This window comes from Puma concolor, chromosome E1 (assembly GCF_028749965.1).
Source record: "Puma concolor isolate L17-30 chromosome E1, mPumCon1.1.hap2, whole genome shotgun sequence".
In the NCBI taxonomy this organism is placed as follows: Eukaryota; Metazoa; Chordata; class Mammalia; order Carnivora; family Felidae; genus Puma; species Puma concolor.
Genome location: NC_141680.1, coordinates 32,564,894 through 32,636,982, shown reverse-complemented (window position 1 = coordinate 32,636,982; position 72,089 = coordinate 32,564,894). Strand labels below are relative to the sequence as shown.

The 72,089-nt window shown below is 43.8% G+C and overlaps 1 protein-coding gene across 6 annotated transcripts; it reads right to left on the bottom strand.

The window, feature by feature from the left end:
• Nucleotides 1–38,522: 38,522 nt before the first annotated feature.
• On the bottom strand, nt 38,523–64,869 carry MMD (monocyte to macrophage differentiation associated). 6 transcript variants are annotated; one of them, XM_086686914.1, is made up of 8 exons: nt 64,559–64,858; nt 59,449–59,670; nt 56,843–56,924; nt 53,093–53,253; nt 50,119–50,193; nt 48,263–48,364; nt 46,362–46,431; nt 38,523–40,403 (listed from the first exon to the last, which is right to left on the bottom strand). In XM_086686914.1, the coding sequence occupies exons 2-8, from the start codon at nt 59,601–59,603 to the stop codon at nt 40,203–40,205; spliced, it is 846 nt and encodes a 281-aa protein (XP_086543040.1). In that variant the 5' UTR covers nt 59,604–59,670; nt 64,559–64,858; the 3' UTR covers nt 38,523–40,202. The 6 variants fall into 6 exon arrangements, with proteins under 6 accessions (XP_086543040.1, XP_086543042.1, XP_086543044.1 ...); XM_086686917.1 differs by lacking the exon at nt 38,523–40,403 and adding an exon at nt 47,134–47,234 and having other exon boundaries at nt 64,559–64,869; XM_086686916.1 differs by lacking the exon at nt 50,119–50,193 and having other exon boundaries at nt 64,559–64,863.
• Nucleotides 64,870–72,089: the final 7,220 nt, after the last annotated feature.

Genomic DNA, 72,089 nt, shown 5'->3' with positions numbered 1-72,089 from the left:
AAGCAATCTGCATTTACCAAAGTGTCTTTGTGAACAGGAAGCCCAGTTTCCTCTGGCAGAAATCCATCCCAAGGCACTTTTAGGATCACACAGTAATGTCTGAGTCAGAGCATACCTTTGAGATATTTCGTCTGGTAAATCCTTTTATTTTTCAGACAAGAATATTGTCCAGGGACGGAAAGCTGACTTGCTGAATGTCACACAGCATGAAATACAAGTACAGCGACCCCTCCTTCCCAGACCGCGCTCTGTTCAACAGAGCAAGCGCCCTCTCTTTTGCTGTCTTCCATGTGGACCCAAGGGGCAAAGATGATCTGATCCTTGCTTTGCAGAAGTGGAGGCATGAAGAAGAGCCTGATTCCCTCAGTGCACTGTCTTCGAGGTCCAAGCATGGTCCCTAAGGGTCCAGATGCTTGCTACGCATTCTTCAAGACAACTTGAAACGTCACTGTTCCCATGAAATCTCTAGTCCCTTGATTGGAAGCAGCCACTGCCTGCTGTGAACCTCACCCACTTGCAGCCCAGGCTGTCTATCCACCCCTGTCTTGTGACGGTTAACTCCCTACAGTGATACCTTTGTCCACAACTTAGCCCCTCTACCAAGATGTCAGCATCTTTATTTTTAAAAATTTTTAAATATTTACTTAAGTTTAAGAGAGAGAAAGAGACAGAGCATGAATGAGGGAGGGGCAGAGAGAGAGGGAGACACAGAATCCGAAGCGGGCTCCAGGGTCCCAGCTGTCAGCCCAGAGCCCAATGTGGGGCTCGAACTCACCAACCGTGAGATCGTGAACTGAGCTAAGTCAGACGCTTAACCGACTGAGCCACCCAGGCGCCCCAAGATGTCAGCATCTTTGGGTGCAGAGACTGTAGGTAATGGATTACAGCCAAACCTAATTCTAATGAATGCAATGCACGATCCTTATTCGTTAATGCATTTCTGTATTATTATATTCTTTTTTCAGAGTTAAAAAAAACACAAAGTTTAAAAGAAAAGAAGGATCTGATTTTAGAGCATTCTGATTCCATGAAGCCTGACTTACCACATTGATCCTTTGCGTAAAGATGCATCTGTGGACAGGCGCATACCAAGGGCTGGGCAGATGACTGAGGGCAGGACAGATTAGCCCTGGGTGTAGACAATAAGGGGGTACATTGTCTGAAGTGATTTTATAAATGATAATGTCAATGTTCTCTGTTTTTCAGCCATTTTCTCTGTTTTCATGGTAGAAAACTTCTCAGTTTTTACCAAAAACAATAGGAATTGTGATGGATTTTCCGCTGAAGGTATTTTAGTGGAAATTTTCAACTGTGGAGACTTTGGAACACTGCTAGAACAAGTCCTGAAGGGAAACAAAAACATGGACAGTACTGCAATTTCTGGAATTTATTGAGAAATGAGATAGTTTATGTATCTCTGCCAAACTTGCCCTGATGAAGATAGTAAAAATTCTTATTTGTAAATCTGTTACTTTGTGTGAAAGAAAATTTCAAAATTAAAATTGGTAGGGGCGCCTGGGTGGTTCAGTCAGGTAAGTGTTCGACTTTGGCTCAGGCCATGATCTCACGGTTTGTGAGTTCCAGTCCCACATGGGGATCTGTGCTGACAGCTCAGAGCCTGGAGCCTGTTTCAGATTCTGTGTCTCCCTCTCTCTCTCTGCCCCTCCCCCACTCACGCTCTGTCTCTCTCTGAAAAATAAACATTAAATAAATAAGTTTAATTTAATTTAATTGGTAAAAAGAATTGTTTGATGAACCAGGAATGAAGAAAACAGCCTGACAAATCTGGCTACTGAACGTGAATTTACAAAGACTAATTTTGACAAAATCACTGACGAATATATGGACATTAAGGGGCAAATGCAGAATTTATAATATTATTCCTCATTAATTGCTATAGACCAACCTGCAGGTATACGTTGTCTTCCTTTAAAAGAAAATACACCAATATAATTTTTAAAAGTATTAACCTACTATATGCTTTTCCTTTTTCACTATACACATTTTTGTTACTGACATGATTATGTATATGGTGTTCAATGAGAGGCCATTTTGCAGTCGTCTGCTGTTATTATTTGTTTAAAAAAATTTTTTTTTCAACGTTTATTTATTTTTGGGACAGAGAGAGACAGAGCATGAACGGGGGAGGGGCAGAGAGAGAGGGAGACACAGAATCGGAAACAGGCTCTGAGCCATCAGCCCAGAGCCCGACGCGGGACTCGAACTCACGGATCGCGAGATCGTGACCTGGCTGAAGTCGGACACTTAACCGCCTGCGCCACCCAGGCGCCCCCTATTATTTGTTTTAAAATAATTGTGTTGTGGGGTGCCTGGGTGGGTCAGTCGGTTGAGCCACCGACTTTGGCTCAGGTCATGATCTCCAGGTCTGTGGGTTCAAGCCCCGCGTCCAGCTCTGTGCTGACAGCTCAGAGCCTGGAGTCTGCTTTGGATTCTGTGTCTCCATTTCTCTCTCTGCCCCTCCCCCGCTCATGCTCTGTCTCTCTCTCTCTCTCTCTCTCTCTCTCTCTCTGTCAAAAATAAACATTAAAAAAAAAAAAAAAAAAAAAAAAAACAATGTAAAATAATTGTGTTGTCCAGAGGAAAGAAGGCTAAAAACGATCCATTCTGGGTCCATCCCTGGGTGCTCCCCTCCCCCGCCCCCACCTGCAGCCAAGGTGAACTCCATTTCCTTTTCATCCTCCAACAAGACTTGAGTCCCCATCCCTCAGCGTTTTGGAAAGGAAGCTCTTATGAGGCTGTGTTTCTGGCCAGTTAAGGTTTATTAGTTGTGTCTTCCTTATTAAATTGCAATCGCCTTGGCTCTGGGTCCTTGTCCATCTTTACAATATAAAAGGAGAAATACAATTTCCTCCCTTGGAATCGCCTGCGTTAGAGAGTCTCTCCGCCTCCGCACTACTGACATTTTAGGCCAGGAAATTCTTTGCTGTGAGGTCCGTCCTGTGCATCGTATGAGATGCGTCACAGCATCCCTGGCCTCTCCCCTCCAGATGCCGGTAACACTCCCTCCCCCCAGGCGTGACCACCAAAATGGTCTCCAGAAATGGCCCTGGTTGCAAACCACCATTTAGATTGAGGTTCTGTGGGCTGTAGTTGAAATGGGCGTGGAAAAGGGGCCCTCTTCTCCGTTGTTGAACTTGGACAACCCTCCCAGCATCGCGGAGCCTCTGTTTTCTGCATCTGTAAAGTTGGAAGAAGAACATCTATTTTGTTTTGTTGTGAGGTTCAAAAAAGATAACGTATGTGAAAATGACTTGAATGCTCTAAATCTATTTGTGGTTGTGGAAGGGCATTATTATGGAGAGGTCAAAATTTTTACGCTGCAATTCAGTTGTGGGGGGAAAAATGTTGTAGCTCTTAAAAGGATCTATAATTGATTTCATCTTTATTTGAGTCCCCAGAAAACTTAATTGGCCAATTAAATGTAATTTCTTTTTTTCCCATTTAAAACAGCCTTTTCCATTCAACTTAATTTCTTTGGGTTACGAATTCAATCAATTCAAAATACAAATGGCCAGGGCAGTTTCCCTCAAGATATGTCTCCACCTTCTTTTCTTTCTCCAGATTGTGTTGGGGGAGGGGGGTGTTGGCGGGGTACTTACAAGTCCTACAGTAATGGGGGCTAGTCTCATTTCCACATGCTGGCCACCTGTCGCCGCTGATCTGTTAAGTTCTGGACTGTTCCCGGGTATCTGCCTGGGAAAGGGAGTCCCACCTTATCCTTTGGAGCGTTGTGTTTGGTCCCCACTCCCTGAAGCCATCTTGGAGCGTTGTGTTTGGTACACCACTCCCTGAAGCCACCTTATCTACCACCCAGATCTACTCGGTTCTTTATTTCTTTCAGCCTCTGCATCCCCTGGAGGGACAGGAACTCCCAGGTGTGTTCCCCGCACCAGGCCGGAGTCTGAAAGTCTCTGCAAGTCAGACCTCAAGCCCCTTACCTGGACACCTTCCTCAGCCCCAGTGCCATGCTGGGTGCATTCTGGGCCACCGACCCTGGGCTAAGACATGTACATGTTTCAGGGGCAAGTTATCCTATTTCCCCATCGAAGTGCTTCTAAATTCATACTAAACATCTTTCACCTCTCCTACCTTCAACAACCCAGGGTTTGAACTTGATTTGGGGAGCAGAAACACCCCCATCTCACACCTCTTACCATCTTCTCCCTTCCGCGGCCCCTGCCCAGACCTGTAAATGACTCTCCTCCTTCCCAGTGGTAATATGGCCACAGGGCTGCTAGGAAGGAAACAGGTTTATCAATAAGAGAACATACATTAAGATGTATTTCAAAACCATTAGCAGCTACAGTGAAGGCTCCGGGCCAGGTGATGGGAAAGAAGAATCCTCTGAAAATGGAAAGCATGCCCCAAACTGCCTTCCTACGTCGGCCAACTGTCCTCCCACACGGAGACGGACTCCTGCCCTCGAAAAGCAAAACCTATCCTCAGAGAGAATGTCTCTTAAACCTCCTTGCCCTTCTAAGTTTCCCTGCTTTCTCTTCTTTTCCTCCTTGTTTTTCCATTGTCATCTCCTTTCTCTCTGGATTTGGTTTCCGGTGTGCTTTGCTCTTGGGAGTGGTCCCCTGGAAAGAGGCCCTTGGGTTAGCCGAGGGCTCCCTGATCGCTTTCCCATCTTTTCTGGGGAAGCCGGGCTGACACAGCTGCTCTGGCAACCGGTGTTTCCAAGGAGAGCCGCCAAGCATGTGGAGCCTCCGCGGGGAGAGCTGGGACAGCATCTCCTCATGGAAAAGCCATTCCAGTGTGTTTCTTCAGAACCACCGACAAGGGCCAAGACAGACTCCAGGCTTATTCACCAGCTGAAGAGAGCCTTGGGAGCAATTCCCAATGGCTCCATCAACAGCTTCCTCTGGAAATTTGTATCCTACATTTCAGGGCCAACTGTGCATTCTTGGTAGCACCCAAACGTATGCTGCATGTACACACACAAGGACACATCTCCCCTTGGACTCTGTTTAGAAGCCTGGGTTAATAGAATGGAACTTCCTCCGCCACATGGACTAAAATAACTCTGGCATCCCCTTCTGGATGGAGTCTAATTAGGAGAGACACAGCATTTAAACTATGCTTATTACTTTCAGTTGCTTGTACAGGCTGCGGATTTAGGAAAAAGAAATGGAAGTCATGTGCGCTGGGGTTTTTGAATGGGATGACACTCTGGAAGGGGAAAACTGCCAAGGGAATATTTAATATCTTTCTCTCCTTCTAGGCAGCCTGGCTGAGAAAGGAGATCCAGGTTCTAATATCAACATCGTCGTCATCATCACTAGCATTCCTTGAGTGCCCACTCTATACCAGAACTCCGGTTTTATTAGCATTATACTATTTAGTCAAAAGAATTACAATTTAGCCAACAAGTCCTATTGGGGACCATCTATTTCTTGGGGGAGATCAGGGATGTACACTTAGCATGAATCAGGGGTTCCTCCCTAGAGCGACCATATACCTATGCAGGGCTGGCTCTTAATGTGCATGTGAGATGAATCAATGTAGAAATGACCTAATGTAGTAGATGTGCTCAGAATGAATAAGATACAGAAGAATTATCTGTCTGTCAGATAGGGTCTGTCACCCCACTGGGTTATCTTGGCCACAGACCTTGCTTTTGGGTGGACCAAACATATTTATTGTTCCACTCTACAATGGATGGATAACTTTTTGGTAGAACTTAAAATTTGGAAGAATAGGGAGAATTTTTCTCCCCCAAATTTTTACTGGCATCCCAAAGGGGATATACTTTTAGGACACAACTGTGATTTTAGGCATGAAGAGAGTAAAAGAGAGCAGAATAAAAAGGCTGTGCTGGGGGCAGAGTGGGGAAACTCTAGAGGAGGTCCTCAGGGAAGACCTCTCACAAAAAGTGCCTCTTCAGCTGAGGATCATAAGGGGGAAAAAAAGCCATGCCTAGACTTTTCCTGGGGGAAGAGAAGTTCAGTTAACAAAAATGGCAAATGCAAAGGTACTGAGGCAGAACTGACTGTGGTGTGGACACAGACAGATCAGTGAGCTTAGTGAGTGAGGAGGAAAGTGGTCCAGGACAGGGATAGAGAGGTAGGCAGGTGTTAGATCATGGAAGGACCTGGTGAGGGGTTTGGGTTTTATTCCAAGTGCTATGAAAATATTTGGAAAGGGGGCGCCTGGGTGGCTCAGTCGGTTGAGCGTCCGACTTCGGCCCAGGTCACGATCTCGCGGTTCGGGAGTTCGAGCCCCGCATCGGGCTCTGTGCTGATGGCTCAGAGCCTGGAGCCCGCTTCGGATTCTGTGTCTCCCTCTCTCTCTGCCCCTCCCCTGTTCATGCTCTGTCCCTCTCTGTCTCAAGATAAATAAAAACATTAAGAAAAAAAATTTAAAAAAAAAAAAAAAAATATTTGGAAAGTTGTAGCAGGGGAGTGACATGTTCTGATTTACATTTTAAAAAGAACCCTCTGGCTGCCATATGAGGAGGGAATTATGAGACCTATAATGTGAGTTAAGTGGAACAGTCGAGGGCAGAGGTGATGGTAGTCTGGACTAGGGGTAGTGACTCTATGGAAAGGCCTGGATCCAGCTGGTGAGTAAGGGAGCTGGGAGTAGAACCGGGCTTACAGCAGCGTCCATCCCTCTGGCCAACATAAATATTCCTGCTTTTCTCTTTTAAATGGACTTACCGCCTAACAGTGCTTCTTGCAGAGCCGTAAGGTAACCGGGAGTCGCTAAGGCCTACACCAGAACAAGAATAACACGGGGGTGGGACAGCACCCCTGTCAGCATCTCCACAGTTCAGTGTCCTGGACAGAGCACTGGACATGAAAGGGGCCAGGAGAGCCCAGTAGGGGCAGGAAAAGAGGGGCCGGCAAAGTCCTGGGTTCCTGCAGGGAATGGGGCATCTGAGGAATGCACAGTAGGGCTTACACTCAGGAAGGGGGAGGCCAGTTTCTGAAGCTCAGTGATCTTGCAGCACAAGGACAGAGAACTGGTGTGAGGGTTTTCGGGAGGGATAGGGTCAGTGGGAGCCTGAGGCCTTCAGAATTACTGGGTGGGAGCCGGCCCTCCACTTCGGAAACCTGAAGGGAAGCCCTTAGAAGATTTGTCCTCACCCCACCTCCTCATCCGCCCCACCCCCTTCACCCCTCCTTACTCCCCACCCCCCTACCTCCCTACCCCACCACCCCCTCCTTACCCCCACCCCCCTCCACCTCTCCTCACACCCCCTCCTCCTTGCCCCCCCACCCCCACTCCCCTCTTCACCCCCCCATTCCCCTCTGCCCCTCCCCCTTCTACCCCTCCTCACCCCCCATCCTCCTCCATCCCTCCTTACCCCTCACCCCTCTCTCCTCCCCACCCCCTCCACCCTCCTGGCCTCCCACCCCACTGCTCCCCTCCTCCATCTCCTCACCCCCTTCACCCATTTACCCACCCACCACTCTCCACCCCTTCTCACTCCCCACTCCCCTCTACCCCTCCTCACCTCCCTCACCCCCCTCTTCTCCCCACCCCCAGGAGGAAAAGGTGCTGTCACTTCCAGACGCTCTGTGTTCCTCAAGTGCCTGTGTGTATCTCCATCATTATCTTTTAGACATCTTATCATAATTCTTTGTTTGCAGGTCGGTCTCCCCACGGGACAGTAGTCTCCTTGGAAGCTGTCTTGCTTACTTCTTCATCCTCACACCATGTCAAAGGAGCTGGCATGCAGTAGGCCATCAGCAAAAACTTGCTGAACTGTGCAATGCATGACATTCCTAGAAGCACGGAACCGAAGAATTGCTCTAAGGTGGATTCTAAGAATTTGTAAATCAACAAGCCCGGGGATTCCTAACCTTTGTTAGTCACAGACCCTTTTGAGAAAATAATGGCAGCCATGGACCCTTACTCCAGAAAAATCCATACATAAAATAAAAATTTTAAGGACTTTTTTTTGTTGTTGTTTTTCGTTTGTTTTTTGTTTTTTGGTTTTTTTTTTTACAGATGGGAAAATTGAGGACCACACAACAGAAGTGACTTATCCGAAGCTACCAAACTTGTCTATGACATCATAGCTAGATCCCAGGTGTCTTGACTCCTAGTCTGTGTCCATTCCACCGTGCCTGGGCAGACCTGGCTAACACGGGGACTCTGTCACAATAGTCCCACAGAGGGTGCAAAGATAACAATCAGAACCATACCAAGAACTGGCCCTGGGGAGAATTCTTAGAAAACAGACAATTACAGAGGTGATAAGCTACTACCCTGGACTGCAGTGATCACGCTTTGCCCACCATGGGCAGGCCAGGAAGAGTCTAGGAGGTACTTCAGTCCTGAAAGTTAGTGACTACTCTGTAGTCATCAAGAGAAAGGCAGCAATATCATGTGTGTGTTCAAGGATCCAAACCTACTTATAAGCACTAATTAGTTCATTGTCAACCTCCCTGGTACGAGGTATGAACACCTCGAAGCAGCAAAGCTCTGTCCTTGCATATAGGTTTATTAAGGACAAAGTCCTGAGGGGATGTTCCTCAGGGCCTGCCCCCTCCAGATGGCTAACACAGAAGGAAACACAGATTTCTGTAGGCTTATCTGACCCCCTCCCACTTAGCACAAGAGAGACAGAGACAGGGAGACAGAGAGACAGAAAGACACAGAGACAGAGAGAGAATGTGTTGAAAGACAGGAAGAAGAAAAAAAGGAGCACAGAGTGTGGTGTGAGAAGAGAAGGAATGGGAACACAATTCCCTTACAAGTCGGTGGGTCTCTACAGCCTAGAAACACTTTCTGACTCAGTGACATCCCAGAATCCTCCAGCCCTGCTTGTAATGGCTGAGAGGACCTGGGAAAAAAAAAAAAAAAAAAAAAAGTAACATTCCCTGTGACCATTCTGACTGTTTTCTTCCTTCAAGAACCACAAGGCTGGGTCCACAGGAAAACAGAAGAAAACAAAACACACTCAAAGAAAAAAAAAAAAAAAGAGAGCGAACTCACTTCCTTCTGAGGCCCGTCATTAAACACCAGATGTCCAGCAGGGAGAGATGCTAAACCAAAACAGCTGTGCCTGAGTTCCCCAGCCACCTCTCTCCTTCCAGGCTCCGCAAACCACAAGTCCCTGTGCCTGTCAGTCTGATGGGAGCTTCCTCTCCACCATGTGAGTCCCTGGCTTTCAAGTTGCAGAGCTGTTGATGGGCGGGGGTGATCCTGACAGCGACCTGCTCTCCCCTCACAGACGGACTCCTTCCCTTCTCCAGCCCTCCAGGCACCTGGCATTTGTATTCTGTTCTATTCAGCTCTGACGTTACCCCTTCCATGTTGCTTTTATTCCTAGACTCACTTTTTCCTCTGTGCCTGAAGATGAGCCCAGCTAACATTTATGTATCTATTGTGTATCCGTCATGTGCTACTTACAGCGTCTTCAGTCTCAGAACTAGGAATAGCTGAGACTCTTCTTCAGAACTCCTCTGCATTTATCTTGGCTCTCTGAATCACTTAAGTAACCATATTTCCTTTCTTTACTGCCTTGGATGCTAAGATGCCCGAAGCCAAATTTGTGACCCCATCACTAGCAAAGGACACACGGAGACTCTGAGGATGCGATCTGAGATCCTAACCTATTTCTTGTTTTCCCTCATGTTTCCTATCCTTGCTTTTTCTTCACCCTGATTTTTTTACCTGCTTAAAGAAAAAGTCACTGGGCTACTTTTGTTTTGTGTGGGTAAACTCAATTCCTATCTGAAATGGGTCATGATGCAAATAAAAATAAGAGGTGCTGTATATGTATGTATCTGTGTAATTTTCATAATAATTTTGCAACTTTCTTAAGATTTTTTTTAAGTTTACTTATTTATTTTGAGAGAAACAGCAACTGTCAGCAGGGAAGGGGCAGAAAGAGACGGAGGCAGAGAATCCCAAGCAGGCCCTGGGTGTCAGTGCAGAGCCCGACACAGGGCTGGATCTCACAAACTGTGAGATCATGGGCTGAGCTGAGATCAAGAGTCAGACGCTTAATGGACTGAGCCACTCAGACATCCCTAATCTTGCAACTTTCAAGGCAAGTATCAAGGAGCTCGAGAGTTTGCATAACTTATTCAAGGTCATACGACTTTTAAATATTTTTATTTATTTATTTTGAGAGAAAGAGAGCAAGAGAGAGGAAGGGACAGAGGGAGAGAATCCTAAGCAGGCTCCACACTCAGCGGGGAGCCCAACTCGGGGCTTGACCCCATGACCCTGGGATCATGACCTGAACCAAAATCAAGAGTCAGACGCTCAACCAACTGAGCCATCCAGGCACCTCCTAAGATCACGCAACTTTTAAGTCAAAGAGCTAGGAGTTAAATCTATATTGGTCTGACTTCAAAGCTCATGTTCCTGACAGAGTTGCTTATACTTAGTGAGCACTATGCACCTGGTTTTATGCCATGTCCTATGTGTATTATCTCATTTATGCTAACAACCCTATAAAGCAGCTACTATTGTTACAACTATTTTACAGGTAAAGTGGGGTTCAGAAAGATGAAATCATTTGTCAGAAGTGGTTCAGCATACTGAGATTCAGATCTATGAGGCCTGAACTTTGAATCTCTGCACTCTTTCCAGATTCTCTAACTCATAATAGATATAAGCATGCAAAGAAAAAAAAATCAGATTCTAATTACGTGTTTGATGTCTTTTGAGCATCCCTATTGCCTGGTTATGTCACAAAGGCTTATCAACTGACAAATCCTACTGGAGCAATGGGTGTCTGGGTAGCAGTAGGTATTTCTGAGTTTCACAGTTCTTCATGGACCAGATGGATCAGAAACACAAAGTCTGTGTGCATTACGGGATTTTAAATGCCAGCCTGAGCACTGACAGAGAAGAAGATAACTACCTACCTAGCGCCCAAAGAGCGGAAAGAAAAGCCTTTGGGAAAGGGCGGCGCTGCTCACCAGCGCCACCTGGCAGTAGACGTGTGGAATTGCTCCGAGAAAGAAACATGCCGGCAAAATGAAATTCCCAAGTACAATTTATTGGGGCTCTTGTGTGTTGAGTGCTTAATTGCATAAATGAGAAACTTGAAATTCACAATAATAAGTAATTTTCCGAGTTGCTGGGCCACAGTTTATTTAGCCGATCTCAGCCTTTATTTCCATTGTACCGTGCAAACTCTCAAAAGTAGCATTCCTTGGTAGCTCCTGACTTCTGCAACCCCTCACAGCCAGCTGGCATGGTGAATGCGCCACACTCCGTATTGAGGCATTCAGGGAGTCAGGCAGAAAACATGTCTGCAGTGGGTACTAACAGCGCTGTTGTCCCCTGTGTCCACATAGTATGGCATTTCTGCCCTGGAGACGATGTCTGAGGCTCCAGTCCTGAATTGCAGTCAGCTCAGTGGGCCTTATTACCCTGTATGATTCCCACCAGGTCCCTCTCCTAGGAAGTGGGGAATACTGGATTCTCCTCCCTCTGTCCACTAATTATTGACGAGGTGCTGTCATGTATAACCAAAAAAGCCAGTCCTGAGACAGCACAATCCACTGAGTGCAGCTTGGAACTCTGGTATTGATGGTTTCCACACCACTCCAGGAGTTAGCTATTAGCTATCCAGGCTGCTGGATTAGCAGGAACAGCCCCTGCGCTAAGCTGGTTCCCTCCTTACTCCGCTTGGCCCCTCCGTCACCAGGGACAAGACAGAAAAGTCTGCAGATTAATTCCCACACAATTGCTATTGTCCTCTGAGAAATGTCTGGAAAGATGGAAAGGAGCTAGAAATTTGAGGATAAACCAAATGTTGCTTCGCTTTTCAAAGAGGGGCAATGATGGGTCCTTGGTACTTCAAAAAGTATAACATTCTTTAGAAGCAAATGCTGTGTGAACAGTAAAGAAATAGTGAATAATAGGAGTTGGGAACATTCGCTATGAATAAATCATGTAAAATGAACCAACTTTCCTTTTTAGGAAAAGGTGTCTTACTGGTAGATTTTGGAATGCTAGAAGACACCATTTGGGAATAAAGGGTGCCCAAACTAGTTAATGGAGTAAAGATCCCCCTGGAGGGGGGCCCAAAAGGGGCCCCAAAAGGTGAGTCCCTGCTTTGACGTGGGCCAGTAATGTTGTCTATGACTCAAATGGAACAAACGAAAAAAAACCCCACACTTACCGATGCCAGGATTCAAAATTATCTGACATCTTGGAACGACAACAAAAATTAAGAAAACTAAATTTAATTACTGAAAATAGAAAGTCTTAAACCTACTTGAAAACAATCAAATACAGGAAGGAGTAGCGGGCAGTTCATGACAAAGACTCAGGGGCCTGAGGACTACAAGTCAAGCATGCGTGAGCCCTACAGAGCAGGGGTTTAAGAAGCACTGTTCCTGGGAGCTCTGATGTCCATGACAGCAGGGTAAAGACTTCTGAAAACCTACTCTTCCATAAAAGCAATGAGAACACTGACAAAACTGATCAGAATCAACGTTTTCAGAACTCTGGAAATTAACCAGAGCCTTGCAATAATCCAAGGAGTATTTATTGGGGAGAAATGGCTGCATCTCCTAAGACACAGCATGCTTTGCTGTTGGTGAGAATGCAGACTGGTGCAGCCACTCTGGAAATCAGTCTGGAGGTTCCTCAAAAAGTTAAAAATAGAAGTATCCTATGACTCAGCAATTATACTGCTAGGTATTTATCCAAGGGAGACAAAAATGCTGATTCAAAGGGGAACATGCACCCCAATGTTTACAGCGGCACTATCAACAATAGACAAATTATGGAAAGAGCCAAATGTCCATCAACTGATAAATGGATAAGGAGGATGTAGTGCACACACACAGTGGAATATGACTTGGTGATCAAAAAGAATGAAATCTTACCATTTGCAACAACATGGATAGAGCCAGAGTGTATCATGCTAAGCAAAATAAGTTAGCCAGGGAAAGACAAATATCATATGATTTCACTCATATGTGGAATTTAAGATATAAATCATATGAACATAGGGGAAAGGAAGGAAAAATAAAATAAGATAAAAACAGAGATGGAGGCAAACCATAAGAGACTCTTAAATACAGAGAACAGAGTGAGAGTTGCTGAAGGGGAGGTGGGGGGGATGGGCTAAATAGGTGATGGGCATTAAGGAGGGCACTTGTTGGGTTGAGCACTGGGTGTTATATGTAAGTGGTGAATCACTAAATTCTACTCCTGAAACCAATACTACACAATGCTTTAAGTAACTTGAATTTAAATAAAAAACAAAAACAAAAAAAACCAAAAACAGTGTGCTTTGGGGCATCTAAACTTGTCTATTCCCACCCACTGCCCATATAATGATATAATAAATCTTTTTGATATATAAAGATACAACTATGTATATTATATATAAATACGTATACATTAGTAAGATGTATATCACATGTATATATAACATCTTAGCAATGTGCTTGGTACTTAGATACTACTTCATAAATATTTGCTTATCAATGACCGTTTTTCCTTTTCTTCACTTCCTTTATTATTTCTGCCTCCATATACGATCTGTTGCTAGATCCCGTTCATTCTTCTTTCTCAATTTTCACAGCAGCTAGAAAATCCTGGCAAGAATAGTGGCCTCCTATGTCCATGTCAAGGCTCTGATTTATAAGCCTGGGTCAGGCTGGGTTGTCTCTGGGAAGGGAGAGGCAAATGTGAATTGTAACCAAGGACGAGAACCGAGATTAACGCCAAAAGTCAGGCTCATATCCTGGACATACGCTAGGAGTTGGGAATTCCATTATACGCTATTGTATTATATTGTATTCCATTATACGTTAATGTAAGCCAATGGACAGAATGCAAAGAAAAGCAGGCGAAATGGAACAAGGAGAAAGCAGGTAAAGGACAGAGGATGTAGCTGTGACCGAGTGAAGACGCCTGGGGAAAGCCTGGTGTTGGGTCCGGGGCTATCTTTCTGCCCCACCTCTTTCCTCCATCCTGGACGTCATCGTATCCTGCGCCTTCATCCATCCACTCTAATGTTTGGACAGTTGCAATAGTTCTTGAGGTGTGTTACACAGAGGTACACCCAAGGTTCTTTCAACATTTAACTCAGTTTTGAAAAACTGTATCCAATTCACCATTTGGGGAGCTGTAAGAAGATGAGAAAGAGGTCCAGTCGGTGAAGACTCAAGCTCCAGGCTCCAGTCTCAGCCAGCTTAATTCACTGTCTCATGTTTCAGCTTCATTTTTATTTCCTTAGCTGTTGGGATTTCTCCTACAATTTAGTTTTATTAAGAGCTTTTGCTTTAATCAAGTTTGACTTCACACTGGTCTGCTGCAACCTTGCCAGGGACATCTCTGCCTTTTTCCCCCCACTCTTCTTCCCTGTACTCCACTCTGAATGAATCATGCTAAGTACCTTCTTCATTAAGTTACCTCCTCCTTGCTCCAGAATACCAATTGTCTTTTTATCATCCTCAGAGCAAAGGTCAGATCCTCAGCTGAGCCCCTGGGGCCCTCTTCCATCAGAACAAAGGAATGGGATGACGCCTTATGCTGATAGGATCCTTGATGTGTGGGACACAGTAAGTCAATACCAGCTTCGTGTATACAACTGTTCTTGAAGGGAAGCTCTGCATCCTCCCATCTCCCAGGCCCTACCTTGCACACAGGAATAGCACCTTGTAATTCAGATGAGACTTTCCTCCTGACAGCATACTTCCTGTGCCTATAGAGCTAAGATTCCAGTTGTTTGGGGGGGGGGGGGGGCGGGGGATGACCCAGTGATGTTTAGGAAGGGTCTTGAGTTTCTGTCTTCTGTGGAAAATAGTACAGTGATGTTTAGGAAGTGCCACCACTCCTATCTTCTGTAGTGGGGATCCACTTCTGATTGGCCTAGAAATATAACCATGGGGACGACCTAAGGATTCCTGGCAGGCTTCATTACACCTGGTTCTGGATGCCCCCTTGTGGCAATCTGTCACCATGCAGGGGTTAATAAGATGAACAGGAGAGCGGTCCTTTAGTGGGCGCCTAACTTTGAGCCAACTACCTCCCAGGCTTTAATCCATTTATCCTCACCACAATGCTCTTAGGTAGCTACTAGGACTTTTACAACTTGTTCTAAGTAACATAGCTAACAAGTAGCAGAACGGAGACTTGAATCTGGGCTGGTTAGATAGTTGGTTAGCTGGTAAGCCCCCCAACATTACTTTAGATATTCAGCATATAGGCCATCATGCGATTGAGGTTTCCCACAAAAAGATTGATTATAGCCCATACATTAAATTACCGTATGAGGAACTTGGACTTAACAGCACCAGTATTTTCAACTGGGTTATTTCCAACTGGGTTAGCAAAAGTGAGATTTTTTTTTAATCCGGTAAGTAATTTTTTTTTAAAGGAGGTAATGCTGTTAGCCCTGATGCTAACATGTCCAGAGATACCGTGGTAGGTATACAAAGATGAATTAAGAGGTGGGATTTTCTGGAATCGTGGACTAATAAACTTGGAAGAATTTTTTTTTTAACATTTATTCATTTTTTGAAAGACAGAGAGACAGAGCACTAGTGGGGGAGGGGCAGAGAGAGAGGGAGACACAGAATCCAAAGCAGGCTCCAGGCTCTGAGTTGTCAGCACAGAGCCCAATGCAGGGCTTGAACCCATGAATCGTGAGATCATGACCTGAGCCAAACTCAGAGGCTTAACCGAGTGAGCCACCCAGGTGCTCCAACTTGGAAGAATTTCTACCCAGAAAAATAACAACTTAACTGAGAAAGTTATTTAAAATAGCCATTACTTAAAGTCTCTGGAAAGTGTCCTAATGACATACAGCAAAGGAGAAACATTCTTTCAAGAAAACCTACAAAATCTCAGTTAAGAACAGCATGAGTCTGAGGCTTTGAGCTGTGTTCTGCTCTATTATCCTCCTACTAGCCCCATGTTATGGAAGCTCTACTCGGGGCATGTGCAGCCAGGGTCTCTATCATCCCTTGGACCCTAGTCTCGGGCTATAGTTTGACTTCTGAAGGGGCAGGATGCTGGTGTTTCTCAGCTCCCAGCTCCATTTTGTGGAAGTCCTATTCCAGATAGGCACACCAGGAGGACTGGGTCTCCTTTTCCTTATCTGGCATCCATTGGTACGGTGGAAGTTCTCCAGGCATGGTCAGTCATGGGTACTGGGGCCCTGCTTGCCTACACCCCAGCTCCCTTGCAGAGAAGAAATCCCATGCTGGGAAGGGCAAGTCGAGAAGACCAAGGGTTTCCACATCCCTTTCTCCTAGTACTGAATCACAGAGCAGGATGTCATCCTGAGAAAAGAGGGTCTCTGACCCAGCTCCAGTGCAGTAGTAGATGGGTTGTGCCTAGCAGGAAAAGCAGGTCCTAAGGAGGAAAAGCTCCACAGCTCTGACTTAGGGGACTGACCTTTTTTTTTTTTTTTTTGGAATAAAGAATGGAAAACTCCATGACTACGTGCATCGTTGAAAGTAATGACATCTTTGTGGAAAGCAGAAGGAGGCTGGCATCCATCTACATGATACAAACAAAATGGCAGAATGGCCAGCAGTTTCATAGGGAAACCAAGGAAAGGAGAAGCCAAGAACTCTCCTTGGATCACAGTCAACTCTGGGAGTCGGGAAGGCTGGGCTGCACTGTATCCCTCAGGAGCCATCAGAGCAGGATGAGGATAGAAGTCCCCAGGAACTTTGAGAGGAGCCATTTTGGAGTGGTAAGGGGGAGACACCAGATCAGAATGGGCACAAGAGTGAAGTGCAAACGTGTAGAGCAGTGAAGATAGTTTGTCGAAAGTAAGCGTCATGAGGAATCAAGAGAACAGTGTGGAGCTCCACAGGGATGTGGGATCATCGGAGAAGTTTTGCTAGTTTGTCAAGTTTTTAAGATGAAAATTTTTGCACCATGTTTGTGTGTGGATGGAATGGACCTGATTAACAAGGGGCAGTTACTGGCATGCAGAAGCGGTATTGCCTTGGGAAGAGAGATGACCAGATGCACATGAAGAGACTGGCCTTTCAGAGGACAGGACACTTGCTCCATTGAACTAGGAGTGGAAGAAAAGATTGATGCAGACGTAAGCACGTGGACAGAGTCGGTCAAGGAAAGGCAGCAGCACTACCATATGATGGCTTTTACTTTAACCATGAAGTGAAAGATAAGAATAGGAAATTTGGGAAGAGGATAGGAGATCAAGCTTACCAGAGACACACAGAGAGAGAGAGGGAAGGAATCCAAGGCACCCCAGTGTGCCCACTTGAAGTGAGTTATTCATTTAGAGCAACAACAGTATGCTCCATATTGTGGTTTCCTCTAGCCGTTCCTGGAAGCACTGGTATAGAAACTTTGGCTTGAAAGGTGAGTTTGATGAAAAGAAAAAAGGGTGAAACCAAGAAAGATAGCAGCAGGGGAGTGATAATGCTGATAAATCATGAAATTGAAGTCATAAAGATGTAAGTGATGTCAAGAGAGAGCAAATGAACAAAAGAAAAAAAAAAGTGGTTGGCCTAATAGGCAGGAGGCCTAGAAATTGGATTTGCAAACTCATGATTTTTGGAAGGGGTGCAGATATTTGACAATGTCTGGGGCAGGATCTTGGGCATGTGGGTTGAGGGACAGTTGAGAAGGTCAATGAGTAGATGTGCAAGGTGCTGGGTGAGCAGCCGACCTGCATATACAAGTTTATAAGCTCAATGACATTGACCGCAAGAGACAGTGACTGTGATTTGGGTCCTACAGTCTTCAGTGAAGGAGAGCAAGTGACAACTAAGGAAGAAGGGAGGGAAGTAATGTAGGGTAGCATGAGCTTCAAAGGAGCTACGTTGGTTATGTGATTGTGTCTTTTGGGTTTCGTTTTTTAAAATTTTTTTAATGTTTATTTATTTTTGAGAGAGAGTGTGTGTGTGTGAGGGAGGCGCAATTGACTGAGGCACCCAAGTGTCTCTAGGTTTAGTTTGTTTTTTTTTCATAAGAGGGAAGGAAATAATTGCCTGGATGTAGCTATGGCAAACAAGGAGGACCATCATCCTTCCACTGGATCCTGAGCTTTGAGAGAGTAAGAGGGCACACAGTCACCTTGGGTTTCAACTAAGGCAAGTGGGTGTTGAAAATAGTTGACGTGTTTGAAGATATAGATGAGTTTGCTGATCACTTAGTGGAAGTTCTTGGTGGCGGACTAGCAGAGGTTAGGAGGGAGGGAAGAAATACAGGGTTGGTTAGATGAGGGGATGTTTAGATACATTTTTATTAAAAAAAAAAAAAAAAAACAGGGGGTGCCTGGGTGGCTCACTTGGTTAAGCATCCGACTTCGGCTCAGGCCATGATCTCACAGTCCGTGAGTTCGAGCCCCGCGTCAGGCTCTGTGCCGACAGCTCAGAGCTTGGAGCCTGCTTTGGATTCTGTGTCTCCCTCTCTCTTTCTACACCTCCCCCCTCACACTCTGTCTCTCTCAAAAATAAAATATAATTAAATTAAATTAAATTAAATTAAATTAAATTAAATTAATAAAAAACAGGACTAGCATTGCTGATTGGTAAATAGCTTGCTATAATATAATGACATACATCTATATGTGTATAAAATAATCTTTTCAGTAAAATAACGACAGAGAATCCCACCAGCTTCCAATTTTATTTTGTTTTTCTAGCATTTTAAATGGCTTCCCCTGTCCATTTAGACGTCTTGGGCCCTTGGTGGTTTGTGGCTTTGATTCTGTTCAGCCCCGCTGGAAAACAAAGCATTAGGGAATGCATTTGGACCTCAGTCGGTGCCCAGCAGAAACAAAACAGAATATCTATTTCATTAGCACACCAGGACCTGGGAGAGGTGAGAATTCTCTGGAAAGAAAAGTACAGGAGGGCTCGGAGAGATGTCAGCCAAGCCCCACAAGCTCTATTTTACTTCTTGACAGACCACATCTCCATCAAAGCAGCTGGACTAGACAAGGCTCTCTGGTTAAGATGCTGAAATTGATATTCAGATTAAAGGTAATGTGAGGATCACTCTCTCTCTCTCTCTCTCTCTCTCTCTCAGACCAAGGGTTTTTTGTGAGGGAAAGCAGCAGGCAAATCAAAGGAGGTGCTGCGGCTCCCAAAGAAAATGAGAACAGAAGAGGGTGATGGAGAATATGGTTTAAATGACCGAAAGAAAGGCTGCACTTGTCTATACAGGTCTGGCCTGCCCATCAGACAAGTCAGACTGGGAGTGGCCATCTGCTGCTCTGAATAATGACAATGAGCCACTTGCAGTGACCCAGCTTTTGATTGCCTCAGCAATGTGTTGGTACCACAAGGACCCAGCTCATCTTCCTGGTGCTAAGATACACGTGGAGCCATTCACTGGACGCTTAAAGGTATTACAGTGAGGGCGTCAGGGTGGCTCAGTCAGTTCAGCGTCCAACATTGGCTCAGGTCCTGATCTCACAATTCGTGGGTTCAAGCCCTGCATGGGGCTCCCTGCTGCCAGTGCAGAGCCCATTTTGGATCCGCTGTCCCCGTGTCTCTGCCCTTTCCCCGCTCTCTCTCATTAAAAAAATAAATAAATAATAAAGATAGTACATGATATGTTAAATGGGATAATATATCCAGCCTGCCCAGTGCATACGAAGGCTACTTTCCTTCCACTTCATTGTTTTGTAAAAACACAGTGTAACAATGGACAACACACATTCTCTAAAGAATTGGTTTTCTTTCCCTCTGACCTTTAAAATTGCAATCATTACAATATGAAATTATTATTATTGGTACTGTTGACTCTAAATGACTTTCTTTGCATTAAGTGGGATTCTATGTGAGATGGGTCCTCTGTGGCCCTCTATCCAATAAGGTTTAGTGAAGTTGCCTCACCTGGAAGGTGGTCTCGCAGCGAGGATGATAATCATACTGAGATGCTCCTGAGTGTCAGCCAGGTACTGTGCTTAACACACGTTATCCCCTTCCCCCAGAAACTCTGTGGGAGGGGTATCGGTATCCCAATTTTATAGGTGAAAAACCCTGAAGCTTAAGAAGGTTTTGCTGCTCAGCCAAGCCTATTTTATTAACGATCAAATTCATGAATAAAAGGTTTTCTTTAACTTCTATCATGTTAGCGGTGGAGCATAGCTGACCTTTGATTGGAACCTTAAGGCAGATTTTAAAACCCTATGAATTTGTTACCTAAGCCTAGGTCACTGCGATCAAACACAAGAACATACAGTCAAAAATGACAAGTGTATATTGATGCCTATCTTATTTTTCTTGAACACTGATGACTTTGATCAAAACATAACTTCAACTATGGGAATCTGACCTTGGGTGCGTCCATGTCTCTCTGGGCAATCTCACTCATGCTTACAGCTTTACCTGCCAACTCACTTCTGATGACTTCAAATCTTTAATTACAACTCAATCTCTTTCCTGAGTTCCAGATCTATACATATCCAACTACCCATGAGAGATCTCCTCCTTGCAGTTCCTAAGGGACCACTAACTCAATAGATCCCAAATAAAACCCATCCCATTTTGTCCCAAGTAAGCTTCTCCTCTTCTAGTCCATGCCCACCCAGACAGCCATAACAGGAAACTGCAAGTCTTCACAGACTTTTCTGTCTCCCTCTCTTCACGTATCCTATTGGTGGCCAAGTCCTGTAGAGGAGAGGTTCTCAGGGTAAGATCTCTAGATCACCAGCAACAGTAACAACATCTGGAAACTAGTTAGAAATAAAAATACTTAGACTTCTCCCTAGTTCAGCCTCTTTGTAGGTAGGACCCACTAAGCTGTGTTTTAACATGCCTGCTAAACTGACCTTCCGTGGTATCTCTCTGATTACTCCACTCCTGAAGCTTTTATTGCGATCATTGCCTAACCAGTCTACCTTTCTCCACCCTTAGTTCCCTCCATGTTACCCTCCCCTTTCCTACCAGAATGTTCCCTCTAAATGCAAATCTGATCATGTCTCTACCCTACATAAAATTCTCCAGTGTTCCCCCAATGCTTACGCAGCACTGTCTACTAGAAATATAATATGGGTCACATATGTAATCTTTTTGTGTGGCTACTAGAAAAATTTTAAAGTAAAAAAAAAAAGCAAAATTAAAAATTAATTTGAGCACTGTTACGGAACCCAATATATCAAAAATATTATTGCAACCTGTACCTAATATGAGAGTCATTAATAAGATATTTTATATTCCTTTTGCATGCCAAATCTTTGAAATCTGGTGTATATTTTTATGCTTACGTATCTCAATTCCAGATGTTAAATTTTCAGTGGAGAGACTTGACTTATATTTAGATTTCATGCAATTTACAATGGAGTTGAAAGAGCACATGTGCTTATCCAAGTTGTTCCAAACATACTTAAAAGTTTTCCAGTAACCGAATTGAATCCATTTTTAAATTTAAATAAATTAAAATTAAAGATTAAACTGCTCAGTTACACTAGCCACATTTCAAATGCTCTATAATCCCATGTGGCTAGTAGCTACCGTATTGGTCAGTGGGGTTTAGAGGACAAAATTTGATCTCCTTGGTATGGCTTCCTAGGCTCCCTGTGAACTAACTTCTCTCTGACTTCATCAGTATGTCCTATCTTCGTCCCTTGTTGCACATAATGATTCCGTTACACAGAAGTGCATCTCCTAAGATATTCCATGTCATTTTACACCTTGGGCCTTTTCCCATGACTCCTCCTCTTCCTCAATCACTCTGTCCCCCCATTCATGTGTCAAAACCCACCTATTTTTTAGATCCAGCCCAATACACTGCTCAATTGTTAAGCGTCCCACCTCTGCGTCCCAGGACTGATTAATCCCTCTTTAAATGGAATCAAACTCTCTGTAAATTAAATCTCACATAAGATTGTATTTCACTTACTTGCTCACAGGTCTCTCATTACTAGAGAATAAACTAAAAATAATAAAATAAATAATATAATATAAAAAATAAAATAAAATCTTGTGTTATTCATTTTTTATATCCCTAGCATTTAGAACACCATCCAATGCTAATAGACACTTAAAAATGTATGTTGGGTTAACAAATAGTTAATATCCCAAAATTTGCACTCTTTTCTCTGTGACACACTCCCCTCTGTGGCCCTGCAGGGCAGTGGTTTACTAACACTGAAGAATTGGATGTTTTGTTGTAACTGTCACATCATAACGATTTCCCCAAAGCTCTAGGAGTGAGATGGGCTTTCTGCCTTCCCATTTCTTCCTTCTCCAAACGTGATGATGCACACCTTTACACGCCTCACAAAGGATTTAGAAATAAGACTGTAAGTTCTGGGAACTGCTATCATTCTCTGGTTTGCTCAGGCCGGGTCCCTTAACCTTTCTGAACCTTGGTTTTCTCATCTGTAAAAGGGGGGAGGGGTGACAGTAGACACCCTCTTCACAGGGATGTGCTAACTGAATGCACTAAGTGATGTAACATGCTTGGCAAACTGTGACGACTTAGGCAAACCTAAGGGCTTATTCTCATTTAATCTCAGAAGGTCACCAACACAGACCAAAAGAGGAATCACCTCCTTTAGGCAAGAGTCTACACTGCCTAAAGAGGCATAAGAAGAAGGAAGGAAGTGCATGGATGAGGTGCCTGATGGTGAGGGTAGGCTGCCCCCGTCCTGCTTTCTTCATCACATTACATTCCTAGATGGAGAAGATGCTGTTTTACCCTCTCTGCTGGTTCTGGTGTGTCCCTCAACTACTACATCTGGCTTTTTTCCCCTCCAAGTCTTCTCTTATCCTCTTGTGATCTTTCTTCATACAGGCTGCTAGAGACAAGGTCTCTGGAGTCAGGTGGAACTGAGAAGCAAGAACAACATTGTAAAGCTATTGGGTCTTAAGATTGACATTGCAGTCCAGGTATGAGCTGCAAAGATCTAATGGAGTACTTGCTGAGCCGGGCTCCCCTCTGCCCACATCCATCTCCCAAGAGGAAGGACCTCAGCAGGTTCAAATGAAAGCAGAGGCTGAGTGCACTGGGAAGGGGCCCTCCCCGGAGCCAGCTTCAAAGTGGGTAGGATGACAGTGTTCCCAGGTAAGCGAGAGTATGCAAGAGTAGAGGAACCCTTCCCTGATTCCTGTCTGGGACCGAGGAAGGTGTTTGTCATACCCTTGTGGTCTGAGGGCAGAAGGTAGAGATGATTATGCGAGAGGCTGAGAGCAAAGGGCATCTGAAACAGCCACTGGCAGTTTCCTAGGCTCCAAAGCAGTGTGGGAGAATTCCAGACTTCCCTCTGTCTCCAAGGCAGATGGTGAACAGATAGCCAGCAGGTAGATCCGGACAGCGTCTGCGACATGAGGAAGCTGATGGGCAGGCAGCCACTCCACAGATAACCACAGCTGGGGATCAGGAAGAGGTGGGCTCATGGGTGATAGATGACACCCAGGTATTCAGTGCCACCCCCACCTCTAATGCCCACCCAGCACACGAGACCTTGAATGGAGACACAGCCCTTGGAAGTCCCCGGAAGGAGAAGAAAACATGGAATTGACATCCTGGAATTGGCTTGACTGAGGATTCAGTAAGGAGGGGTCCAGGAGGATGGAGAGATTAAGTCAAGTTACAGAAAATAACAAAATAGGGGTGCATTTTTGATACCCATGAGAGATCTCACATCCTCTGTGAATAGTTGTTTGTATGTCTGGATCCCTGCTAGACTATAAATCCCCTGATGGGATGTTCTGTGTCATGCATCCCTGCTTCTCCGAAGCCAGGGTTTGCACATCATAAGCCCACCTGACAAGTCTGTGAACTTGCTCTGAAATGAGCTGAGTTGGAGATCATATGTTTTCTTGGCAGACCCAGGCTCTGTCCTCTCTTTTCCCTTGTTTATCTGCTGTCACAACTCAGGACGCATGTATGCATTCTTACACTCACGTATCCATCCATGCCTTCACTCAGAGAATATTTATTGAGTTCTTGAACTGTGAAGCTCTACAGATGTGAGTGGGGACGGGAGGCAGAGATTTAAAATGAGGTATTTGCATGTTTTGCTTTGTTTTGTTTTAAATTTTCGAGAGTCCTTTCTTATTACTTTATTCTGGCTTCACAGTCACAGCAGAGGCGAAGGGAAGCAGGTGGTGTTAACTTCACTGTTGAGGCGAAGAAAAAGACAAGTTGAGATTTGACCAAAGTGACACAGAAATTGATGGTAGAGATGAGGGAGGAGGGGGGCGGTAGGGGAGAGGAGGGGAAATTTAGTTCTTCTGATTCTTTGTGCTCTTACGTAAAAAGACACCAGAACATATGTTTGGGTTAAAAGTGCCATCAGCCAATGGAAAGAGCCGCCACCAGCCAGAGCTAGAACATTCTCAGCAACAAAATTAATCAAATAGTATTTAAACCCAAAGTATAAAATAAATATCCATGAGTCTATACCGATATAAATAAATGATTGAATAAATAAATAACCGTGGGAGAACAGCCAGATATCTCTGAAGAAGAACCCAGATCATTTATTTAGATATTCTGCTCTGAAGGAGGTACAGCATAACTCTCCACTCCTTAAGTGTGAGCTGTGCATAGTGACTTCCTTCCTAACAACATAGTATGGAGAGAAAAAAGAGTAACTCTGCGGTGAAGAAACTTGACCTCAGCCAGGTGATCCAGGTCAACATCAACAGTGATAAGTCAGGTTGACAGTATGTACCCTTGGTAGGATGTAATGAGAATGGCACTTGACCTCTGTGACTATTCGTCGCCAAACCTGTAACCTCAGTCTCACTATGAGAAATCATCAGATGAATCCTTGTTGAGGAACGTTAGACATAATACCTGACTAGTACACCTCAAAACTGTCAAGGTTATCAAAAACAAGGAAGTCTGAGAAACTGTCACAGGCAAGAGGAGGCTAAGGAAACAACATGACCTACTGTAGTTTGGATGTGATCCTGGACGAATAAAGGAAATTAGATACAAGCTAAGGAAATCTAAAGTATTGACATTAGTTAATAATAACATCAATTTGGGTTGACTGCGCCTCGTATATCTCCTTAATGTAAGATGTTAATGGAGGAAACTGGATGTGGAGTTATAGGGGAACTCCCTACTGTTGTCACAACTTTTCTGTAAGTTAAATTATTCCAAAGTTAAAAGTTAATTAAAAGTTGGAGAGCCTGGGTGGCTCAGTCGGTTAAGCATCCGACTTCGGCCCAGGTCATGATCCCATGCTTCGTGTTTTCGAGCCCGGTGTCGGGCTGTGTGCTGACAGCTCAGAGCCTGGTGCCTGCTTCAGATTCTGTGTCTCCCTTTCTCTCTCTGCCCCTCCTCCACTCACGCTCTGTCTCTCTCTCTCTCTCTGTCTCTCAAAAAATAAATTAACAGTAAAAAAATTTTTTTAAGCTAATTAGAAGTGAAGTGAATTTCAGGGGTGTCTACATAGCTCAGTCAAGCTTCCAACTCTTGATTTTGGCTCAGGTCATGATCTCACGGTTTGGGAGTTCAAGCCCCACCTGGGGCTCTGCACTGACAACACAGAGCCTGCTTGGGAGTCTCTGTCTCCCTCTCTTTCTGCCCCTACTCCCCACTCTCTCTATTTTAAAATAAATAAATAGACATTTAAAAAGTGGGATAAATTTTTAAAAATAATATTCATTGTACAGTGAAAAAAAGCACAATAAATTTATTGCCAGCATGATAAGGGAAAGGATGGGAGGAAAGAGCTATATGAGATTTTACCCTGCTCTCCCACAAAACTGTAGCGTTTACAGCCAACCTTGGTTGAAGTAACACAGAAAAGGGTCCTCGTATTCCTGTCACAAATATGTGGCTCCTCCAGTGTCTGGCAAGTCTGGACAAACACATTTTCCATGCCAGCATCTCCAGAATCTTTGATTTCCAAGGTCAAGAAGCCCATATATTACTCTTTGGTAATTCTTCTGGTTTACCTGGAACTTGAATGTCTATCATATCATCCAGTTAATTTTCAGAATCCAGGAATCAGTGAGAGAACGGGGGTCAAAATACCTTTGAGTATCACCTAATTGCCATGCCCCTGACTTGATCCTTCTCGGTTTGTATTCCTTCATCCATAAAATGATGATCCCTGGGGTAGTACAAGGTTAAATGATATAAGGTATGCGAAAGCTTTCTGTGACCTAGAAAAGGCTGTGAAGTTTTATTTTGGAATGTCCTTGTCTTTTGGGAGACTAGGACGGCCTGTGTCTTTTCTTCTTTTAAACCGTGCTCTGGCTTAACCACTCACTTCAGTTCAATAGGCATTTTTCAAGTATCAATATGTTAGGCACATTAACACGTGCCTCACCTGGGTAATGGTTTCCCTGGAAATAGAAGACGGAGACACTTCAGTTTTTCAGTCTTCCTGGGAAGAGCTGTATGTGGCTGGATGGATAAGTTGCCTGGGGTGGGGATTATAACCCACAAGAGGCATGCATCAGTTACAACACCTTTGGTTTTTGCGCATTGAAACCCAAATCAAAATGGCCTGAATGAGTTGTTGGCTTACCTAACTGGAAGGTCCAGAGTCAGGTAGACTTTAGGGTTCAAGAGTACAGTGGCTTAACTATAGCATTAAGGATGCAATTTTCTCCTTTTTCTGTTCTGTTATCTACAGTGATGGCTTTATCCTAGAACTGGCTCCCCTCAGGGTATGGGATGACTTCCAGCAGCAGGCGGAGTTCTTATCTTCCTTGTTCACAGTAAGGTGGGGTGGGAGGGCACTTATAAAACTAGAGCCACTACCCATGACCTTGACTACCCTATCTTAATCAGACACTCCTACCTCCACTGCCTTGCCAGTCCCTAACTATGTATGACTTCCTTGTCATCTTGAAATATTATTTATTTTTAATTTTACTTATTTGTATATTTACTCATTTATAGTCAGCTCCCCCACTCCCCCTGGCTCCGTAAGGTCATGGGTTTCATCTTGTTCACCTTTGGTCCCTTCTAAGAGAGCAGGCCCCTCCTCGTTGACCTACAGGAAAGACGCTGGGTCTGCTGCGAGGGGTTTCTTCTCTGTCCTCCTTCCTAAGCCCATGCTGATTCCTGCCTGAGTCCTGATTGCTGGGGTGGGGTGTAGGGGGCGGAGGAGTGCTACCAATCAGGACTTCACTAGAAACAGAGGACCGGGGTGCCTGGGTGGCGCAGTCGGTTAAGCGTCCGACTTCAGCCAGGTCACGATCTCGCGGTCCGGGAGTTCGAGCCCCGCGTCGGGCTCTGGGCTGGTGGCTCGGAGCCTGGAGCCTGTTTCCGATTTCTGTGTCTCCCTCTCTCTCTGCCCCTCCCCCGTTCATGCTCTGTCTCTCTCTGTCCCAAAAATAAATAAACATTGAAAAAAAAAAAAATTTAAAAAAAAAAAAAAAAAAAAAAAAAAGAAACAGAGGACCACAGGTGCCCTGTGGAGTAACACCTTTCTAAACAAAGGCAGCCCAAGTTGATATAGTCCGGGTGGAAAAAATAGGAGGTGAGTCGAACAGCCTGGGAAAAGATGGGAAGATAAGACTGGTGGACACATTGTCCTCAGGGAAAGGAGGGAAATGAATGGTGGCTAGCAAAGTTGGTAATCCAGTGGGTGAAGAGCAAAATGACATAAGATGAAGGTTCAGGACCAAGTGTGAACAGAGGGTGGGTATGGCAGAACTCCTGTCATGCGGGCCTTCTGTCGACATTCCTGAGCGTGCTAACCACGCTGTGCATGGCCGTGCTCCAAGAGCCCTGTGAAATAGTAATAAGAGCTCCTCACATTTTCAGAGCATTTCGTAAATTACAAAACACATTTGCAGACATGATCTCACTTCATTGTCACAGCCATCCTGGGGGGTTAGTGGGATCATTCCTATTTTGCAAGTGAAGACACCAGCCCTCAGCGTGATTTTCCAAAAGCCACACGGTTCCGGAGAGGGAAAGCTGGGTGCAGATACTCTCTTTCGAGTCCTGAGTTCATCCTATTTCAGTGCAGTTGAAGAAGGATGGGTAACAATTTCCTGAGATGGAAATTCATCTTAGGCTTAGGTTTTTCTGCCTTGCATTATGTGTCTTTCTGTGTAGAGTGGAGTTGCTGTCTAATTCAGTTACACAGCTCCTTCTGTGTCAACATGAAATTTCTCATAATAAAAAGTTTAAAAACATTATAAGAATAGAGTCAAGTTGTTTGGTCAGGCCCTGGCAGAGAAAATCAAGGGAAGGTCAGGCCCCAACGAAGTCAGGTGCTCAAGGGTTTGGGCTTCAGTGCTTTAAGATTTGACTGAAAGAAAGAAAGAAAGAAAGAAAGAAGAGAAAAAAAAGAACATTTGGGAATAAGGAATAAGAAAAATCATGTGTGTGCTCAAGCAGCTAAAAAAAAAAAAAAAAAAAAAGGCACAAAGGAATGAGTTGTTCCCTCTGGGTTTTATATTCTCTTGCCAGATCCTTTAATTATGCTTCTATTCTTTTTTCCCAAATTTAATTTCCCCCCAGACTTAAATAAAGAGCAGATGATGTTTCGTAGAAGGCTTAGTTGAGTGGCCGTTCGGAAGTTATTTTTGTCCGGGTGCGTGTCCTGGCTTGATCTACAATTCACTGTGTGGTCTTGGGTTATTTACTACCTAGGAGGTTCACTTTCTCCAACTGTAACAGAGGAATTAGAACATTTGCCACCAAATGGCCTCCCAAAAAAACTGCAAAAGAAGGTGAGGTGATGGCCATGAAGGCACTTAGAACACTTCCAAAGAGGAATGTCTCAAGCTGGAAGATGTTCTGATCACAGCATTTCTCAGAATCACCTGGGTTTGTGGGAGTGGCTATAGTCCAGGGCTGTCTGCTGCCCAGGAATTAAAGCTGGAAGGACGTTAGTAAACCTGGCTGGATCCCGGCTGGCATGGGACTTCGGGTCTTTTGAACCTGTGCTCTTTCTGCTTCTCCAGGATGTCTCCTGGTTGGTCTGGCTGGTTTGACATAGCTTTCATCCCACCGGAAGGTGTTATCAGTTGGCTCTGATTGCTTCAGGGAACAGTATTGTAAGAAAGGGATGGGGTCAGTCCTTGATCATCCATGTTAAGGGGTGAAGCACGATCTCAGAGAGCAGGTGATCTCAAGGAGTGTGGGTCCTTTTAATTCAGCATTGCAATTTAAAAAAAAAAAAGTTTTACTCTCTTAGTTTTGTTTTGCTCAAGCTGAACTTTACAAGATGGAAGAGGGAGGTGGCCCAGACAGACTCTGGGTGGTGGGAGGGAGGTTATCTAGAGTTGAGCCTGGCTTAAGGTTTTCTCTCTGCTGTCACTTGTGAAGACATCAGGACACATCTGACAGCCTGGTCTCCAGTTTCTTGTCTTCTCAGCACTACTGATGTCCTTTTAACAAAAGGATGTCATTGACCATCAAGTCTCTATTTAATCATGCATTCATTCACTTATTCAATAAGCATGTTCTAAGTAGATCCTATGTGTCAAGAACCTCCCAAGGATCAACAGTACAGGGATTAGTAACCTGCCTTTACTTGATGGTTGTTGTACGGATCAGATGAGCACAATGCAGCAGGATTAATAACTATCACAGTGGAATTCCTGAGGAGAATGTGAAGGAGGAGCCCTTTCTAAGCCCAGCAGAGTCAGAAAAGACTTCCAGGAAGAGGTAACACTTGAATTTGGACTTGAGGGATAAACAGGGATGTTCAATGTGGATGGTGGAAGGTGAAGGCAGGGAGGGCATCCAGGAAGAGGGAAGAGCATGTACAGAGGCATGGAGGCATGATGAAGCAGTGGTCTATTTGAGGAATAGCAAGCCTCTTGATTGGCTGGAGGCTACCTGGGAGTGGGGAGAGGTGCGTCCACACAGGTAAGTAGGTACCAGATCCAGCACTAGGCTTATCCTGAAGAAGAGGAATGATATTAGAGAATCAGACCAGATTCTCATTTTAGAAAGAGCCCTCAGGTAGAAATGTAGAGACTAGATGAGAGGTATGTGAGATGGAATGAGCAAGGTGGATGGGATGGGGTGGTTGGGGAGGTGGATGAAGTGGATGGGGTCGGGTGGGTGGGATAGATGGGATAGGATGGGACGGGGTGAGGTGGGTAGGGTACGGCAGGTGGGATGAGGTGGGTGGGGCGGATGGAATGGGATGTGCTGGGGTGGGTGGTGTGGATGACACTGACTTTGAGGTGGGTGTGGGACATCCATGTGAAAATAGCCGGTGGGCAAATGGGTTTAAGAACTTGGGAGACAGGAGAGTGTGAGGCTAAAGATCCTCACTATGCATGTGGGTGAGGCCACTGAGGATTAGAGGGCTGAGGAAAACCCTGGAGGAACCAATATTTAAGGACCGGTAGAGGGGGAGGAGCCGGGGGGGGGGGGGGGAAGACTCAGACCAGAAATTTGGGGAGGTGTGGAGTGGAAACCAAGGCACAGCAATGTTAGGGAGGCCAGGGCTGGGGAGATAGAAGAAGGGAGAACAGACAGTGCTAGCAAGTTCCTCAGAGAGGATAAGAACAAGACAGGCCCCACACGGGGCCAGGGAAGACCTGGTTGGTAGAGCCAGCGCTTGGCAGCAAATGTGCCCGAACAAGAATCCCAGTTGGGAGCAGGGCCGCCATTCATACAGGATGAACCGAGCTGAGGAGGAGAGCAATCCGCCTGCACCCCTTTGTCCTAATTCCTAGCCAAGGGCTCTTGCACAGTCTTCAGAGCACCTCTGATGAAGGATAGTTGGGAACAGAATTCAGCACTGATCGACTGGCAGGTCCTGTGTTAGGTACTTTATGCAAGTAATCTCGTCATAGCCCTTTGAGGCTGAGAGCACAATCCTCCCTTTCAAAATGACGAAATCAAGGCTCAGCACAGCCAAATCACTTGCTCCTCTCTTTCCTCTCCACTGGTTGCCAGGTCACAACCCCCAAAACACATCGGTGAAGAACCATAACTGTGCTTCCCATCTGTGGAGAGCCAGTCTTCATCTCTGACAGGCTCCAGCTCCTAAAGTTGATGAGTGAAGAAGAGAAACTTGGGCCAGATCTAGGAAGAGTCTTACTGAAGGCAAGCCAAGGTTGTAAGATATCAATGTTGGTAAATGAGGGATTTCATTCACTACTGAGAGTAGGGGGATTTTCACGGAGCTGACACAGCAGGATACTTGCTAAACTTGAACTAAATGGGCCAAGGACAGAGCTCAAGGTCAGGGACTGGCCAGAAAGAGGATTCAAGAAGCCTAACTCAAGTTTGGTTGAAGGAGAGAGTCTTTGTTACCCCTGTGTCCTCTTAGCCAAGGCTGTTCTCCGCTCACTCAAAATACTCAAGTCGTGCCTTCTGTGCCAGGCATTTACTGTGGCCTCTGCTGGAATGCCTTTGCCAGCAGGTGTCTCTGTGGCCAAGGTCCTTAGCCACACCTCCTCCTCCTCTGTGCAGCCTTCCCCAAGTGCCCTATTTATGAGCTCACATCCCCACCCCTGCTCAGTATCTCCCTTGCCTTTTTTCTCCATAGCACTTATTAAAACATTACGAGATGTTTTACTTAGACATTTTATTTATAGTCTGTTCCCCCCCCCCACCCCGCCCCCAGCAGCCATGTCAGTCCCACGAGGCAGGGACGTATATCCGTTTTGTTCACTGCTGTATCCCTAACAACTGGACCAGCATCTGGCACGTAGGATGGGCTCATTCTTTGCTGAATGAACTGGATGCCCAGATGAAGGTCTCCACAAATACCCTCAGATCTTGATTACCTACGTCAACAGGAAAGGATAATAATCCCCAATGACGGATGATCTGCCCAACCAATTCATAATGTACTTTACCATATGTTATTTCAATTTTAATACAGGACTGCAGGGATTTGCCTTCCGTAAGAATTCGATGGTGTTACGTGGCTCTGAGGGGTGGAACAAAGGAAACGGAAGCCCAGAAATACTGGGACAAAGAAGCCCATCCGGGATTCAGTTTGCTGCAGAAAAATTCACATGCATACGAGATCATCTTCCATATATATATGCAGACTCCTATATAAGGGACCCTCAGTGGGCACTGAATAGCTATTATCTCCTCTTCCACACATCCTATGCAGCATTTCCCAAGGGCACCTCCTGCTGTTCCTGAACCAGTTCGGCCTCCCCCTGCCGCATGCCCCTGCACATGCTCCTTCCTATGCTTGGAATGTTGTCTTTCCCCTACCCTGTGTCCACCCACTGCCCCCTCACTTCTCCCCTGTCTGTAATTCCTCCCTCACCCTTCAAGTCTCAGCTGAGATACTGCCTAGGAAGGACTCCCCTGGGGAGAGTTAATCACTTCCTCCTCCAATAATAGCATCCAATACAAACAGTGTAATTATGTTGCATTATAATTGCTAATTTGTTCCCAGTCTGTCCTTCTCCCCAGAAGACTGTAGGAGCCTGGAGGGCAGAGACTTACTTTACTCAGTACTGTAGCCCCGGCAGCTAACGTGTGTGACTCACGGCAGGACTGCGGTGAATGACCAAGGGGCTGTAGGCATCCCAGACGCTGTAAACAGGGAAGGAAAACATCTTGCCCGGAACAGCGATTTCTCAGTCATCATTCCCCGCATGGGAGGCCAGGTAAACTCTGCTTCAAAGGAACCTGACATGTTTAACACACATGCTGCTGAACGGAGGGCTGTCATTCAGGCTGGCGGAGTATACATTTGAGGGCAGAGTTTACCACAGGGTTCCTTTAAATAATGAGTTTCTTCAGTGTTCTCCAAGGCAAGAGCTGAATCAGCCAGGGAATCCGAACTCAGCCCCGCAGACTTTCGCACAAGGGCACCCCAGGTGAATGGCTAGCTTGATCATCGTCACTTTCTCCTTGTCTGTACACACTGGCTATGGGCATCTGGATGTGCCCAAAACCAGATCCAGAAAAATCTACAAGGCCTCAAATCCAGATTAAGAGAGGAGGGGCAGAGAATCACAGCAACAGGCAAGGTTTTCGTTTTGTTTCGTTTGTTTGGTTTTGCATTATAGCATCCCCAATGTCTAGACCGGGTCCCTGGCACATACCTGATACTCCCAGAATATCTGTTGAATGAATGTGTGACTAAGGGACTCTAAAATATCACCAAGAATGGAGAAGACGTGATAGCACTGCAGTTAGAAATAACTCTTTAATGAGCTTTGAAGGGTGGGTCTGGTGGGTGAGTCTCCCAAGAGGCATACTCTCAGAAAAGCAGATGGTGACCAAACTGCTGTCCAAAGAGCGTGGGTCCAATGAACTAAACTTTGGTCTGACAGTGGAGTATGCACGTTCCCATCTGGGCACAAAAGAAGAACTGCCCAGCTTCCTCCTTTTCTCTCATTTTCCATGTAGTGCTCAGCCCCTGTCTCAAGAAATAGTATTTGGGGTGCCTGGGTGGCTCAGTCGGTTAAGCATCCGACTTCAGCTCAGGTCACGATCTCGCCGTCTGTGAGTTCGAGCCCCGTGTTGGGCTCTGGGCTGATGGCTCAGAGCCTGGAGCCTGCTTCCGATTCTGTGTCTCCCTCGCTCTTTGCCCCTCCCCCGTTCATGCTCTGTCTCCCTCTGTCTTGAAAATAAATAAACGTTAGGGGCGCCTGGGTGGCTCAGTCGGTTAAGCGTCCGACTTCAGCCAGGTCACGATCTCGCGGTCCGTGAGTTCGAGCCCCGCGTCAGGCTCTGGGCTGATGGCTCGGAGCCTGGAGCCTGTTTCCGATTCTGTGTCTCCCTCTCTCTCTGACCCTCCCCCGTTCATGCTCTGTCTCTCCCTGTCTCAAAAATAAATAAAAACGTTAAAAAAAAAATAATAATTTAAAAAAAAAATAAATAAATAAACGTTAAAAAAAAATTAAAAAAAAAAAAGAAGTCGTGAATATTTGAGGAACGTTTGCTACAAAGGGCATAAAATCATTAGAAAGCTGGGAGTGACCACATGCCTCCTTATAGCCTTGGCTATAGCTTGACCCAGGACCAGTTTTTATTTTTATTTTTATTTTTGAGGGAGAGGGCGCAGGGGACAGAGGATTCAAAGCAGGCTCTGTGCAGAAAGCAGTGAGCCTAATGTGGGGCTCAAACGCACAAACTGTGAGATCATGACCTGAGCTGAAGTCGGATGCTCTACCAACTGAGCCACCCAGGTACCCCGACCCAGGACCACTTTTAAGAGCTAAAAGATCACAAGATTTTTTATTTTATTATTTTTATTGTTTTTTGAGTGCAATGAAACTCTTCCTTCAGGTTGACTTTGCATGAAAAATCTCTGCAGGTGGGCTATAACCATAACGTTTAAAGCTTGGCCATATGGGAAGAAAGCTAGCATTTATCCAGTGCCAATCATACGCCAGAATGCATAAACCAGACACTTCTGGTAGATTATTCAATCCTTATGACTGCACTATGAGGGAAGTGCTATACCCCTTTTGCAGATAGGAACTGAGGCTCGAGGGTAATCTGTAACTTGCCTCAGCTCACCCAATCTGTCACAGGCTGGTTGATGAGTCCACGCCAACTCAGCACACAGCTCACAGATGGGCTTCAGAAAACACTCGTGATTTTAAGAGAACCACATCCTCTTGATGAATACATTTTCTTGACCTTTTCGGCGACGGACACGTTTGATTGGGCATACGGAGACTGGCCTGGTGCAGAATGGCAAGAAGGCCTGTGATCCCTCCAAGCAGATGAGGTAAGTCTCCAAAGCATCTTTCCCCCAGGCCCTCTTAAGCCCAGCCAGTCTGAGCTTAAGCCTTCTGACTGCAGCTCAAGTGTGCGGGATAATGAGCTGCGGAGGAAAATGGGAGGTGAAAGGCTCCCGATGAGAATAGCTTAACTCGCCTTGCAAAGCGGCTCGAGTGCACAGTAGCCCTGTTTCTTGGGAAAATAACATCACGGAGACACTGCAGAGATGTAGGTGGTAATGGCACAGAACGTAAGAACATGTTGGCACTATTTAAAATAGCAAGAGCAGGGGCACCTGGGTGGCGCAGTCGGTTAAGCGTCCGACTTCAGCCAGGTCACGATCTCGCGGTCCGTGAGTTCGAGCCCCGCGTCGGGCTCTGGGCTGATGGCTCGGAGCCTGGAGCCTGTTTCCGATTCTGTGTCTCTCTCTCTCTGCCCCTCCCCCGTTCATGCTCTCTCTCTGTCCCCAAAATAAATAAACGTTGAAAAAAAATTTTTTTTAAATAGCAAGAGCAGCAGAAAGGCATGAATGCAGTAATTCTAACCCCGTTAAACTAAAAACATTCCTTGGGCCCTCTTGGGACACTTTATTTGGCTTCCCAAGGAGGGAGGTGAACCAGCCTCTTTGTGGTCAGTTTCGTTTGGGGATAGTCCTGTTCCACTCTTCACCTAATTGGCATAGGAGAAGAGTAGACATAACCCAGAGACATCCAGTAAAAATGTGGAGGTTTGGAATGAGTTTTATTTGTAAGAGGTCTTCCCTTGGGTAGACCCATTAGGAAACCTTTAACAGGACTTGCGCTCCTGAGAATGAAAACAGACGCCAGGCTTCCTGGGTTCAGTCCACTTCTGCCACTTGCCTTGGACAAGGAAACTCATTCATCTGTGTTTGTTTCCTCATCTGTAAACTGGGGATAATAAAATTATCTACCCATAAGGATTTTTATAAAGGTTAAATGAGATAATCCATGCAAATGAGCACAATCCCCAATATATGGGAAGCCCTCAGTTGTTTATTATTATTACCTTACACACCCAATCACAAAGCTATGCACTGCAGCCACTGCAGTACTGTTTATAATAAAAACCGGGAACAATCTAAAAATCCAAAATTGAGGTGCCTAGGTGGTGACTCAGTCGGTTAAACATCCGACTTCGGCTCAGGTCATGATCTAGTGGTTTGTGGGTTCCAGCCCCGCGTTGGTCTCTGTGCTGACAGCTCAGAGCCTGGAACCTGCTTCGGATTCTGTGTCTCCCTCTCTTTCTGCCCCTCCCCCACTCTCTCTCTCAAAAATGGATAATAAAATGTTTAAAAAATAAATAATAAAGTAAAAAATAAAAATCCAAAATTAAGTCAATGATTAAGCAAAATAGACTGCATATCCAGTCCAGAAAAAAAAAGAGCCTTTGAAAATGCCGGCTATGACAAAGCATAAGAGACTCTTAAAAACTGAGAACAAACTGAGGGTTGATGGGGAGTGGGAGGGAGGGGAGGGTGGGTGATGGGCATTGAAGAGGGCATCTTTTGGGATGAGCACTGGGTGTTGTATGGAAACCAATTCGACAATAAATTTCATATATTAAAAAAAAAATGCCAGCTATGAAAGCTATAGAAGAATATTTTTTAAGTGTTTATGATAAAATAAGTGGAGAAAAGAGCAGCATACAAAATTACATATATGGCATGTTTACAGTCATATAGAACAAAAACCAAGTCCTATAAATTGGGGGAAGGGAGATTTATAGGAAATACATGAAAATGTATTAGGATGAGTGAACTCTGGGCAATTAAAAATTTTTCCGTGCTCTGTTTTCCCAAGTGTTTTATGTATTTTCAGAGTAAAAATATATGAAATAATATTTAAAAGTTATGTAAAGTTGCTGCTTTTTGAGGGCAATTTACACTAAGGCTTAAGGAACTGAGTGCTATTTTTTTTTTTTTTTTATTTTATCAATACTTTCAGAAAAAGAGGACCTAAGGGAAGTAGGTAGTAAAATAATTTTCCAGGCTTATAAATCGGTGATAGTTGGTTCTCTGGAAGCTTCAGTAAATAAGGTTGGAGTTGTTCCCTTACTTCAGACACACTATCTAATATCTTCCATGACGATTTCTCATCAACTTTTCTGCGTTTGCTATGGACATTCTAGCTGACCCTTGGTCAGGGACGCCACTCAGGCCAAGGGACCTAGAAATAGTTATCTCCAGGGAGTCAGTGAGAGCCTGCTACAGTGTTCATGATGGACAAGAGGTACTTGGTCCAAACCAGGTCTGTCCTAAACACACTTCATCGTCGGTCTTTCTCCTCTAACCCGCCCCTCCCTCTCTCCTTTTGCTCACTGCACCCTTCTGGTAAGCCCAGTGCTAGGCCACAAGTGGAGCAGAGGTGTATGAGACTTGGCTCCTGCCTTGAGGGAGCCCAGCCCCAGGACAAGAAGGAGCAAACAAACTCAGCCCCAATGCAACACGACAGAGGCCACCATATTAGTGCTGTGCAGCCATAGAGGAAGGCATCTGATGGCGGCTGGGAATGAGGAAATGTTTGCCAGGGTAGGAGAAAGGCTGGGATAAAGGCATCCTGGGCGGAGGAACAGCAGCTACAAGGGCAGTGCAAAAGCACCAAGAGGGCATGTTGTTGAGGGGGAAGGTGGTGGGGCTGGTGTCTTGTAGGCTTTAGTCGGAGAGAGAGGATCAGGAAGGAGTCAGCATGTGAAGACACCATGCTTAGGGGTGGACCCAAGTCTTACAGGCTAAGGGTCAGTGGAAGTTTTAAAGCAGGAGAGAGCCGTGCTTAGATTCTATTTTGGGAAGATAATGCCACCTGCAGTGTAAGAGGCTGTGCTTGTTCAAGGGATGGAGTCAGTGGCAAGGGTACATGGGTAGTAGTGGTACGTTGAGGTGGTCTCAGCAGTCTGAGGGCAGCTCACTAGGGCTTGGTAGCTCCTTGCAGCAGGAAGGGGTGGGGGGAGTGGTAAGGAAGCAGATCAGGGAGTGGTGACCGAGGCAGAGGTGACAGCTCTGGCTGGCTGGCTGGATCTGAGGGTGACACGAATCAAGGATGGGCGCGTGGCTCTAGCCATGCCATGAACTAAGATAGGGAACGTCAGAGAAATGGGCTTGGCGGTGGGTGGATAAGGAAAGATAACGAACTCAGTTTGGGACAGGCAGAGTGAAACGTGCCGAGGGGCCATCTGGGCAGTTGATGAGAGAGGTCTGGTCTTCAGAAAATAATTTTAGGCTGAGGATACTGATCAGGAAGGTAGAGAGCACAGGAGTAGGTGGATGCTCTAGAAACAGATGAGGTTACCCTGGTGGGACTAGGGGACAGAATTATAGGGAATAATAATGTTTCAAGATACTTGGGTCTTCAAGATTAGGTTTGATGGAGGGTTGCCTGAGGGTCTACTGAGGCTCTAAACTGCATGAATAGTCTTTTCTTTCCCATGGCCATTGCAGATGAATTTTCAGTTCAAGTTTCTTGACTGGTTTGTTTTTGCTGGCTTTGAAAATGCAGTGGTGTATGGTGAGTAGGAGGCTTTGGAACCAGAGGGACCTGTGTGCCTGTCCCAGCTCCCTGACTCTGGAGGAAGGAGTCGAACCTCTCTGACGCTGCACTGTGGAAAAGGGAGTGAGCTCGGACACTCACACACTTGTTTGCGACATGATGTAGGTTTGGTTGCTTATACAAAAGTGTGTGACCTCAGCCTTGCAATGTATTCCATAAGCTAAACCAAAAGACTTCTCTTCGTAAAGATACATCATTTATAAAATTTACAATCTTTAGCATATTTTAAAGTGAAACGTGTGCTGATTTTAATGTTTGAGCTGGCTCTGGCATTTCAATGATTAAAAAGTGGGCTAGAAAGTTCTAGAGGACAGGGCACATTTGTTTCCCTTTTCATCCTGACTTTTCAAAAGAAAAAGAAAAAAGGCGAGTATACAGATTACAACGCTAGATGAGCTCAAGCTCTCAAAAATGCATTATCATCTCCACAGTCATCTAATTCAGAGACAGTGGAACAAATCCAAGTAACAAGTTTATTCTAGTCTACAGCACAATTTTTTACATACATTTTAGTGGTTTTGACAGTGTTACTTTTGAGCAGACTTTAAATTCACAAAAGTTAATATATTAAAAACAGAATACACACAAAACCACAGGCATCAGGATGGTCAGAATCATGCAGGTAGGGGTGGTCTGGTTGGTGTTATCACTGGGCGCCTTGCCTGTTTAAGAATTCACCAGCAAATACCAGTTCTTCCCAAATGAGAGAGTTCTACATATGCACACCCAAAATAAACCCTCTTTTGAAGCCGCATCAGTACAAAACTTCAATGAGTAAGCCTAAATGTTTCATCAAACCAACTATTCCACTGATCAAACCCAGTACTTGCAAACAGTCAATACCAGCACCAATCTAAAGGCAAGGTTATTTCATTTATTAAAACACCAACAGGAGATTAATAAACAAAGCAACTAAGGTTAATCTTAATATAAGACACTGAGGGCAAAACCCAAAAATGATATATTAAATACCACTCCACTGAGCTAGGACATAACCCATGAACTACAGATGCATGGGTTTCTATCTGTCAAACAATGCTTTTAGATATTTTGCTACAGAAAAGAAAAAAGTAAATCAGGAGATGCAGGGGAAAGATAGGAATGTGAATTTGTGCATCTAGTTCCACAATTGAAAATGAGTACCAAACTGATAATAGTAAGCTAAGTGACAGTGACTTAACTGACGGGCACCAAGCAGGCAGTACCACTATTCACTGTAATTCATAACACGCTTCAGGAGTCTCGCGTGGATGGCCCCTCCAATAATACCATCATAACACAGACATGAATGCTCATCCACTGTTGAAAGGGACCCTGAAGAACACATAGCAAAGGCATAGAGAAAAAGTTGAGTCCTTTGAAAAAGTTAATGATATCAAAATACTTTTCTATCACTGGTAAACCAAACGAGGTCAAGTATATGGCCCAAAGCAGCATGGAATTCAGAGTCAGAGGTTGGCAGAAAAGTTTGGAAAACCGCAGTTTTTAAAAATTGGCAATTTCTCTATGCTTAATAAAACTATCAGAAGAGGTATAATGTTTGTTCATTTGTGGAATGTTGACAGCTTGCTGCAAAAATTCACATGAATGAGGAACCGCAGAGATGCGCTTCGATGAAATATTCTTTAAAAATTTACAAAAAACGAAACTTTCTATTTAAAAAATAACCATGTTATGCCAAGATGAAACATGGTAAAAGTAGTGTAAGTTCTGTCCATGATTCTTCACACAGCTAATGGGAAAGTGATAGAAACAATTTTCTCCTAAAAAGGAAGCTTTGTTATTGCACTGACTTTTACAACCTGACCTAGTAATTTAGAAAAATCATGTAGTAAAATCTGTAAAATTAAAATACAAAATTCTGTTTTGTAAACATCAGTTGGCCAAGTCTATCCAGAGTCCTTCATGATAGTGGAATGGAATGAATAATTAATTCACTACCTTATTTATCTGCTGTGAAGAGGGAAATTCCAGAACACAGCTTTTATACTTTCACAGTAATTATATTCAAAAGATATAAAGGAAGTCAGTGCAGTTGTCTTTGTTTGTCTTTTTCCCTCTGTGCAACCTTCGGCTCTTACCCCACTCCCAAGTGCCATAATTGAAATAATACTGGTTTCGAGACCTAGTACAGATTGGTCATAAATGTCGCATAAAGTCTGTAGGACTGCGATAAAGGTATTTCCAAATGGCATAGTAATGTACCGCAGCTGCCGTGGCCACAAACAGGTGCCAGATGGCATGGGCAAATGGAATGATGCCATCACTCTTGAAGAACACAACTCCCAGGCAATAAATTAAGCCCCCACAGGCAAGTTCGTGAAGTCCATCAGTGTTATTCTGTCAACAGAGGAAAAAGAGAAAGAGGTTTTGATGTTACTCGATGTGACAAACTAAAGAGATAATTGCAATTCCCCCTGAGCCTGCTGATTTTCTAGACAATGAAGTAGCTGCACAGGCTGAATCCCGGTCCGTAATCATGAACTTAACTTAAAAGCCTCTCATCCATCAACCTGGATTTACCCTGGGGGTTGACCATCTTGGACCGGAGCAAGCAGTCGGGTTACGGAACCCACACTCTACTCATCTACAGCATGTTGAAGCAGATTACAATCACATCCAGACATGGGAATTCATTTTAATAAAGTATAATCCTTGGCTTTCATCTTCTCCTTTAAGAGCTTTCTTCCCTACTAAGGCACAGCCACACCACTCCATTTAGAATTTACATCTGGGCCTGGGGTTTCACTTCCCTTATCCTCCTCAAACGCTGGACCACACCGATTCCTTTTCTGAGACTCCCCCGTGCTTGTGCGAGCTTACAGCTTCCTTATGGCTGACACAGGAAATCAGAGCTACATGTGGCCTCGGAGATCAGAGAGCGTGTAAGGATAACATACTTCCTAACCTTCTACATGTTGCCAGGACTTTTTGTCTGTGAGCCTGGGTGTTTCTTAGCTTAGCAGGGAGTTTTGTGCTTTAACATAAAAAAGAGAATTTTTAGGTTGCTCTTGGTTTTCCAAGACCTCAGCCCATCTTCAAAATTAAACTGGTCTGTGTGAATGAGGGAAAGAGAACAGAAGCAGGGTTTGGTGGAGGTGGGGGGGGGGAGTGGATTGATGAAACAAGTCAGTCCCCTGGATTCCTGAGGACTAGGAATAGAAAAGTCTCAGGTTCTGCAAGGTGGTGGAAACCTAAGCCAGATTGTGGCGAGGCCCTGGAAAGGGACAGGTGTGTGGGTGTCCCAGAGGCCTGGGCACTGATGACTGCAACCTTGTGAGCCCTGGAGCCTTGGACTGCAGCCAAGTCCAGCAGGGAGCGTGGGAAAGCTCTAATGCAGCCACCAATGTGAAGGGGTCCCATGTGCCTAGACAGTGGCAGCAATGGACAACCATGAGCCAAGAACCAGGCATGAGGACCCAGGGCCACAGATGAGGATCAGTCCTTTCTTCAAAGTTCACATAGGCCCCCTGGTTTTTGTAGGATCAAAAGATGGGGAAGGAGCCAACCCAAATCGACTGATTCCAGATTTTTCATTAACCTTGGTAAGATGGAAAGTCAGCCAGATTGATTTTTATCAGAACAAACAAAAAAAACAAAACAAAAAAATTCCAATACCACACATTTATCATTTCCTAAAGGTTACAAAGCAATTAATATCCGTTAATTATACAAAATCCTCTAGTATGTGCATTAGGGGCATTTTTTTTCTAGAAAGTATTCATCACATTTTTAAGGAGGCATATAATTCCTAAACAGTAAAAGCCACTCATCTAACATTACACAACCTCCTCATTTTAGAGATGAAGAGAGTAAAACCAGAGTAATGAAGTAGCCTGAACAAAATCATAGAGCTGGTCACTGCCCAAAAGATACCACTCTCCTTTTCTTTCTGCTAAAACAATAAGCATGAGACCAAGCCAAGTATACAGGTTGGTTCCGACATAACATTCTGTTAAAGATAGCTCCCTAAGACACCACATTTATCAACTTTCAAAGAACTAGACCATAGGTAATCCTAAAACACATTTTCATCATGACCCATGTCATTACTTTGTTACAGCAGGCACTGTTTGAAGCATTTCCGTGTATTTACTCAGTTAATCTTCACAGCCCTAAATTAGGTACTATTATCCCAACTTTACAGATGAGAAAACTAAAACACAGAGAGGTTTCATAATTTGCTCAAGGCCACATAGTTTTTAAGTGTCAGATGGGGTTTGAATCAAGGCAGTCTGGTTCCTGAGCTTATATTCTTTTGGGGGGTGGGGTGGGGGGGTGGGAGGGATGGGTCATTTTTTTGATTGATGATTAATTTACAGGGTGTAATGCATAAATACTACATGAACACCATGGGTTTTGATAAATGCATACACCTATCTAACCCATACTCCTATCAAGATAGATAACTACCCCAACACCCCCTCCCAATCCTGGACAATCTCTTTCACCAAGGTAACCATTATTCTTACTGCATTAACACAGACCAAATCTGTTTTAGAACTTCACATAAATGGAATTATAATGTATGTATATTTTTATGTCTGTTTTTTTGTATTTGTGAGATTCCTGCATGTGCTTATGTATATCAATCATTCCTTCCTTTTTATCACTTAGCATTCCCTTGATTTATTTATTATAATTTGTTTATCAATTCTTCCCACCTGGGGCTTATGGAGGTCTTTCTGTATATGTTTTCATTTCTGATGGGTAGTACCTGTTGAGTCATAAGTTTATGCTTAATTTTATAATAAACTGCTAAACAATTTTCCAAATAGTTATACCATTTTATACTCCCCGGAACAATGAATTAGGGCTCCAGTTATTTCACATCTTTGCTAGAATTTGGTGTTGTCAGTCTTTTTGATTTTAACAGTTCTACGGGATACATTCTGGTAGCACACTGAGGTTTTAATTTTCATTTCCAGGATGACTAATGGTGTTGGGCACTTTTTCAAGGGCCTACTGGATACTTGAGTACATTTCTTTGTGAAGTGCCTGTTCAAGTGTTTTACTCATTTTTATAGGACTATTACTCATTTAGAGTGTTTTATATATTTCATATACATGTCTTTTACCAGATACATATAGAGAAAGCAACCGCTGTATTTTCCCCCAGCCTGTAGCATGTCTGTGCATTTTCAAGTTCATGGATCTCTTCTTTTGCAGTATCTAATCTGTTGTTAAACCCTCCAATGAATTTTTTTCTTAACATATCATTTTCAAATCTAGAATTTCCACTTGGTTCCTTTTTTATAGTTCCATATCTTTTCTGAGATTCTTCATTTGTTTACTCATTATGTTTGGAAGTCCTTGTATGTAAATTTCAACATCTCTGTCCTCTTTGGATCTGTTTCTATTGACTTGTTTTTCCTTAGGTGTGTGGTGTCACCTTTTCTTGTTTCTTGTTTATCTAGTAATATTTGTTTGAATAAATGGACGCAAGCTTTTGGGAGTACAGATTCTGTGGTCTTCCTTTTAGGAATGTTGAGTTTTGTTCTGTAGGCAGTTTATGTACAGAGGATCAGGTATATTTGTTGTGGCAATTCCAGGCCAGTCCTCACTCTAGACCTAGAGCAGTTCTCCTAAGACATGAAGGTCACCTTTCTAGGTTCGGTTGAACACCTGAGTTGTTCAGCATGGCCACTCTGGCTGGTTGGACCCTGATATCTTCCAGCACCAGGCACCTCTGGAATCTCAATAGCTACTCTTGACCTGGGCATGCAGAGTCTTGCCCTGTGCAAATCCAGCTTAGTATCTGGGCAAGGATTCAGGGAAACCCCTTTGTAGATTTCTGGAGATGCCTCTCTGTGAAGCTCCCTCCTTTCCAGGATCCTACCCCAAAACTGCAGCAGGCTCAGTAGCTGAAATGCTGATTTCTGTTTCTTCCACGCTGACTGCTGCTTTCTGGCTCCCCTTTCTTTTGTCCCAGTTTGGAAAGTGTCCCCAGGGAGAAAACTGGGGCGAATTTGAAGCTCATGTTTTGGTTTCTGTTCCCTCAAGGAATACAGTCCTGTGTCTGCAGTCCAACACCAAGAAACCGTTGTTTCATCTACTTTTTCCAGTTTTATATCATTCTTTATGGCATAAGAATAAGTCATTTGGTTCTGACCAGAACCAAAGCTTAGAGTGTCCAGTCTTACTGTTGTTAGTTCATATGGCTCATGAGTTTCTTTTTGATCTGGTCTCTGTCTAGCTCTCCAGCTTTATCACAAGACTTGTGCTACCTGCATACTTACCTACCTCATGCCCAGAGGCACACTCAAACAGGTGCACACCCTCATGTTCCGAACAATGAACTATTTTCAATTCTTCAAAGGTGTTAGTGCTTTCTCCTCTCAGGGCTCCCTTCATGCTGTATTCTTTCCTATTCCACTTGTATCATCCTTACTATCTCTAGGCCCTTTTTTGTCTTTATGAATCAGCTTGAACACCATTTCCTCTGGTGCTTGGCTCATGTGCTCCCACAGCAGCCTACACTTTCCCCAAAGACATAAAAACTTCGAGACAGTTTCTTATTGAACATGAATTGTAGTTTCCTGCTTGGTGCTAAGGTCTATGGGGGGAAATGCGAGGATTATCCTGTTTGACTATCATAAACATTAGTCACTGACTACTGTACAACTTGTGAAAATGCCAAGATTTAGGCTAGTAAAAATACTGGAGAAACCTGCTCTTATGGTAGCCAGAGGGAATTTATTTGATGTCCTACTCTAGTGATTAGTAACCTACACATACAGACCTTGCTTAAACTGTTTTGGGTGTCCTGATTTGCCCTCCAACGAGATGGCCTGCAAGGCAGATTTTCTCATTTCCATTATTCATCTCCTTCCCCTCACTACTGCCTGTTATACCTTTACCAACTAAACTATATGGATTTCTAATGCTAGGTAATTATTAAAGCTACCATAAAGCTCTTTAATCCTAAAGAAACACAACTTGTGACATTCTCATAAGACATATTACTGAAAACAGCAAGCAAACCTGTAACTCCTAAACCTTTAACAGGTATTTTGGTGACCAGGGCAGGACCTATGTACATTCTTATAACATGCCCATGAGCTCAGGAGTGAAACGGTAGATACAAGTCTTCTGACCTCTATAGACTGAGAAAAGAATTCAAACTGGACACAGTGTGAGTTCCTTAATTAACAACATAGTGGCTAATGCCAAACAGTGTAGACGGTAGGATAGTGGAGCTGATGGTACTAAGCTAATGGCACAAAGTAACCAGTTGGATGGGATCACAAGGCCATAATGCTGTTTTTCTTTCAAATTGACAGAGGGGTGCCCAGGTGGTTCAGTCAGTTAAGATCTGCTTTTGATTTCAGCTTGGGTCACGATCTCATAGTTCATGAGTTTGAGCCCTGCATCGGGCCCTGCACTGACAATGTAGACCATGCTTGGAATTCTTTCTCTCTTCCCTTCCCAGACTCGAGCTGTCTCTCTCTCTCAAAATAAATAAATAAACTTAAAAAAAAAAAAAATTAACAGATAGGGCCTTCTGGGCAGCTTAGTTGGTTAAGCATCCAACTTCGGCTCAGGTCATGACCTCATGGTTCATGGGTTTGAGTCCTGCGTCAGGCTCTGTGCTGACAGTTCAGAGCCTGGAGCCCGCTTCAGATTCTGTGTCTCCCTCTCTCTCTGCCCTCCCCTGCTCGTACTCTCTCTCTCTCTCTCTCAAAAATAAATATTAAAAAAAAAATAAAAGAAAATTTCAAGCAAAGTTAAAATAAAAAAGCACTTTTATAAGAAAGAGAAATAATTTGACTTAAAACCAAGTGAAAGAAAAGTAAAAGTGAAGACTTTTGGGAAATATTAAATAAAATGTTCACACAACTGAGCTCTTCTGGTCCCTCTAATTCTTAGGATTTAAAAAGTCAGTAATTTATAGTTTTTTCATTTTAAGACATAAAAAAATTTACCCTCTTCTGTGGATTTAGGGTTAAGACACCATTTCGGGCAGAAATACCCCTCTTCCCATAACCTCATGGGTTATGGTTATGGTTATCCAAAAGATAACATAACCCATGAGGTTATCCAAAGAAACACATACAGAAGATTGCCATATGGAAAGAAACACACTTCAGTGTAGAACTTCTCTAAACTCCAAACAGTAGTTAAACACATTGTTGGCGCTTTGCTATTTACATACTTTTTCTTTGGAGTCTCTAGTTAATGGACACGTCATAATTTCAGAAAGAAAAACTACATATCATATCTATACACACATGAAGAATCCCAGCAATTAAAAAGGAAATTAGGTGAAATAACTAAAATTATGAAGCCATTTCTTACCATTGATGTCACCACCAAAGCTGGAGAAAATCCCATTGTGAGATAGAAAAAGAGCTCAACCACCTTATACCTGCAGGATAGAAAGGCAGTTCATTTTATGTATTCCTATAATACCTAGTCCAGTCCCATACCAGCTTTCCCTTTTTTCTTTTTAAAGAGAAATGCAAAGTCTTCAACTATCCCAATGAACCATATTTTCCCAGTAGACCATTAGGGCTCTAATTAAAACACTATAGTTGAGTGAGTGAACTAGCATTCCTCTCAGGACTGAAATAGCATCAAACTCCATTAGCAACTTGGAAAATGTTTTCTGCCAAAAGGAGTTACCGTTGCATCCGATCCACCATGCATTTTCCCGCTTCCAATCTCCCAGTGTTTGCCCTCATTACTGCCCCAATCCACAGCTACAAGAAGCTGAAATTATCATGATGGACAGGACAGGGATGCCATATGGGGCCAGGCTTATCAGTGGCGGAGGGGCAGGAGCCCTAAGGAATGAAGAGCATGTAGTTTTCTGTCTCTTTATTTTTCATCTGCACAAACTCCCAACTTGTAAGGCTCATCCCATGAGGCTACAGAATGTCCGAAAACACTAAGAAATATACTCCACTGAAATTTAACTTGCATTTCAGCCTAATCAAAGGAGGCTCTACGTTCCCTGGAGGCAGGGGCCAAATTTCATTTATGTTTGGATGTGCAAAGCCTACCACAGTGCCTGGCACTTTAGGCACTCCCTAATATCTGCCCAACCGAATGGCCATAGGTGACTCACATCTCATTCTCCATGTTTTATACTCAAGAGTCCACCATGAAGCAACCTTATCAGGGACCTGGGGAAGAATGGGTTTGTGGGTTTGCTTTACATTAGGAAGCCTGGAATAGGAGAAAAGATAGTTATTTTACTCTACTTTCTATTTTATCCAAGGATGTAAGTTAGGGGTGCAAGCCCAAGAAGCAAACTGTTCTCTTGGATTTATATACACTACATAACACCACTCAGAACTGCTAATTGTAGTAAAAAATGCATTGAAGTGAATTTCAAAGTCAGAAGTTAGTGAAAACTACCATTTTCTTCTGAAAAGAGAAAATAACTTAATACTTTGTGATAAACACAACATGTTCAATTCTGAGAGCCATTCTGCCAACAACAGGTAAGCTAATAAACTGTATTCAAAGACAATGATTTCATGCTTGTGGGTTTCTCAAATTCAGGCATCTGAAGTAATGAAAAGAGCCATGGAACAAGAACTAGGACACTTGGGTCCTAATTCTACATGAATCGCTAATTTGATGCACATCCTAAATGTTCTCATTTTTTTTTTTTTTCTTAACCATGAGGCAGGAATAGATGACTTTGCAGGTCTCCTCTAGAGCCATGATGCTAAATCTCAATAGGCTTTCCTTTTTATATTGCTTCACATTTCTGACTATGGGCAATGAATAATGGGTTAAAAAATGTGCCCTGTGATTAGGATGCCTCTCCAAATATCCCCTTTCTCAGGGAAGCTTAGTTTGGAACATCTTCTGGGTTCCTGTCTAGATAAGTGTTGTTCTTATCTGTTATCTTCAATCTTCACAGAAAGCTTGAGAAGCAATTACTTTTCTCATGGGCTAAGCGTAGATTACAGAGAATAAGGCTAAGTTCGCTGATAAGGCCAGTCACCTGAGGATTGTCCCTCAACTGCTTCCTGTCACATGTGTGCCATTCAGTTCTTTCCACAGCAATCTGTCTACCAACAACGAATACCAAATGGTTTCAAAGATTTGTTAAAAGCAATATATATTCTATTTATGTATTTCTACTATTTTGAAGTGCAAATATAAAGCAAATTATGTTGTAATGTCGATAAAATTTAGGCAGTTAATTTTTAAACTATCAAATGTAAATTACGTTCTCTTACTTTTCATGGTAGAGAAATACATAAATGGTTCCTCCAGCTGCCATGAGCCAGATAAACCAACGCATATGAGATGCCAGGGGTCCAAGTTCACGGAGATTTAACCTAAAAAATGTAAACATGACAACAAAGAACAGAAGTGATAAATGAAGGGAATTCACAGGACCCGTGTTTTCCTCTAGGCCTGAAAACTGGGGGAGCAAGCGCTAGCATAAAACCAGGAGGAAAAGGCATTCAACATGCCATGGAAGTAGTTAGGCAGTTTGGGCAAAATTAATAAAGATAAAATTGTCAGTTGACCTTTAAGACTTCGAATTGTTCCAATGTGGTTTAAAAATAGAACTAGCTAAAAGGAGGTATGAAGTGAGTCCCATCACACCTGTGATGCCTGACTTGCCTTATAAGGCAGACTGCTGTCAGATTAGCTTAATTCTGATAATGTATCTGCAAGCGGACCGCTTACAGAGCTTAATGAGAACCCTGAACAAAATCCTGGGCCAGGATCACATACCCACAGCGGATACCTAATACACAGACCAAGTATCTGCATTACCAATCTCTCGGCCAAGAGAGAACATGAATTAGCCCAACGTATGTTATGAAAGACATTTTGTCAGAATTTTAACTGTGGACTCTTGTAAAGCTTGAGTTTTAAGATGCTGCAAATTCATTTGTACTCATTTCATATTAAGAATGGACATGAGAAGAAAACCAAACGTTATTCTGATTGGCTACGACTACAAAACGATTATTTCCAGATGGAAAAGGCACCACCTGCCTATTGAAAACTACATGAAAACAAGTTCCTTACTGTAATATTTGATTCCTCAGCCAACTTTAAAAAATTTTATTTACTTAAATTGGGGAGCACTTCCCCAAAGCCTGTAACTGTTCTCGCTCCAATATGATACAGACCTGTAATTTAGTGACAAGTATTAGAGAGGGAACACACTTTTTACTCCAACAGACAATTAGGTTTCTTTTTAATGATGGATGCTGCGTAAGTCAGAATGTAGAGGCCTGTTGTTTCTAGTGACTCTAGCAGTTCATGGCACAACATGAATTTCTGAGTGTTTAAAACTGGATCATGTCTTCATAGAGGGAATCGAATGTTCCTTTAATTTAGGTTTCAAGGCAACAACAGATTCTACATGATCTGTACCAAAAGAGCAGAAAGATTAAAAAAAAAGAAAAAATGAAGAGAATACTAGGTATTTTTTTTTTTTTAATATATAATTTAAAAAAAAAATAATCTGTATGCCCAGTGCGGGGCTTAAACTCACAGCCCTGAGGTCAAAAGTCACACGCTCCACCCACTGCGCCAGAATACTAGATATTTTAAGCAGCTAATTTGTTTAGTTCTTCTACTCATATAAGCTAAAGAAGTGAGACATGTACTCCATATATAGTAGCTACCGTGCTGTGAATTGAAAACGGTAAATTTCAAAAGCGAGCTTGTTTTCCTCACACGTATTTACAGCATTTCCACTTAAACAATTAGATGTCCAAGTATTATGAACAGCAGAAAAAGCAGAAAAAGAATGTGGAAAGCAAGGGTGACATATTTCAAAAGACAGAATGCTACCTACGAACAAGTTCTTAGTGCTTCCTCTTGAATAACCCAGTGCCAGGTATGTATTCTGAACAGCAGTAACATTCTCCCCTTAAAATCTGCAATCTGACCCAAGTAAACAAAAAATTTAAAAAAGCATGTATGCATGTGTACTGGCAGGAGGTGGGGGTGGGGAGGGGGGGCATATGCATGGGGGCTGGGGCAGGGACCCGAGGAAGGGAGGGAAGGGGGACAGAAATTCTATCCCCAAAATGCTACCTTCAAAAATAGAAAGAAGGTATCTTACCATGGAGCGTAAGAAGCAGCAATGAAGAAATAAATAACCATTCTATCACACATGTGAAAACAATGTTCCACTGTCCTAGTGGGGGAAAAACAAGTTAGCAAGTTTTCAGAAAAGTTTCAGACTGGCAGCATGGGTTATCACTCCAAGGTGTTGTAATTTCCATTCCTGTTCTAGCTCCTTGGGGCAGTTATAACTTGGCTTTCAAAGGTATTTTTAATATTATGAAGCCACAAGTAAAAGCTTTACATTACTCTTAAGCTTGCACATGCGATACTCACCATATAGGAGATACAGTAATCAGGAACTCCAAAGTGGTCAAAAAAACAAACAAACAAAACCTGTCTTTTCTGAGGTTTTCCATTTCTTTTAGAGCCTATGTAACTGAGAAAGAAAACTCCTCGAGGGCAGACCACCCCTCAACCCCTGTCATAGTGCAGGATGTGAAGTGGTTTTTCATGCCTTTTTAGAATACCTTCAAAGAATGTTTCACTTCAAATAGCTTAATGTAGATGATAAGTTGTAATAAAGGAAATTCAGAAACTAACTTAGGAACAACAATGACAAAAACAAAAACAAATAAACAAAAAATTAAGAGGCATATTTGCTGCAAGCAGGTAGCCACCTGGATTTCTAAATGAGTTCCTCCTTCCAAAACTGAAAATTCAGGAAGTGTACAAAGATCTGGCTCACTGAGGTCTAGTCCCCAAATGGATTAGACAGAACCTGTCCTTTACTGAAGTGATTTAAAAGTGTGAATGCACTGCATCGTCTTGAATCCATTTTCAGTGTCCAAGTGGTGAGAGCTGTGATTTGGTGGAGTGCTACTGTTACATTTTGCCTCACCACACACACAATGTCGACCAAAGCAAGTTGAGGACGTTTTAGTCACGGTTAGCGTTAGTCATGTTAGTGAAGGCAAAATAATTTAGGTCACAGGTCTCAAAGGCTTACACTACATTAATGCTTCTCAAACTTGACTGCGTATCACCATCACCTGGGAGCTTATAAAATAGTCACAAACTCCAGTCCAGAAGATTGTAATGTATAAAAGGGCTAGAACATGGGGTAGGGGATGGAGGGAAGAGAAGAATCTTATTATTATTATTTTATTTTATTTTTTTAACCCTTTGGATGATTGTGATTCCTAGCCAGGTCTGAGGCCTTTCTGATTCTGCTCTCTAGATTATTAGGCTCTTGGTACAGAAGGTAAAGTCAGACCTGTAATGTTATTCAAGATCCATGACCGGCTTCTCTGACCCTTACTCTCCACACAGGGAAAATAGACATAACAACATTTCTATCATAGAGTGTGTGTGAGCATTAAATGAGATCACGTGGACCATGTGTTCATTAGCATAGTATCTAGCACATAGTAGGTACTCAATAAATGCTCATTCCCTTGCCTTTATAAATTAAGGCTATATTTGGATCTATAAAAAAATTAAGACAGAGCAAAAATCCACACGTGGCTCATGATTCTAGCAGTGCTATTTCAAGGTTCAAGAGAGCCTGGTTTCTGTTACACCTTCTTCTCCGGCCCCTGGGAGAGAGCCCTGAATACTCAAGTATGCATCTACAACTCTTTATTGATTCAGAAGTCTAGACATCAAAGCCAAGTCAGCCGAGACAACCACAGGCACTGGGTTGTGCCAGGACAATAACGAAGTGCTCTGGCCTCTGATCTCTGTGACAGTGTGTGCTGGAGAGACGGGTACTTTTGGGGCTCTCTTGTGAGTATGCCTCAGCAAGCCCTCATGATCTGATGCTGTGGTTTCATTTTTGGCCCAAGGAACTGCCACCTTCTAGGCAAAGGTGGCCGGCTGGTAACTGTAAGCAGTACTGAGAAGGGTGTGGTGAAAAACTCCTCAGGACTGGGAGTCAGAGGTCCTGGGATGATCAGACACTGCTGGGGGTCACTGACCTGGGCAAGGTAGACCACTTCTAAGCCTCAGTGTCCCTTGGTGAAAATTAAGGGGTCTGGATTAATGACCCCTAAGAATCCTTCCTGCCATGAAACTATGACTCCACACATAAGGAGACCGGTAATCATCTCACGAACCTCAAACCCTGTTCTTAAATACTGGATTGTCTGAATGTTTGAGATTTTTTTCTTTGGACATTCTGTAAAACCGAAAGCTATATTCTATTATTTTAAAGCACTCTAAGTCTGCTCGGAATACTCCTTTTCTGAGAAGAAGTGTTGTGCTTTGGGGTTGTACAGAATCTATTCCATAAGCAACTGAATGGTGTGCTGCATCTCTTGTATTCCCCCAAATTAATCCTTCACCCAGAGGAGGAATGCTTTTATGTCCTCGTTGGGAGGCTAACGGGCTTGGTATGGTTTGGAAAGTACCTGACAGCTAATCGTAGCAAAATCTGTGAACTCTGTTTGAACAGATACACAGCACCCAATTCTGGAAGCTGAACTTTGCAAGACAATAAACCCAAACTGTAGCAAATCTCCTTACATTACAAAGTCCTGGTCATTTGCAATTTTCAGATGATTTTGGCATGCACTGTCTCATTCACCTATCACAGAACCCTGCAAGTCGGGCATTGTTAGTCTCATTTTAGTAATGAAGACACAGAGGTTCCGTGGGGTCAGGGGACTTCCGAAAGGGTAAGTGGCAGGGCTGGGCTGACTCCAAGTTCACTGTACTCTGTCACTACCCCACAGCTGCTGCGCTGTAAGGGCATCCTTGGCGCACCCGACAACATTAAGAGGTCTCAGGATTCCACATTGTAAGTCCTGGGGAAACAGTGCGGTTTTGTCGGCGGCTTCTGAGAAAGGCCAGCTTTCTTAGATACATATGGGGGTCCTCAGAGTCTGTCCAATCCATAGGTAATTTCCTGAATACAAGGCAAGAAGACATCTAGCTCCTCTACTGCTTCAACCTGACGAAACATGCCAGTACGGGAGGCTAACCTGAGTCAACTATTCTGATCTGTTGAAATAGCGTGCTATCCACAGTACCTTAAGTGGCTCTTTTTCCATGATACAATGTGAAATACTGTGGAAACAATGAAGAGGGCACAGAGGCCCATTCCATAAATCCATGCAGTTATCTTTTCCCAGCAGTCGTCAGACAGCCGATGGAGGAGGGCACTGCCCACAATGGCCGGAACAATGAGGAACTGAGGGAAAGGCAAAGAAAAGTAAATATCCTGGGTTTTCCTAAATTGAGACCTTTGTTAAAAATACACAGGTTTAGCAGGGACAATTTTAGAAAGATAATTTTAAACATTTGCCTCTCCTGGATAATCCTCACCAGAGCCACACTGAGTTGTCAGCTATGGCTGCTCAGGGCCCAGGAACCGTGCCCACCAGCAGGTACTGAAGTCAGCAGTAAAAGATGTGACATTACTCAGTTGTTGCAAAGCAGATGTTCTTTATCCTGATTTCATCACGGAAGAACAGATTTCATCCTATTGTCTAATGTGATTTTGAGTAGGTACTTCAAATATTCAAATGCCAAGCATATACCCAGATTTCCCAGGGAGGTCTTGCTTTTAAATGTTCTTTCCTATTTCCCCCATGAACTACTGACATCTCAATATTTCAGCAAAGGGTTAAGCCAATGAATCGAGTCAGTAAGTATCCTAATGCGCACACCACACACACCACACACACACACACACACACACACACACACACACACAAATGAACGGTGCAAGTCATATGTCCCGATTTTTACTTTGGATCATTCCACCAATTTGGGAACTACTGCAAAGTGAAAGCATTTTTGGGTTATTTCATTTTTAATAGCACCTTTCAAGTAAGCAAGGGTAATCCACTCTCCTGTCATCTACTCGAGTAATTTTAAGAAACCAGAACCTTACAGGGATTTTTGTTTCCTGTACCATAGTTTACACTCCACATGGACACCGATTTCAATGTCTGTCGTAGGAGTATGAGTATGACTAGTGAATTTTTTTCTTTTAAAGACTCCATCTTTTTAGAGACGTTGTAGGTTCTCAGTAAAATTGAAGAGGAGCAAACATTTTATATTAACACACATCCTCAGGAAAAAATAAACTACTTTATTAGATATTAGAGTACACGTACCTGGCAAAGAATACAAAATTTAGCAATCTTCTCTCCACACCCCCATCACCTACTTTTGCCCTCTTGCAACAAAAATATCCTATCCCCTAGATAAGATCAGCACTAACTATTCAAATGCTGAAGTTTTCACTGGCCCAGACAGTATGAGAAAAATCAAAGACAATAAGGTAAGTTCTTCATAAGACAGAACTTCAGAGGCGCCTGGGTGGCTCAGTCGGTTGAGCGTCCGACTTCAGCTCAGGTCACGATCTCACGGTTCGTGAGTTCGAGCCCCGCGTCAGGCTCTGGGCTGATGGCTCAGAGCCTGGAGCCTGCTTCCGATTCTGTGTCTCCCTCTCTCTCTGCCCCTCCCCCATTCATGCTCTGTCTCTCTCTGTCTCAAAAATAAATAAACATTAAAAAAAAAATTAAAAAAAAATAAGACAGAACTTCATTTATTCTGAGATTATGTCCTTTCTACTTTTTCATGTTAAAATACCCTCTCTTTAAATGAAATGATGATGATGGAAGAAATGTTACTGCTCTCGGAAATTCAAAAATTAGGGATACAGTTTAGTAAAGTTTAATAAGGTGACATTTCTCTTCTAAAAAATTAACATGGAGGTTTTGTCAGTTTTTCCCTAACTTTGTTTTTTACAAGTATTCCTTAACTTATGACATACCCAGAAGACACGAGGGACCAATCTGGTCCGTCTCTAGCAAATAATATTCCTAGAGGTGAACTGTGCATCCCTATAGCCAAACTATGATATTTAAGTAGTTTAAGTGCTCGATATAATGCTAAGTAAAAAACACTTCGTTGATTACTTTTATTGATCAGTGGTATGGAAATTATCAAGGCACTATACCTGTAACTTTCATCAGTGTTTTGTAATTGGTAAATAGAAAAAAATAATGGATATATATTGGAGCAATGAGTGAAGGAACAGGCCACATAAATTATTATTCAGGCTTTTATATTCCTTATATCCTAATCTTGCCCTAGATTTACATACACACATACAAGCACACAACTTTTTCTTATGGGTCTATGGGCAATTATCTTCAGAAGTAATAATTTACTTTTAGCTGTTAAATTCATCGAACATCTGGTCAAGAATAAAAGCTGGATATCCTGCAGGTTTGGGAGACAATCAAATTAGGTGTGCATTCTTTAGTCCAAGTTGGTACTCTAAACATTTTGACCCTCTGGTGAAAGCTCACTTTACATAAGTGTGTCACTAAAGTGAAGACAGGGGTCACATCAAGTCTAGAGAATTCCACTGAACCTTTCCTGTCCCCAGAATCTAAGCCATGGGTCTAAGGAGACTGTCCACTAGAGAGGTTACTCCAAATTTCATTATTGAAGCTCTTCAACAGAATCCAGGGCAAGCATGTCAGCTAGTAATTTTTCTCATTAGCTAGATTCAAGCATATTAATTATTTAAATAAAAGTCTTTTTAGCACCTAAGGCACAAGGACATCCAGTGATAAATGAGGATGATGTCTCAGTATTAAGTAATATGTGAATTCCATCATTACAGTACATAAAACCAATGCTTTACAAACTTGGATTTATGCTAAGGAATTACCAAATGGTGTTGTTCTATTAGATTATAAAGGAGTCCACTGGAAACCACAAAGTTTATTTGGGGGTTATTTGGCATCATTGTTTTGTTACAGAAAATACTAGAACTATTCTTTAGGGAAGATTAAAGACAAGAAAAGGCACAACTGGAATTCAGGCAAATTTAATTCTTAAGACATATGTATGTAACCTATGTATTGTACTAACGTTGTCTAAAATAGTTACATTAGCCTATTCTAAACACTGGTCATGAAAGGATTAAATTGGCCTCCTTCTCTATTTCGTATCTTCAGACTATGTAGCCACAATCTTTCCTTCAAAAGTCTCAGTAAATGCAACTTTCAAAGGGAATAATTAAGCCATAGATAAAAGGAAATTCACAATGACACAAGAAAATGTCAATAATACATTAACAGGAAAACCATGAAAATACACGTTCCTGAACACAGCACGCAAGTAGAAGAAATGTACCAAAGTGTTAATTTATGTCTGGGTAGTTTTGTTTTTCTTATATATTCTTCAGTATTTTATAAGTTTTTTATAATGAGCATGTTTTGCTTTTTAAGGAAAAAAAAGTTCACTAAGAATTTAGGGATCAAATCAGCTTTTCCTTCAAAATGTGAAATAATATGGGCACTGCAGAGGTTGGGACGGTGTGCCTACCTGTTTCAAGGGATCATTTAGTAAGAAAAAGCACCCTTTTCATCAAAACCGTCAACTCTCCTGGCCACACGAACACAGTTGATCGTCTTGAAAGGGTGATTCACTTCATGTCAGAGGTGACAGTCCTCATAAATTAGTTTTCTTTGGTTTTCCCATAACTAGAGTACTTACTACTATTGCTCTTTTAAGGAAGATCTTGTCAGAGAAAGTCAGTTTAGGACCAACATTGCTGACTGTAGATCAGAGCACTCAAAGCGTTCGACATGTTCACAGTTTCTGGTAACATGACCCAGCACTGATATCCGGAGAGCGAAGGTCACAGAGGTAGGCACATCCAACTAACTGGGCTGAGGGGACTAAAGATAATAGCCCGCCCTCCCACCGGGGCCCTTTGGGAAGGATGCAAAAGGCAGACGACGCATACTCACTGCATGCGTGTAACAGTTAGCAGCATGTTCGTAACAGGTTGGTTTGTAGCGGCCATTGGCTGGGGCCCGGTGGTTCATGAACCTGTCCAAACAAAAAGACATCACGTGAAAAAGCTCAAAGCGTGTGAAGAACAATGGGGAAGGCTGCCAATATTGTTTGGTCCATTCTAATTGCAGAGGGGACTGCTAGAAATACCTAGTTATGGGAACAAAAACAAAGCCACCAAACAGGTGTAAACTGAGCCAACAACCATGATCTGAAAGCAAATGCCTTAGTTCACTGGATTAAGTATTCTTTCAGTTTAGTCAAAAGAAAAACCTTCTACCAACCAAAAGCAAATAGAAATCCTATCCACCCCCTTCAACTCATACCCCACCCCTATGCTAAAAAAAATTACAAAGAAAAAAAAGGCACAACCAAATCTTAAATCTTAGGGGAAAAAAACAAGGGAATTTTTCTAAACTTTAAATGCCTGTAGCTGCCATTCGATGAAAAGGGACACAATACAAGGCTTCAATTTTCTCTCTCAAAATGCATAAACCTTTATACATGTCGATCCTTACATCCTACATTCCACAATTAGCAGGCCCATCCAACTAGTTTCCCTATATTGTATTACCTGTGCCAGCACAGAGAGCTTAAATAAATGATGCTGGGCTGCATCTAGGCTGCCTAAACAAGAGATATGTTTTTACCTGCATTCTTCCTGAATTAAAAGTTTGCTTCCAAATCCAAATATAAGACTACTACCTGATACTCTGGCTATACAATTCAGATATACTTGGGGCGCCTGGGTGGCTCAGTCAGTTAAGTGTTGGACTTCAGCTCAGCTCCTGATTTTATGGTTCGTAGTCCGAGACCCCCATCAGGCTCCTCGCTGAAAGTGCGGAACCTGCTTGGGATTCTCTTTCTTCCTCTCTCTGCCACCCCCCTCCCCACCCCAAGTAAATAAACTTAAAAAAAACAAACATATACACACAAATATGTGTATGTATCTAAATACCAATATCTGTTATACATATAGACACATACCCATATTCCACACTTCCCTTTGGGCCAACTCTGTGGAAACAAGTGCACAGTGAAAACCATGAAGCATTCTTCCACTTCAGTGTGTAGGTGAGGCTCTCCCCAAATCCAACCCACACCCGTGCCATGTTTTCTGAGGGATGCTGGTTTATTCTGTCTGTTCTGTTGGAAAAGGGGAGATGTAAGTTCAGGCAGATAAAAAAAAAGCGGCTGCCTGAAAGAAGCAAGCAGATGCAGAGAAACCAACAGAGGTAAAAGAACCCCAACAGCACGCAGGTCTCAGAGGCGCCACTGCATTCCTGGGCTTGGAGCCTGCAAGATGTCAACAGCCTTTGCAGGATAAATTATCCTTTTGCTTCAGCTAGTTTAAGATGGGGGAGGGGGGAGATTTTGTTATTTGCCACTAATGAGTTCTGACTAGTCACACCTTATTAATCGCCATGATGAAAAAATGGTACCAGGCTGAACCAAATGGCAGAGCCAGGATGCCAAAAATTGGCTGAAGCACATGGTCAAGGCATCCTAATCAGTGCCTGGCTTAGGAACAAAAGACTAGCATTTTCTCCCTGAATTAAAAGGGCCTGTTATCCTTACAGAAAATAAATAAAAAAGAAGACAGCAGTTCCTGTTAACCCAATATAGAGAGTTCAGATGGAAAATCCACTGGGGAATGAATTTGGGACAGTGAAGATATTTCACTTGCACCACCAATGAGTTAGTTATCTAACTCGTGTGCAGAATATGTACGGATTGAATGGAATTCGCCAGATGGTCTGAAAACTGTTTAACAGAAACGTGCAGTTAACAGCTTCAGATTTTATCCAAGACATTCTCGCACATACATAAATAAATCTTTTTCTCCCCTGATAATCCTTTAAATAATTTTACTAATTTCCTAAGGGGCAAGAGTGTTGCTACAGAGCTGTTATTAGTAAAGGGGAAAATAATTGCACTCTTGGGAAGAATGCTTTCAAAGTGTCCCAAGCATTCAAGGATCTACCTCATCATTACTCCGAGACATAACAGAGCTGTAAGTCACATAACCTATTAGGAATTTTATATATATATATATATATATTTTTTTTTTTTTTTTTCAATATTTATTTTGAGAGAGCACCTGTGAAAGCGGGGGAGGGGCAAGAGGGAGCGAGAATCCCAAGCAGGCTCCATGTTGTCGGCATGGACATGGGGCTCAATCCCATGAACCATGAGACCATGACCTGCGCTGAAATCCAGAGTCTGATGCTTAACGGACTGAGCCACCCGGGCCCCCTATTAGAATTTTAAAGGGTAAAGAACAAGATGGTGGAGGGTAGATTGAGAGTGTTCTGTTTAGGGTGCAGTAAGTAGGGTTTGTCTACCCACCACCAGGCTGAGGACTAAAATAGCAATTTATATCTCTGGCAGCCCAATCTAAAAATAGTCAAGCCATTACACAGCAACAGGGATAGACTTTCACATTTTCTCCTAAAAGCAAAGAAGCTGGGTGGCCACGTTTATGACAGCTTAGTCCCTGCCCACCCGGAATCACTCAGGGTAAAAATAAACTCGTAAGTTGTAGAGAAAAATATCCCACCCATGTGACTTCAGGTAGTCTCTCATGGACAGAGCCAGATTTGCTTCTAAGACCAGCGAAGAGCAAGTCTGCGAGAAGCCCATCACTGTCTGGGGCTCAGTGAAAACCATGGCACAACATGTTCTGCTGGGAAATTGACAGTGCAATTTGTCCATTTGTCTCTGATCTGCCGGGTACAATCAAGCCTCCAACATAGCCTCCTGAAGAAATCGTTCCTAAGACCTAAATGGAAAGGCAGAAGTAAAATGCAAATCAACGCCCACACAAGGAACCTATTCTATTCTCTTCCTTCAAAAAGAATGAGAAAGGTCCTCAAGTGTTATGGAAAACAGTGCCCATGTATGGAAGCTGCCTCTACTTCAGGCGGAGTAACCCTAGAAGAGAGTTTCCAGAGGGTTTTACTGGGTTTGAGGGAAGGCGATTTAATCCTGGGTGTGGGAACCACACTTCTATAAAGTTTTTAGTCACGTTTGTTCACTCATCTCCTCACTTTCTTTCAACACTCTCTCTTGCTTCTCCCTTACTCAGGGAGAAAGGTGACAAAACTTCAAAACTCTGGAGAGAAAGAACAGATAGCCCAAAGCACTGGGCCTTCTGAGAGACTAGATCCGCATCTCATCTGTAGATCTCTGAGGCCCAAGGTCAAATCCCAGAAGCTGTCTTTGATTCCTAGGTGTTCCCCATTCTCCAAATACAAGTGTTGTCAATACCACTTCCAAGTATATTCCAGATCAGCCTATTCTAGACAGTTCCACAGACCCACCTTACATCAAGACATCGACCTCTCTGATCTATAAAACACAAATCTCTTCATCAGTCTCCCTACCTGTCCCCCCATATACTGTCTTCTTCATTTGGCAGCCACAATAGTCTATGAAAACCAGATCATAGCACACACCCCAACTCTAGCTTAAAACCTGCCTTTGGTGGCCTGGGCCCCACCACTGCTGCAGCCTCAGGGTGCCACCTTCCTCCCACTTTCCACCCTCCAGCTACACCACCTCCTCTCTGCTCCTTAAAACACCAAGGTCTTGTCTGGCTCAGGGCGTTTGTGTTTGCTGTTTATTTCTGCCTCTAACGTTCTTCTCCAGAAGGTTCAACCTTCCTCACCTGTCAAGCTCAGCTCAAGTGTCAGCTCCTCAGAGGTTTTCCTGACCATCCTACCTAAAGTATCATTTCAGCCCTCCCCACCCCACCAGGACCCTTACCAGAATTAGTAAAAATTGGGCTTTTTTTCCCCAGTTTTGTATTTTTTATTTCATCTTTCCCCATGGTAATGTGAATTCCACGAAGCCCTTCTTGTTTACCGTTTCTTTCCAATCCCAAGCACAATGCCTGGCTTACTATTGGAACTTAATAAGTGTTGAGTGAATAAATAGAAATTCTGGCTGTCGCTTAACTATTTTGTCTTAATCGAGAGGTATCCCCTTGTCAATTAGTTTCACTGGGGATCCAACAGGTTCTGTATGTAATAAAGAGAAACAGGCAGTCTTAGGGCCAAAAGAACCTTAAGTCTCATGAAAAGGCAAAGACCATGGACGTTCCAAGGGCTCTTTCAACATCACTTGATGGAGCAACGTAAGCCAACCCCGACACACAGCACCTTATTATTAGCCAGTTTATGAGTGAGCATGGTGTGGTGTTCAGGAATAGTGTCCACTGCCAGAGGTGATGATAGTGGTGGAAGGCATTTAGTTTAATTATTGAATAAGAGAGAGGCATATATATAAGAAGACTACTCCATGCCTGTAATTCAGTGTTCTGAGAACATATTTAAAAATAAAAAATAAAATAAAATTTAAAAAAAGGCAACAGGCTGTCCTGGAAGACATCCTAATGCTCACGAATCAGGTACTTTACCACGTTATCAGATCACAAGGCTGGGGCTGGGGAAAGGAGCATCCTTCTTGGATTTTCAGTAGCAAGGCTGGAGAAAGGGGTATATATACCAACACAATACAGTAGAGGCTCTGCGGACCCTCAGCCTCCGCGCTTTACACAGGGATGTTGTGGTGTGGGCAGGGAGACAGAAACAGGCGAACTGGCAGCGGTGGGTGGTGGAGAGGGACAAAACACTGAATTGAAATAAATGGGTCTGCCCTTTCCCAGCCATGTGATTTTGGCAAGTTCCCTTTAACTCTCTAGCTCGATTTGCTCTTCCATGAAATGGGTATAACATTTATCTTCCAGGGTTAGAGTTGAGAAGGAGACGAGTAATATGCAAATACCCAGCCACTGCCTGGCACAAGTAAGTACTCAATAAATGTTAGCAGCTATTCTGATCAGTCAGGGATGCTGCCATAGGGAGAAAATGACTCTGGGTGGGGGGGAGGGCGTGGAGTCAGACTCAAATGTGGAAGATATGCTGTGTCCCAGTGGCACTTTTCATATCCTAAACTTTTTGAGAAGCCATGCATGCATAAAACCCTCCGCTTAGCACAGTGGGCTACACTTCCTTACAGCCTTCTGCGGAAATGGCAGAACCATAGAAGTTTATCCAAAGCCACAATGACCACCGAGTTTCTATTAAGAACAAACCAGCAAGGTGTTCATTTCTTGTAATTTAGGCACAGCCACAAACTACAGCCTAATGAAATGTTTTTACTACAATCAAATGCTCTTCAAGGGAGTACCGATAAATCTATCTGGAGAAGTAGACACATGCATTCAAAGACAGTATGTCCGGGGCGCCTGGGTGGCGCAGTCGGTTAAGCGTCCGACTTCAGCCAGGTCACGATCTCGCGGTCCGTGAGTTCGAGCCCCGCGTCGGGCTCTGGGCTGATGGCTCAGAGCCTGGAGCCTGTTTCCGATTCTGTGTCTCCCTCTCTCTCTGCCCCTCCCCCGTTCATGCTCTGTCTCTCTCTGTCCCAAAAATAAATAAACGTTGAAAAAAAAAAAAATCAAAGACAGTATGTCCTTCCCTCCAGTTTTTCTGTAACTTACCTGCCTATAACTTTTCTGAATGCTCAAAAGATACATAATGAACAAGGCTCTAAGGGGTGATGAACAGCACCCTCAACATTTTAATGTTGTAGACCACAAAAACCAGGATTTTTCTTAAATTAATTTGTATTTGCAGGCTTCATAACCAAGTACAAATTTATCCTTAGAAATGGCTTTCCAGTCTAGTCTGTAATAGAAAAACAAGCAATTACGTGATCATTCAATCTTCAGAGAAAATCAGGGTAGGTGTAGATGCCATCCAAAAAATACATGTTAAATATCCATTCCTATTGTGCAGTCACTGAGAAAATTACAAAGTCTATGCCACACCAAAAGAAAATACCTCTAGTTTTCATTTTTAAATGAAAGAAGTGGAGTGCAAAATCACATTACTACAGTGATAATAAGGGCTGGATAAATTAGCATCCAGCAAAAAGTAGTTCAACCAACTGAGATAGTGGGATCCTAAATGAAGGTGTTTTTTTTTTTCTTTTCATTTTTCTGAAGATTTGTTTTAACGTTTGGGCAAAAAAAGGGGGGGCTTTTTTTTTTTTTCTTTCTAAAGGAGAATTCAAAGGACAGGAAAGAAATACAAATTCAATCAAATAAGGAAGGGTAATTTCACAGAATATTTCCACTGTTCTCTGAAAACAGGAAGAGCACAAGATGTGCAAAGAAGTAAAACCAAATCAAACAAACCACATGCACAGAGCTTTACCAATCATGTCTCAATGCAGGTTCCTTTCTCCCTTAAGACCCCTCCAATCTTCATTCCTGACTTCAGTTCTAAAGCCAGACATCATGGTTCTTTTTTGCCTTTAGAAGCAATGATACCATGTTCCCACCTGGGGAATATTGCCAGGCATTCAACACCCTGAGTGATGAGCAATATTCAGAAGTTAATCCAAGTCTTCAAACTGATTCACCCTTCTAATGGCACAGCCCACCCCAACTCTTCCTATGCATTTTTTGGCTCCTTTACCTTTGGGGCCTGGGGGGAGGAATGAGAGAAGCATACTGGGTGAGTGGGCATGGGAAGATTAGGAGGTTGGAAAGAAAAAAAAAAAAAAGTACAGTTTGAAATTCTGAAATAAAAGGCAACGTCTAAAACCTCAACAATAACCTCTTTGGAGGATTTCATGCATTCCTTGTCTTCTTTCAAATTCCCATTACTGCACACCAAGCTTGCCTGCTAGTGAAGGTCTGGGAATGGGGCCACGGCTGACAGATTCAGACAAAGGATGGAGAGTGAAACACAGGGGAGATGAACTTTCACCCACTTAAACGAAGAAGAATTAGAAAAAAAGCCCAGAGCTTCCTCTCGGAACCATGGGCCAGCCCCCATCCATGGCTAAATGGCAGACACCCGAGTCGGGATTAAGGCCACGGTGCCTCCCTAGGCTGGCGTTCCCACCAGCCCTCCAGTGAATGAGCTGCCGGCCAACCTTCCGGTGGCGCCTCCTCGGTTCCTCCTCCTCGTTTCCTAACACAGGCGCCTCAAACAGCTCTTACCACCCGAATGCTAACTTGCCCCTTCGCAGTGCCCAACACAGCACCGCCCTTGGACGCTAAGCCAGCAAGCTCAGAGAACCAGCAAGGCCCGGACCTGGCTGGGCAAGGCTAACCCAGTGGAGCATGCCTCAGTTTCCCTGTTGCTAGGACCGATCACAGACAAAGCACTAAAACGCCCAGCACCCCGGTTTACGACAAATCAAACTACAGGGCGCAGCGGCTACCCGACCCCTGTTCCGCGCGCCCCGGGAGCCCCCCACGCTGGGGATTTGGGGTGGAGGCCACAGCCGGGGTTGGCGGAACCGGGGTCGGCGTCTGCGGCTGCGGTTTGGGTCCACAGAGCAAGGCACGAGCACTTGCCGGGATGGGGGTCGGCAGGATGCAGTCGGGTGCGCAGTGGGATCCCGTGGGAGGAGGGCAGGCTCGGGGTTCGGGGTCCGGGAACCCGGGTCAGGCACGAGATCCCGATGCTGGGAGGAAGGGGATCGCCCGGGGACGGCAGGGCGGGGAATCCCCGGGGAGCTGGTCCCCGGCCAAGGCGCGGGATCCGCGGGGGGATGGATCCAGGTGAGGAGTCGGGACCCACGCCGGACGAGGCGGGATCGGGGACCCGCTGCCGGCACGGCCGGCGGGGCAGGGGCGCCATCCCTCTCACCGCTGGAATCGATTCTTGAACCGCATTGATCCTCCGCTCCTCCTCGGGGGCCGGGAGCTCCGTCTCGTCTGCGCCGGCGGCAGGGCGCGCGGCCCTCATGGGCTTGGGCTGCTCCGGAGGCCGCCCGCGTGCCCGGCGGACCGCTCGGCGGGGCAGGCTGGAGTGGGCCAGGCCGGGGGTCGGGACAGGGTCGGGGCCAGACCGGGCGGCTGGGGGCGGGAGGGAGGCCGCTTAAACGGCCCCCGCACCTCCCGCCTCCCGCCTCCCGCCTCCCGGCTCCTCCGCCCCCGGGCACCCGCGCCCCGCCCCGGAGCCCGGCTCCACCCCTGCCCGCTCCGCCGGCCTGCGTGCGCCCGCGGCCGCCAGCGCGTCACCGAGCCGGACGGCCAATCAGCACCCGGAGCGGCGCGGCGGCAAACCTGCCATTCATCCCGCAGGGTCCGGGCGGAGGGGCGGGGCCTCGCAGCTGGGGGCGGGGCCTCGCGGCGGAGGGGCGGGCTTAGGGGGAGAGGAGGAGGGCTGGAAGGGCGGCGCTCTCCTGGAAGGGGTCGAGGTGGACCAGGGAAAGCGAAGGGGCAGAGGGGAGAGGAGGAGAAATTGCGAAGGAGAGGATGGACGAAGACTCTTCAAAGTTGCTGTGAAGAAAATAGCAGCAAACAAGGACTTCTGTCTGCGTTCTAGTCCTGGCTGTGTGTCATTCATTCATTCTTCACCATTCATTTCTCCATAGCTCCATTCATTTATTCCTTCACCATTTTGAGAGCCAGCTCTTGCTACTGTGCGAGGCTCCAGGGCAGAGTTAAAAACCTTTCCTTGTGTGCCATGTGAGAAGGTTGGTATCCCTAAGAAACGCTGAGATTAAATGAGAACCACAGATGGGGATATCCTCTACAGAGATCTTTTTATTGACGTCCTCCTCTTCTTCTTTTTTTAAATCTAGGCAGTTTCCAAACAGACCATACAGTAGACATGAATCAGGATCCTGTCGCTAAACCTAAAACTAGAGGGCTTGCTGGAAGAGACGTTCAAAGGAAAGTGAATGATGGGTGACCTCTTGATCCTTTCCCTTATCACTCCTGGAATTTAGGTATGCTCCCCTCTAGGTAGGTAGCCTGTCCACACCCATCCTCCCACACCCCAAACCGGTGACTCTCAAGGGGCTATTAGGCCAGCTTGTTAGGAGTGTTTACTCTGCTGAAATTCTTTCACTCAGAATTCTAGTTCCCTTTCCTTGAGTATTTCCCAATGGACAGGTGCATTCCATGGTGATTTCATTAATTTCCCAAAAGAACTCCAGGAGATAGGCATTATCTTACTCATTTCACAGATAAGGAGACTGAGAATTTTGGAAACTTGCCAAAGGCAAATCTAGGATTTGTACCCATCTTTGTCTAATATTAAAGCCTCAGCTCCTTTTGGTACACCACACTGTCTCTCCCTAGGATTTTAAATAGTATGTGTCTTAACAAACAAACAAACAAACAAACAAACAAACAAGCAAGCAAAACTTTTTTTCTATACCAAGTGAGATATATATGAGGATGGATTAAAGTTTTCTCATCTGTCTGGCCACCAGGCTGAATAAATTGATTGGGGTGGGGAAGATTACAAAGGAAATAACTAATAAAAATAGATCTAAATAACAATATGAAATAACTCTAAGAAGGTTTAAAAAAACACAATGAACCAACAGATGATTTCAGGTCACATTCTACTAATTACTTAGGAATGTGCAGAGAAAAGAGGCTATGAGAATGTGGTGGGGCTAATTTGGGGAAAGGGTACAGGAAAGAAGGAAGTCCGGAGATGGATTTTGAATGCGATGATGGGCATGATTTGGCACAGCCTTTCATAAGGGGAGAATGGCTTGAACAAAGATGAGAAGTGGTTAGCGTGGGGAAAATTTGTGCGGGGCCACCTAGGTTTAGAAACATCAATGTGAATGGTATTTGCCCAAGAGAAAAAATGAGCAAGATAAAAATCAGATTAAACTAATAGAATAAAATTCCGTGACCTACAGGGTCATTTCTCTGCATTTCCACAGAAATGCAGGAATATTAACGAAGTGGCTTGTGTAAACAATATGGTCACACATTTAAATCAGCCTCATTGTTGGTGAAACCCATCCCCAAATGTAAAAGCAATCTTGAAAAGATAAAAATAAAAGACAAGAAACAGCTTTGAATTAATTATGGAAACACCTGGCACATTATTTTTGAAAGTGACATGTCCGTTTGGATCTGTTTCTGAAGGACAAATCCCAAATATTTTTGAGGAAAAGAGGTACTAGATTCAACTGAGAGATTAGTGTTTGGGGAGGGGAAGAAAGTGCACTAGCAGGATGTGACATTTTTGTTGAGCTCAGAGATACAGTTCTTTCTGCAAAATGGCAGACCCACACTTGCAGGGGCATGGCCCGTGCCTAGGAGAAAGAATTTGTGATGCACCAGGCACCAGCTGCAAAGGAATCTCTTGGAAGAACACCTGCTCTGCTAGCTGAAGGGCGCAGAGTTTCTGGACAGGATGCTGACCATACTAGGAAGCACCTGGAATCTAGTCCTCTGGCTGCCATCATCCAACCAGAAAATAGCAGCTCTGCTCACGACTGTGATTTCATCAGATGCCCAGGAAGGTTGCCGAACTTCTGATTTCAAGTCTTATTTTGTGAGTGGCTTTTCAATCTGTCTCTTCACCAATATGACCAAGTAAAGCAGTTACTAAAATGTAAAGGAGAGAGAAAGGACTGAGGTAGACCAACTACCTTGATTTACATAATGAAGCTGAGTGAGGGAACAATCCACAATCTGCAGAATATTAGTAAAGGTGTTTTGTGAGGTGTGGAGGGATTTAGCTCAGTGAGAAAGTTCATAGAATTGTGGGCCATGAGAGGAACAGGCAGGGATTGTGAGAAGCTCTGCTACAAGTATGGGTTAAATTCTAATATTTTCCAACAAGTAAAGTTTAGAATCCCCGTTTTATTATCTCAGCTGTTCAGTTGTATTTATTTGGAAGTGATTTCTTCAGAGACTGGACCACATGGAAGGCGGATATAGAATAGTTACACAGATGCAACTTTCTGTTGAATTGCCTAACGTGGTCCTAGAATTTTTACATGTAGGGGGGCTCATTTTATCCTTAAAACCATCCTGTAAGGGACAAAATGTCATATCTATTTTATAAAGTAGTGAAAGTTTAGGAAGGCTTTCTGAGTTACTTAATTTTGTAAGTGTAAGTGAAGAAGTCAAGGTTTAAGAGTATGCTGGTATGAGAACCCATGAACGTTTCTAAACTTGCACACACTGAAAGATGATGCCCTGAAATTTCACCTGCTACTGGAGCGTGTCCACTAGGCCCAGCATCATTAATTTATTTGTAAACCAAATGCAACTAGGCCTCCTTGGACGAACCCTTGCACCTGCTGTATGCATTTCTTCTACTTGGAAGAAACACAAACCTGGATGATTCTCTAAAAGCACAGATGAGTAATGGCAACTGTTACTGAAGTTTTGGTGAATGTGGAAAAGGGCATTACGGTGTGTATCACTTTTAAACATCTATTTCTCCAATGTCCTATGTCTTATGGGAGCTGCCATTTCTTTTTCTCTCAAACAACCCCATTTTCCCACCCAGCATATTTTTTTCCATACCAGTGGGGAAAACCCTCTACCCCAAGAAGGTCTGTCACTATGTTTTCTCATTGCAAAGAAATTAGGTCTTTCTCTTTTGGCTTCTGTCATTAGCAATACCAACCATCACTCTGTGGGGCAAAACAAAGGGTCTTCATGGAGATCTACTTCTTTAAAAGATACAGAAAAGGAAGGACTTGAAAATAACAAATAAATTATTATTTTTATTTATCATACATTTATTGAAAGTCTAATGAGGTGCTGGATACAAAGTAGTAAGAGATGCCCTAGCCTCAAAGAACCTCCAGGTGGTAGGAGACAAAAACAATTGATCTTAAATCACTATTCATTGTGGTTAAGTGCTATGATGGAGTATTGTTCATGATTCTTTAAGGGCACATGACAAAAATCTCTAATGATATTGAAGCTGGGTGGGGGAGGGGGACTTTTCAGAAGAGACGACACTAGGACTTAGTACCCAGTGATTTGATGAGAAAGAGTAACTAAGCTAAGCAATATAGATGTTGATATTCAAAGAAGAGAGAGCATAGCATATGCAAACATATGCAAAAGCACTACATGTTGGAAGACGCGCAACTCCACATAATACAAATGAAAGGTGTTTGCGGAGAAGCATCATAGACAGATATGGAGGAGTAAGAGGGGTTCAGATTAAATAAAGTGCTAATGTGCTAAGCCAAGGAGATTTGGAGTTTATACTGCAAGCAGTACAGAACCCCTGGCAAAATTTGTTTGGGAGGGGTATGGATAAGAATATGGGTTGTCTATATCAGCTCTAACCAGGAGAACTTTGAATGATAGAAGTGTCCTATGTCTGCTCCCCAATACAGTAACAGTTAGCCACTTATGCTGTTGAGCACTTGAAATTTAGGTGGTGCATCTGAGGAACTGCATTTTTACTCTTGTTTAATTTTAATTTATTTAAATTTAAATAGCCATGTATGGCTAGTGGCTACCATATTGGACAGTGCCACCATACATCTTTCTCCTCTCTCTTTCTCTCTCTCTCCCTCTCTGTCACTCGCTCTCGCTCTCATTTAAAGATTTTGTTATTTATTTCAGGAAATATTGCTTTATTGCACAGTACAGTTGACACACAATGTTACGTTTGTTTCAGATATACAACATAGTGATCCAGTAACTCTGTCTGTCTTACTAGGCTCGCCACAAGTGTAGCTACTACCATGTGATTATCCTTCTCCACTTTATCTGTGCTAATAGAGAAACTCCAGTGTATAAGCTGGGCACGTGGCTGCCCAGAGTAAAGACTTCATTTTCTAGCTTGCCTTATAGCAAAGTATGGGCCACATGACTAAGCTCTGGGCAATGGGATGCGAGCTGAAGTGCGACTTCTAGGTTACGCCTTTAAAGGTACACTTTGCTGGGGTGCCTGGGTGGCTCAGTCGGTTGGGCATCTGGCTCTTAGTTTCGGCTCAGATCATGATCTCATGGTTTAGTGATTTTTAGCCCAAGCACAGAGCCTGGTTGGGGTTTTCTGTCTCCCTCTCTCTCTGCCCCTCCCCTGCTCACACTGCCTCTGTCTCTCTCAAAATAAATAAATAAACTTAAACCAAAAAAAGGCATACTTTGCCATTCCCTTATCAATTTCCCTGTCTCCACAGGCTGAAGTGTGGGCATGAAAGAGAAGCCTTTGGATTATGTGGCATAGCAGAGCAGTGAGATAGGATCGTGGGCACTAATGGCTTTGGTCCAGCCCTGTCATGACAGTCAGAATTTTAAGAGCAGGACACCTTAGTGGCTCAGTCGGTTGAGCCTCTCAACTCTTGATTTTGGCTCAGGTCATGATCCCAGGGTCATGGGATGGAGCCCTGCATCAGGCTCAGTGCTGAGCATGGAGCCTGCTTAAGATTTTCTCTCCCTCTCTCTCTCCTCTTTACTCCTCTCCTCTCCCTCTACCCCTCTTCCCTGCTGTCTCTCGCTAAAAAATAAAAAAATAATTTTAAGTGCAAGAGAGATAAATTTCTGTCTCATTTATACCACTCTTATTCTGAGCTTCTGTCACATGCAGGTTACCCTAGCAGACACTGAGTAAAGCTGGAAGTAGAGTGACCAGTTAAAACAGGATTAGAATAATCCGGGCAAGAAGTGATGAAGAACAGAACTGAGACAATGCCAATGGGAGGGGAAAGAAAGGAGAGAATCTGAGAAGGATAGAAGGACTCTTTGTAGAAAGCCTAACTCTGAAAACTCAGAGAGGAATGCAGTTTCACCCATGACTGCTTCTGTGAACATTACGTTAAACTCACAATTCAGTACCATTTAAAAATAGAAATCTAATGAGCAAAAGAGAAACAAAAATAGGACATATACTCTTCCCTAGACCCAGCTCAGATCTGCTGCAATACAGATACAATTAAGTCAATATAGTACCCTGACCTATTCAGAAACTGAGAAATCCTTGTTTGGGACTAAATGAAGGAGGGCAACCTGAGAGCTAACATACAGTACAAGTTCTAGAATAAATTAAATGTATGTAGGTTGTGCCTGTAGATCATCAGCTCCACGTCAATAAAAACGCTGATGGCATGCCTTAAGAGATACCTTCATGAAAAAATAAAACTGATTAAAAATTTTTTTTTAATCTTTATTATTTATTTTTGAGAGAGAGCATGAGCAGGGGAGGGGCAGAAAGAGAGGGAGACACAGAATCCAAAGCAGGCTCCAGGCTCCGAGCTGGTAGCACAGAGCCAGAGGTGGGGCTCGAACCCATGAACCGTGAGATCATGACCTGAGCCGAAGTCGGACGCTTAACCGACTGAGCCACCCAGGCGCCCGAAAAAATAAAATTTATTTTAAACTGCCAACAATTTCTAAGACTTTCAAGCAAGTTTCCTAATCCTTTTTTTTTTTTTTATCCTCAGACTTTGTAAATTGTAAAAGAATTCTGGTTGGATACATTTTGATTATGAAGGGTCTTGTGGTATTTTGAATAAATAAATGAATGATCATTTGATAAGCACAAGTTCCTATGCCAGGCACTTTGAAGGTGAGAATTGCAAAGAACTCTAGGCACATAAGGATTCCATCCCAAAACCCTGCATTTAGAGGCTTGATCAACTCTCTAAAGGCTCCTAGCAGCCCCAAAGGCCTAATCCCTGGGACTACCCAGTCCCCCTTTGAGTTCCTACCTGGAAAAACTCTGAGCTGTCAAAATAATTGACTGTTCTAGCCAACACCCTGCAACAACCCTGACCTCCCTTTCTATAAATCCTTCCTCCATCCCTTTGAGATGTATATGTGCTTCCTACATCAGGAGAGTCTTTCTCTAGGACCTGAAATCCTTTCCTTTGAAATGCAATCATCAGGAAGGATAGGGCCTCCCTCTCCCAGTCTCTATGGGAGGATATAATCCTGGCTTCAATAATTGCCAGCTTGCAGACACAGCTGGCTTCATTGCATTTACACTAACCAACCTTTTGTAATTCTTCACTTCCAGACTCTACTGGAGCCCTGATTGTTTCCCCACCCCCACCCCCATTCCTCATTCTCCCTTTTTAAAATTTATTTTTTAATGTTTACTTATTTTTGAGAGAGAGAGAGAGAGATAGCGCAAGTGGGGGAGAGGCAGAGAGAGAGGGAGACACAGAATCCAAAGCAGGCTACAGGCTCTAAGCTGTCAGCACAGAGCCCAATGTGGGGCTTGAACCCATGAACTATAAGATCATGATCTGAGCCGAAGTTGGACACTTAACCGCCTGAGCCACCCAGGTGCCCTGCTCATTCTCCCTTTAAACACCCTGTACACATCAGAATGGAGCTCAGCTCTTTCCCCACCTGTCAGTAGTTACTGAAGAAAGTCTGTTTTCACCACTTCAACTAATGTTGGGCTCTTTCTGTCCTTGACACAGGTAGGAGCCTGCTGC

Bases quoted from the DNA above. Each gene is read 5' to 3' on its own strand.
- MMD (XM_086686914.1), bottom strand. From the start codon at position 59,603: ATGGACAAATTGCACTGTCAATTTCCCAGCAGAACATGTTGTGCCATG. The intron at 48,365-50,118 runs GTAAGATACCTT...TACATTTTTTAG, and splicing joins GCTGCTTCTTACGCTCCATG to GTTAAATCTCCGTGAACTTG. The intron at 46,432-48,262 runs GTAAGAGAACGT...TCTATCCTGCAG, and splicing joins GTATTTCTCTACCATGAAAA to GTATAAGGTGGTTGAGCTCT.